This window comes from Corvus kubaryi, unplaced genomic scaffold (genome assembly GCF_017639235.1).
Source record: "Corvus kubaryi isolate FWS band 111438036 unplaced genomic scaffold, C.kubaryi_AGA036_p1.0 37391, whole genome shotgun sequence".
In the NCBI taxonomy this organism is placed as follows: Eukaryota; Metazoa; Chordata; class Aves; order Passeriformes; family Corvidae; genus Corvus; species Corvus kubaryi.
In genome coordinates this window covers 9435994-9508082 of record NW_024581130.1, presented here as the reverse complement: position 1 = coordinate 9508082, position 72089 = coordinate 9435994, and the positions used below count along the sequence as shown (strand labels likewise).

Genomic DNA, 72089 nt, shown 5'->3' with positions numbered 1-72089 from the left:
ACATTGGTAGAAGCCTTATAGGGAATGTGGTTTCTGTGTGTTGATTGGGTTTCTGGGATGTCCTTTTTTGTGTTTTGATTTGCTTAGTTTTTGTTTTCCTCTGGCAGTACAAAAATCTGTTCAAAATTTGTTGAGCTCAATTTTTGTTTAAATCCATCTGTACAATCACCACCTCTCCTAGGTGTGATATTATTTACGTTCTAGTTTTTAATGGGAGGCCTTTGGTAAAGGTTTTGTTTGTGTGTGTATGTCCCTCATTATTTTGGGAGGCAGAGCAAAAGAATAAAATTGTGTATACACAATTCTTCACTTAGAAACTGCTGTTGAAGATTTGCATTCATAATTACCCTGCAATCATGGATGAACTCCAGGGTAAATTAGCATCTGCTAGTGAGAATTTAGGAGACTTAACCCCCCCATCATGATTGATTATAGAACAGTCTCTCAAATTCAATAAAATTTGACCACCAATTTTTTTGTTTGTTGTTGAAGCTGTGATTTTTCAGCTTGGATTGAGATCCAGCAATGCCTGGCTGTTAATCCAGGCTGTCCTGCTGCCCAGCCTTGACCTCTTGCTCCTTCCCATTATCCTCCTTTCCTCCTCCTTGGCACACAAGTGGCACTGCTTACCTTTCCTGACATGTGGTGCTGTGGCCAATTAAGATTTGTAACCTCTGAAATATTTCGCTGACAGGACCTGGGGAGGCAGAACTGCTGTTTTTTCAGCCTTGCATGTACAAACTCTGCTGTTTAAAACCCAGGATCTTATAGCCAGCATTTAATTGAGTATTTCTGTTTTCTTTTAGACTGGTTCAAACAGCTCAGGACCTTGGTTTCAGTATTCTGACTGGATATTATGCTAGGCTCTGAGTGCTACTAAGAAGGTAACTTCAAATGCCATTTATTTTGCTGAATTCAGTGGGAGAAAAGCTATGGTGCTACATGCTCCGTGTATTTTAAAGGAATATATTGTACAGCAAAAAAAAAAAAAAAAAAAAGTGTTTTTCCCACTTCAATTAAGGGCCAATGAGCACAGTGCTGTACCAGCTTGTGATTTACTGCTGATCCATCCTCCTTTTGTATTTTGCCACAAATACTTGAAGAATTTCAGCTCTTCTCCAGCATTAGAACAGGTCCATCCTTCCCCTGCAGGATATTTCATTAATTGCAGTGGTACCTTGATTATTACAACATGTTCATTCATCATTCAGGACTTCAAAACGTTTCTCTGTTTTGTCTTCCAGGTGTTGTAGCCAGCCCTCAGAAGGGTCTGTCCTTGATGCTGTGGAAATGGGAGCAAACCTTTTGATCTTGTTATTGTTGGTGCTTCAGGAGAAGGTGTCCAACGCAAATTCAGAGCAAAGTAGGTGTGAGAGGAGTGAGGGAGGGAAGAGCAAGCTGAGGTGAATAATTCACTGAGCAATTAGGAGAATCTGAGGGCTGAAAGATGAGTCAACACCATGAGCTGTTTTCCTTAGGCTTGGAGAGAAGCACCTGTGAGCCCTGGCGCCGTTCCTGACCAGGTCATGTTTGTCCTGCTGCTGCACCATCCAGCTTGCAGTTATTTAATCCAGTTTAGAGAAAGGAAGTGAAATGTTTTAGCTGGTTTCCTAAGGAAATGAGGCTTAAGCAGTCACTCCACGTGCCAAATTTGACAGAAGTTTGTGGAAGTCAGCATCTGGGATCCAGAAGAGAGACTCAATTCATGTTGATGCTAGGCAGAAGCAAGGCAGTGGTCATCAGGATGGTTGGAATGCACAGAGCTGGACTAGTCACAACAAGCACTGTTCCTTGCCAAGGGAGCCAACAAGCCCAAAATTTTATGTAGTAGGGGAAGGAAATCTGAGTATTGAAGAGGAAAAGCCAGGAGGGAAGGAGCTGGGATTATGACAATCACAGAAAGGATGAGATGAGGCCGAAAACCATAGGGTTAGGCTAGGAGATATATAAGAGGTGTAAAGGTATTGTGGTGGGGGTGACAGAAGACCTGAGGAAACAGAACTCCATAGAAAACAAATTTTCTACAGCTCCACATTCTGCAGCAATGCTTTTAAATCCTGAGACAGTGTGAAAGAAGAGGAGAATCAATATTAGCTGATAATGTTCCTGCTTATAGGGGATTTAGAGGGGAACTGAGAGGAAAAATTTTTTTCTTGGTGATGCTAAGGCCAGCTGCTTGTAGGACCATGGGTTCAAGATGCTTGAGGTCAGTTTCCAAGTTACTGGGGCATCTAATTCAAACAACTCCTCCATAACTTGAAAACTTAATCACCTGCAATTTAGATCGGTCCATTTTATTTGTGAACTTGATCTCTCATCTCCCAAGCACCATCTGCTGCAGCACTAGAGTGATGTACACATCACTGCATTTCAGAGAGATGAGGGATTTGGCATGAGGCAGTGAGAGGAGATTGAAAAAAGAATGCAGGAATGCATAGCGGACCACGTACAAATCATGTGTGATGAAATAACACTGCCCTGGTAAATAGAGATGGCTTCAAGGAGTGAGAAGTCAGAGCTTCAAACAGCAGAAACAGTCCACGTGAGATAGGTGAAGGGAAGATGAGCATTTCTTGGATGGAGAGGGAGCAATTCTGGCAGCAAAGGCAGGCCTGAGTGGGTAATTGAAATGTGCTGCCGAGCACACAGAACCAGCCAGGGGATGAGGCTGAGCTCTCTGTTGTTCTGTTTTCTTGTGAGGTGACAGAAACAAATCTATTGAACTTGGAGAACACATTTAAGTGCCTTTTGAATATTTTTCTGTTAATGACTCTCCTGGCAGTCCTTCAAAATCCATCAGCTTGTCGATTTAAAGAGCTTTTTTATTAACACACTCTCCTGAATCACTTTCTGTTGTTCTCTTTCAAAAGGTGGGGGGAAAAAGGTAAAAATATATGAATTAAAACCCCCTTGGTCTTTCTAAGAGGAGGAGGATTTGCCATCTGTGCAGGTGATAGATGAATTTGAAATATGATCTCTTAGCTCTATGGCAATTCTGAACACCTTGATAGGACCCAACCATTTAACATATTCCTACTGGTACAGAAAAACAAATCTTTTTTTTCAGCTTCATGTGTTTGAAACTGCAGCTTAAGTAGTTTGCCATAAAAGCAAGAAAGTCTTTTAAAAAGGGATGTATTGTTGAACAAAAAAAAAGAATTAATAAACTGGAGGTGAAGTCCATGTGCAACCTATTAAATTATCCACGATTTAGACTGTGTTCTCAAGTTTTACACACCAAAATGTCTAACCTTAGACGTGCAATGTAATCAGCAGGTCCCCAAACGTGTAATAATGTTCTTCATAGGGTTCTTCTTCTTGTTTGCACAGCTGCCAGATGGTGTGTGCCATATCCCATTTCACCACGTTGTTATTATTATTATTATTTCTGTCTCAGGGCTGGTGAGTGCTGCAGGCCGGATGGGATATTTCACACTCGGAGCTCGTCTGTGAGTTTGAGCCATGTATTAACAAAGGTTGGATCTCTGGAAAGCCCCAGACTGGGCAAGAACTTCAGCTGTGGAAAGTGTCAGTTCTTTGGGGCAGGTGGTCTTAATGCCCGTCCTTGAAACTCCCAACAAGCTTAGCCCAGAGCCTAACTTTCTCCTCCTTCAAACCTCTCCTGAGTTTCTTCTTGTCCCGTTAAAAGCCCACTCTGTCAAAATCTGTCGTGGAATCACAGGATAAGTTGGGTTGGAAGGGACTTTTGGGGATGAAGCTCCCCTTACAGTGAGCATCTTCAACCAGCTCAGGTTGCTCAGAGCCCCATCCACCAACAGTAATTTTAAACTTGACGCTTCCATCTCTTAAAACTATCCATTTCCATCCTCACCTCTGAATTCCTTAATGATCTCTCTGTATGTGCTGTCTGCAGCTCCTGCCCCTTCAGGTTCCCCTCACATTATCTCTAAACCACCCTCGCCCCTACATACTTCCCCGGAACTGTCCTGCCTGCCGCCCCTGGAGGTTTCCTCAGTGCAGGTTTTAGGGTGGCACCTTGATCTTGGCTCCACCTCTCCCCCACCCTTTCCTGCTGGACATCCTCTCAGTGGCTGGAGACACGTTGTTTGCATGTAATCTTTGACATAACCCTAATTCTTGGCTGTGTGGGAATGGTCTCCAGACCTTCCTCCTAGAATCCCTAAATCCAAGCAGTCACATCTTCCCATCTTCTCCCTGGCCTTGATTGCTGCCACTGCACTTGGCTGGTTTGAAGTGCTGCTGCTAAAATAATACTGCATGACTTCCTTTCTTCTTTATATCATTGCTTCTCCTTTCTAAAGAGTTCAGCTTGTAGCATTTGGGTGTTTTCTAAAATAAGTCCTTTTTCATAGCCTGCATGTGTGGGGACTCACACAATAGTACGTGTCCACTGAACCAGAGGCAGAATCCACGTGGAGTTAAATGTACAATCCAAATTTCCCAGAAACAGGGAAAGAAAGAATGAATGGTGTGCAAATCAGAGTATGGATGTTGCTGCCTTCCATTCCTCTCTATGTTGTAGCTGATCTTTATGATCTTAGGGAATTCACTTTCCATCTCTGTGCATGGTTTTTCTCCTGCACTCCGAGTTGCTTGCACAGCCCAGTCCTAATCATAGCAGAACATCCCAAAAGAAGGAGGAATGAGCAATGTTTACAGCTTTCCAGAGATGGTTTTCTCAGCCTCTCCCTGGTGTGCCTGTCTGTGCATGTCTCTGTGTGTGTTTGCTTTCACAGTCAAAAGCATTCTTGGCAAATGTAATCTCCAAGCGAAGAGAATGCTCCAGCTGTTTATCTATTATGCCTTTTGGCACCAGGGAGTCAAAAGCTGGACTCCACAATAAAGCAATCACTTGCATAGAATTTGGCCAGCTCTAATGGGAAAGGAAGGCAACAGCTATTTTAAAATAATCTATTCAGTAGATTAAAAAAAAAAAGTTTTATAAAGTACATATCTTATTTTGTGCATGAGCAGGGTCTGTCCAACAGCTGAGGAAAATAACTCCTTGAAAGAGTTAGAAAGTAGATAATAAAGACACATTAGCCTAAGAAACAATTTTTTTTTTCCTAGTAAACAATGAAAAAAAAAAGGCAAAAAGTGGATATGGGCTGAGGCTCATCTGAAAATATGTGAGGCTGATTTCACCCATCATCAATTTCTTGTACTGATGCCTGTCACAGCCAGTGTTGAGCTGAGAGCAGAGCATCTCACTTCATCTGCTTGTTGTCATCAGATTTCAATAATCATCCTTTGCATCCCCTGGGACAAAAGGGGGCCTGATTCCTTGCACCTTAAGTGGTAATTCTTTTAACAGCTTGTATGCTGACAGAGAAATGGGACCAATTTTTAATATACCTTAGATGTAGTGTTAAAGTTTAGGCTCATTTTTCATCTGGTGCCAGTTTTGTTCTCTTCAAAGTCATTCCAGTGATCCTCACGGGATTGGTCTTTCACTTCATGTGTTGCATCCTCTTTTGTGTTTGTACAAGTGACAGGATTGTGCAGCCTAAGTCTCTTGATATGAATTAGAATTTAATAATCGTAACAGTTGCCTTTCCCTCCTTCCCAGTACTCTCCATAAATTTGTATCCACGAATTTCCAGATAATTGGGACAAATTATTTAAACATAATGCCATAATCTGGTCCCTAATTATAGCCATCGAAAAGGGCTAACATTCAAATTTTCAGGACAAGGAGTGGCTCTGCATCAGTACAGAAACTTCTCTTGGCAGTTGTTTTATGAGCAGATGTGTGTGTTCAGTTTCAGGTACTTTTATAGCTGTAACCATCCTGGGCAAGGCTGGGAGACAATTGAATGTGTACAATAGAAGGTGGCATTAAACAGTGAAAAAAAGCCCTGAAGAAGAAGGGATGAAAAAAACTTTTCGATTTCCTTTATTTATTCCTTGGTCTCCCACTAATGCCAAATCTTCTCGTGAAATTACCACTGCAGTTTAAATTGCCAAGTGTTAATGAGAATTTGCAGTCAGGCGAGACTCAAGCCTTATATTCAGAGCTGAGGTGTAGCTGCAGGATAAGTTTGAAGGACCAACTTCTTCCCACTGTTTCCTTGCTGATTTTCCTAATTTTGGATCAGAGGGTCACATTTGGACTGGTAGTGGGCATAGGTGAAAAGGTGCTGGGGGATGGTTCTGTGAAGAGAAGGCATGGTCTGCCCTGTGCCAGATATGGAAACCAAATAGGTAAATATATTTAAAAAAAAAAAAAAATTGAGCTACTCGGGTCTGCTGTGCTGTGAATTGAAAGAAAAATAAAACTTGACCCCTGGATTGTGCCACAAAACAAATTAAAAGCGCAAATTATCCCCAAGTACTGTTAGGCTTATCTTGTACAACATTAGCACTGAAATGCACAGTCAGAGCAGGCACAAATTGATTCATATTGTGGCTTATTTTCCCCCAGTCAATAAGGTTTGCATTCATTAAAGAGATATTATGATGGCTTTTAGCTATTTTGCAACAAGTCTGTTCATTCTGGGTAAGGATCCAAGCTTTAGCTCCAGAACAGAGGAATTAAAGAAGTGATTTATTGATGGAGCTTTAAAAGGAATATCTTTCTGAGCCCTGTTCAAGACAAAATTCATAGACACGAGATTGTTACTGATGATTTTTGTATGACCAAAGATTTGGAGCTCTCAATGGACCCTTGCAAAGAGTGTGTGCAGGGCCACCTCCCTGGCTGGTTTTCCTTACTGGAAGGTGAATTATCATCCTAATTTCAATGTTTGTAGCTGTAGCCCTCTAGAAATAGTAACTGAACTTGAAATTACTGCTTTGTTCTTGCGTACATTGCAGTTAATGTTTGTTTCTGTTAGAAACATGCTCTGTCTGTGAATTAAGGTGCTCTACTGGAATGCAGAGTTTACAGCAGAAAACTTCTGCTCTCACCCTCTAGTGCCCCATTTTAAAATTAATTGGCTTTTTTTCCCTTAGCATATTTAACAGTACTACAATCCTTAGGAGTATTGTGGCAATTTTTTAAAATTATGTGGAAGATTTAAATGATTATTTATAATTAAAATAAAAATAAATATCCCATACCATCAGAATGTCCTTGGAAGTTGTGGGAAAGATGGAAAATGACCTTAATATGTGCAAGTGTTGTGTGGTTGTCACTCTACCTATAAGGATGGAGAATTGGAGTTTGGGTTTTTTTTCTAATTGAAACTGTTTTTCAGTCTCAATTTTGCCCAAAAAAAATTGTTAATACAACATGGACTGGTCCCTTTCACAGTAAAACAAGAAAAAATGTGTTGAGAGGATTTTCTAATAATGTTTTTATTGTGAGGTTTCTGATCACTCACTTTCACAGGCAGATTCAAGTGTAACGTGCATGAATTGAGTCTACAGATATATCAAACCAAAAACTCTTCTCCCATCATTAATAAGTTGGGTTTGTGATTTTGAAGTATCCTGCCCTGAAACCAAGCCTGGAACCATAATTTCATTTTTCTGAGAACCCACAAAACGTCAAGAAATCCCAGCAGTTGGAAACAAAATAAAATATTAATGTATTTTAATATCTAAGTGACATAAATACAATTTATCACTCTTTGAATAAAAGCTAATGTTTAATGTTTATGCCTTCAGACAGAATAGTTGCTTTACTTCAAAGCTATGCACAATTCACATAGCCAGTGCATATCTTTTAAGGAAAAAAAAGAAGAAAGAAAATCTTGCTCTTCTGAGGGAAATATATTTACTTTGAACCATTATTTGACAGTTGAAAAATCTGCTCTATTTTTTTTTCTTAGTATGATTTTGCCATAAGAGATATTTCTAACTGGTAATGGTAAGTACAAATAGTTCAATGTGTGGCATAAATATGACTTTACAACATGTAGTTTTTGAGAATTATTGTAATGGAACACGGGATGAAGCCCTGAGGGTGAGCACTATAGAAAATGGTAAGAAGAATTCTGAAAAAAAATTTGGATTTCAGGAGGGTGCAAGTATCTATTTTTGTGCATGGGTTTGAAAATGTGAGAGTCGTAGAATCTCACTGGATGCAACAGTTTTGTCTTCTAACTGTGAAATTCTCAGAGCTTTTTTGCTTGTTGCTCTGCCTCTTATGGAAATGGTACTTTTCCCTTTTCAGATAATTTAGTTTGTGAACAGTTCTTGTGTGAGAATTGCTGTCCCCTCTTCCTTTCCCCATTTTCCCTGCCATAAAAAAAACATTCCCAAAGAAACTGACTGCAACAACAGAGCAAACATTTTGTAAAGCACTCTCTTAAATAGATAATCTGCCAAAAGAGAGAAGAGGAATTTCACTGCCATTCCCTTGCCCCTGGTATGTGCATCACGGTAATTGCTGACCAATTTCTTGTTTTAAGTGTTTATTCCAACTGTTGTTTTCTCCAACTGTGTTATGCAGCCCTGATAGAGGAAAAAAGAGGAAAATCCTGGCTAGCCTGAAGGTGAATTTTCTCAAAAAAAAATCACTGCTCCCTTTTAAAAGCGCACCAAGTCTGTAAATGTTCTCCTAAAAGTTGAAAGCTGTTTATTTGATGAGAATCCACGGCATAGCTGCCTGATTCACTTCCCAGTTCTTCACTGACCTTTTGACTTCCTTACTGCTGCACGACACAAATTGTGTGATCCTGTCTTCATGCTGTTTCTTTTTGTCATTAGCCGTGATTCATCTTCTCTGTGACTTGTCAAACTTGAGTTATTTTTAATCCTTTGCTGGGCCTCCCTAAAGACATTATATCATATCTCCTGACACTGCACATGATCTCTCAATTCCTATTGTCCTACCCTTTTCAGATTCCTCGTGTTTATTTCCTACCCCGATAGGCTTCCATCCATTACTGCTCTTTTTAATAAATCTGCAGTTTTTGACAATCTACAGCCACTTTCATTTTTCCAAACAATTTGTATGAACCCCTTAAACAAAATCAGTCACAGTAACAAATCCTTCAGGGCCTCTGTTGTTATCTTCTCATTTGGCAGGAGACTGTTCCAGAACACAATTTTATGGCAAAATATTTTTCAGACAGTTTACTTTCACCTCTCACTTCATTAGCTGGAGTAATATCTAGAAAAGTTTGCTACTCTTTTTGCTATTTTGATTATTTCTGTCCTTTTTAAATGCAGGTTGTGCTTAGCTGGGGTTTTTTTAGTTATTTACTGGCTATATTAAAGGAGAGTTCCTTCTCTTCTGCCATGCCTACAGATGCCAGGAAATGTCCCTATGATGAGACAGGGGAAATTCAGATTTGATCTTAAACAAATTTTTTTCAATGTTTAGGTATTATGGGGCTACAGGGGCAGTTCTGGGTGGACAGTTGCACTGGATGATCTTAAAGGTCTCTTCCAATCTTGATGATTCTCTGATTCTATTGATTCAAACTTGCAATATTTAAGTTAAATTCAAATCTGTTTGCCTTTGTTCTAGAAGTGATGCTGGAATTAAGCTTAAGGTTTGTTTTGTTTTTATTGATAATGTAATAGTTACATTTTGCTGCTAAAAGCTACAAGAATTTTAACAATTCTATTAAAAGTAATCTTCATAAACCTCAGGAATTTGGGATATAATCTCACCTTTAAAAGAACCAAAGTACATTCAAAAACAGGAAAAGTACAGTTTAAACATCCAAGCAATTGTAATTCTGCTGTGTCATGACATTTCAGTCCTACTTCCACGTAAATTACTGTTTTCAGGATGTAGAAAATTATATACGAGCAGTAGAATTGCTGACATTCTTGCATGGATTTCAAAAGTCACTTTCAGTGACACTTAGGATCTGCTTAACTCACTTGGAAGAACAGAAAATGGAACTAAAAAATAGAAGCTACTTTTCTGCTTCAATAGTCTCTGTTCAGAAATTGTTTCTCTATTTATTAATATTGTAGTAGGTTTATGAAATCTAAACAAGGAACAGTAAATTACTGATTTAAATAGGAATTAGTGTTTTGACAGCTGTGGAATATGTGTGCTGTCCAATGGAGTGTGTGTAGCTCTGAAGAAAGTCATATTTTCCAAGCACTCATATAGAACTACATTGAATGTGTTTGGATGTGGGCCTGAACCAAAGTGTTTAACTGTCATGATAATATTTTTGTTGTTCTTCATTGTATTTCCTTGCAATCCTAGCAAGACTCAAATATATGCAACAAAGTTTTATGGTTTTGGTTCTTTGATTTCAAGAACGTGAATTAAAACTGTCTTTGTTATGGAATAACGGTGAAATATAAACTCAGGAAAAATCATGCTGAGGATGAGACAGGATATTAGCTTTGAAATTAATTTTGCAATGCCATGGGTTATCCAGAGTACAGAGAGCCTTCAATTTATGCTCATCTTTAAGTTACACTGGGAATTTGATTTCTCATTTCACCTAAGATGGGGAGCACTGATCAGTGGCTGTGCCTGGTACTCTACAGTGCCTGACAGTTCTCTTTTGACTACAGACAAAATAAGTATTCTCTCTTACTGACACCTAGATTGATGCTGGGAACTGGGAGGGGGAGGTCAGAAACCTGGTGGGCTGCATGGCCCCATATCCAACCCAAGGGCTCAATCTCAGCCCTGAGAGGTTCTTGTTCTCCTCAGCTGGAGATGGTCAATGGGTTATTGAACTGTCAAAATTTCCAGCTCCTGTGTGCTTCTGTCCAAGGGTATATGTCCAGCTCTAAAAATAGTGCTAAAATCTTCTTTTTCTAGGTTGATTTCCAATGTCAGACAGTTTGACAAACACATCAGGCTGAAGGTAGATCTGTCTGCTTTTTATGAGGAAGTGGTTGTTGAAGGAAAGCTTGAAAAGCTGTTTTGGAGGGCAACGCTTTTGTTGCTGATTGAATTGAAAACTCAGATCTTTGAGTTTCATGTGTGTTCACCCAATATCCTGCCCATCGCTCTCGTTCAGGAATTAGTGGCTTATTTAAATATCTAGTATATTACATAGAGTGAAGTGAGTGATTTTACTTCATAAAACTAATGATATGCCCGGAAAAGATGAATTATTAGGTTTCCAAAACATGGATTAAAAACCATGGAATTAAAACAAATAAATAAATCAGCAGTGATATTTACAAGGATCGTAAGCAGCAGGGACAGGTAGGTTTTATGGTGGGTTTTATGTTATTTTTTTAGGCTGCTGTGTAGACTATTTCACCACTCATTGGCTGTTACAAGAGTGGGAGGTGGTGCAGGAAAGGAAAGACTGAACATTTATGGGCATGGATGCATTTACCTCTTGTTCTAAAGCAGCTGAATTAGAAGGAAATGAATGTAAAAAGGCTGATGATTAAACACTTCCCAAACCTGTGGAAAATGCTCACATAAACTTCTCGGTAGTAGTGGAATGAATTAGTAAAAGGATTTCCAGCTCCCAGCCAAGCAATAGGCAGCAATAAGTTTCTTTCCTATTAGTAAGAGGCTGCTGGGCAGAACATGATCTTAATTTTTTGGAGTGTTTCTCGATCATATGAATTTATAGAGGAATACATCTTAGTGTTTCTGGTTCACATGCCCCGTCAGGAGTGGCTTACGAGTCTCAGAGCTTGATGAATATTCAGCTGGCCTTATCAGATCCTTTACTGCACTCTTTTGGAAAGCTTGTTGAATTTTATTCTGCACCTTTCCTGGTTTAGAGCTGATAAATGCTCGATATTGAAGTCATGTAAACAACGTCAATGTTTTTAAGGTTTTTCAGAGCTTAAACGCCCCATCTGATCACGTTTCACCCTTTTCCAAAAATAAACAGGATGCAATAGATTTTTATTATCTTCTGTTCCAAAACTATGTCAGATTAGCTGCAAAATAACTTTTGTTTGACAATGTTGTATAAATACTTTTTGCTTGAATGGTAGTGGTACCAAAAGATTTAAACCCAAGAGCTTTGAAGTATTGTCCAATTGTCTCAGTGTATACAGCATTAAGAAATGTTTTAAGTTTTGTAGCTTTGAAGGGTGTCTTAACATTAAGCAAAAGCTGGTGTGCTTCTGCACCACATGGAAATGAGGAAAAATTCAAAAGCACTTTTCCTTTTTGATAGTCCTTTATTGGGTGATGCTGAGTGACCACTTCAAAGATGAACCCCCTGCATTTGTGTGTTTGCACAGATCTTAACTCCGGCCCAACTGGGACCTAAGGAACTGATGCAATACAAAAATGACTGCTGGAGTTCTTGGGGAAAAGAGCCATGTTTTAAATCACACTTCTGTGAAATTGGAATCTTAGTCCCTTATTGTGAGAAATGATGGATTGTACGAGTTGCTTTTTACAAAATAGCAGGAAAGGTTATTTCAGAAAAAAGCAGAGAAAACTCAGAAAAGGGAAAGCCAAAATGTATCTTGATATCATTATTGAATTTGGTAGCAGAAAGAAGAAAAAAAAAAGACAAAACTAGATGTAAAAAAACCCAAAAGACATCAATAAGTCTTTGAAAAAAACCTGAAAGCTGTGTGGATTTGCAGCTTAAATAGAAAGTCTTTAAAATATCCTTTGAGTTAAACCACATTGGCTGATCCCACCAGCATCAGGAGCTTTAATAAGACCATCAGTTTTCAAATCCATTGGCAGTTCATCAGGTTTCCTACTGGTGTCAGTGCAGTGGTGGTGCAGTGTATTGAAATTCTTGCACTATTCCCATTCCAGCAGTTTACATTTATTCCTGCATTTGCAGGGGTAGGGACAGTTTCGGGATGGGTCTTTAGCCCATATAAAGCACTTCAAAGGAAAATCACTTAGAATGAGCCATCCTTTTAATTTTGTCACTTTTTGCAATGAGGGAACTTTGGAAAAGAAGCCTGAGGATGAAAGCAGCAAATAAAGCTGTGATAAAAGCCTTTAAATATTCACCTGCCTTTCAAACACTGCATGCTCTGTGACCATTGTCTTCTTAGCTCGAGACACCATTCATCTCTGGGAATTTTTACCTCAAACCTTATAGAAATGGAACAAAAAAGTTGAAGGTTTTGAGTAATATCTGGAAGTATTATTTTAAGGGAATGTTGAATTTGATAAAAAGGGTTTTTTTTTCTTTTGAGCGGTTGAAATATGATTACATTTTACAGAAATGCTCTGTAATAAGTAAAGTAATAACTTTAAAAAGTTTATTACATTTTCTGGTAGTCTCTCAAAAAAAAAAAAAAAACTCTTAGAAACTTTTAACAGTGTGGGATAATAGATATGCTCATGATGGGTAAAAATGACGAACAGACCAAGCAGGAACAAAAGTACTTTTTGTGCTTGAGACTCTTGGATGGAGTTTCAAAGCAGTCATATTATTCCTAGATTATAAACATTCAATAGCATCAAAGAATACATGCTCAGCATATGGATCCATACATTCATTATAAATAATTTATTTTCTTCCCCACTGCTCAAATATTATTTTTTAAAAAATTGTTGAACTTTTATTTAATTCTGTGAAGTGTTTCCTTTTTTTTTTTTTTTTTTTTTCAGAAGTGCTTGTGAAATTTGTGCCAGATGGAGGGCTTAGAAAAATATCTGTGCAGCGTGGTAGCCACTGCCAGTGATCCAGAAGTGCTCAACTCCATTAATCTCACATTAAAGCTATAGATAATTTCCTACACAGATAAAAATGACAGGCAATATAAACTCAGAGCAGTCTTACCAGAAACAGAGACTTTTGCATGGTATTTGGTTTCTCATTGCTTGTTTTTGCATCCTTCCCAAAAACACATGAATTTCAGTGGTCTAAGACTTTGTGCCAGTACATAGAAACCAGTGGAAAAAAATTCCAAAGGGAAATTTTGTTTGATTTTTCTGGATATTTATTCTGTGCAGAATTTTCTGTTTCCCAGGGGCTTTCTCTTTTAAGTGAAGCTGGTCTGGTTGAGGGGTACAGATTTCCTGTCCTTGTCTCTGTAGGTTTGACATCACAACAGCTCCTGGTGCTTTCAAAGAGAGAGAGAGGGTGGAAAGCCCAAAGAGACTCAGCCCCTGCATCCCAGCTGTGCTCCTGACTGGCTTTTTAGGGAAAAGGAGATAAAAGAGGCCTGGAAAAGAGGGGCTCTCATGGAAGAGAGGAAGGGAGCACGAGGGAATATCTCAGAATTATGGAGCTCCTCCCATGCCAGCCCCGGGGTGCCATCAGCAATGATGGTACCACCACGGTGGGGTGGAAATGCACGACAAAATCTTTGCTCTCTGCCTGGGGCTGTGAGAGATGCCTGAAGAAATCTCTGTCCCCAAGCACTGAATTTTATTTACTTTTAATCTGGTTTTTAGGCCAGCATCAGCTGCCACGTCCTGGTTGGGCTGTCCTTTTCTCTCACAATTAATAATTTGATGAGATCCAGAGCAAAAGTTCTGTTCACATTCGGGAGAGGAGCATGAAAGTGCCTTTGCCAGTATTGTGCTTTCTGGGTGCTCTTCTCTTAGGTGGGCACTGTGCATAGAGAACTAATTTGGCTTCTACCTCATTTCTAATTTCTAACTCCTAGTTGAAATGCTAGATTTCCTGCATGACAGGCCTATCACTCTGTCCTGGATTCCTTATTTAACTTGTCTGAAACACACGCTGTCTCCCTCTTCACTGTCTTTTGAAATATCACCCTTTTAATGTGAAGGAGCTGCTTCTAGGGGGAAACTTAATTGCCTTTTTATTTTCACTCTTTTTTTTTCCCCTGAAAAAGGGAGAGCATTCTCTTTGATTTTGCTGCTTTTGGATGCTTCAAGCAGCTTGGAGTGAGAACATTTGAAGCGATGTATTGACGTTTCAGATGGATCACTGGCAGCCTTTCATGGCTACCGGTGCCAAGCTGTGGTTTGACAGAGTGGTCTCCACCGAGTTGCTTTGTAAAAACCGTGTTGTGGTGTGAGGTGTTCTCCTAATATTTCATATTTAAAGCCAAAATAAATACTCAGAGAGAAGTAGCTAGAGATTATTTGTGTGCACTGAGGTTAGGAAAGGTGGGCCTGCAGGTGGAGGGGGATGATTTGTCTGTGGAGAATGTCCTGCTGGTTTGGAAGAGCAGTTCCCTGCTCCACACCACGAGACACACAGGTGTCCCCAGGCTGTGTGCTCCTCTCACTCTGTCCAGGGTGGGAGCTGATTTTCAGTGTTCAGCAGGTTCTGTGTGTCATGGGCTGAACTGGTGATCTTGTTGCCACCTGTTTCTGACCTGATTTTGGCCAGGATAAGCTGTTGCATAATTTTCCCCCCCCGCTTAGATGTGGCACCGGAATGTGCCACTTCCTTGGACCTCATTGTTGGATTCAGTCTATTTTCAGTGTCAGGGATTTCAAGTCCTAATGTGAAAAGATAGTTTTGATTTTACTGTGAAAAGTGGTGTCTGAAGACAGCAGCAGTTTTTAAGGAGCAGAAGTTGGGAAAAAAATTAAATTACAAAGCCCCTGGGTGGCTTTATACAACGACTTATTTTGCAACTTTCCTTTTGGAGAGTATCACCACATCATAAAATTCATTTCTTGAGTTTATTTTTGCCATTTTTAGGCACCTGCCCATTGTACATGACATGCAGCTGACAGGGGAGAAGGAAATCAATAAGGGGAAGAGTAGGCTGTGTTCTTTCTGGTACCAGCTTGTTTTATGCATTCATTTTGTATCCTCAACCCTTTTTCCTTCTCCTGGAAGCTGCTGGCCCACATCAACCAAATCTCTTGGGAGCAGCAAGTCCCAAAAGGATGTGGCTCCTGTGTCACCAGGGAATCTTCCTCCTTGAGAAGGAGGAGGGAGGGTGGCAGGAGGAGATAGTTTCAATGACAGGGAGAAGGAGTCCCTGGGCATTTTTTTGTTTGTTTATTTGTATTTGCATTTCGCATGGAATAACTGTTTTGGTTTTTAATGATGTGTGAGGAATGTTGCCAAAAATAGAAAACATTCATTTGAATTTTCAATGAAGCTGATTGTACCTCTCTTCCATTTAATTTCCATGAATATTCTAAGGAATATAAAGGGAATATTCACTGGAGCAATAAATGTTATGTTAATTCTGTGGGACAAAAATGGGAAGTGAGTTTCGAATTCCAAATATTTGCAACAATAATCTATTTTATGCAGTACCCATTCAAAAACAGGCTTAATTTGCATTGAAGTCAGAGACTTGAGGGTGTCTCTAGACTTCAGGGTATTTGTACAGCTTCTGCAGAATCAGTGCCTGAGCTGCAAATCTAAAAGACATCAAGCAAAATCGTGCCTAATGAAAGTATTTCAAATTTTAGAAAAAAAGGAGAAAAAAATTTAATTGTTGAAGTCCAGACAAACAGTGAGATGTCCTGGTTGTGTAAAAGTTTTCGTTGGACTAATCCCATGCTAATATTTGTTACTGCCTTGAATATTCTGATAGTGCTTTGATTTTTATTTTTTTTTCTTAAATTCATTTGGACAAGGGGAAATTTTCCCAGGAACTTTTGCACTATTTGTTGGTGTCTCCAAACAGAATGAGGAGCGTGACAAAAAGTTTTTTTGAGTTTGGTGCTGAGACTTTTCCTCTTTCTGGCATTTTCCTGCTACTGCTGAATTTTCAATAAAAGCCTAGATCTGTTTGCATAATTATATTGACAAACAGTTATATTTATAGTAGAGAACAGACCATTAAGCTGTTTTGTAATATGCTTTTGTTCTGCTTTTTTTCTGAAGTTTTCTTTTTGGAAAGAATTTTTAATAAGCAGAATTTTAATAATGCTGAATTTTGGTATATTTCTAATATTTGTTTTAGAGTTATTTTAACCCTGATTTAGGCCATTCACCAAAGCTTTTCCTCTGAGGATTTTTCTGCCTGAAAGTTCCCCTTCAGTACAGACAGGTATTTTGACACTGCATGTGCTGAAACAGAGCGCTTTTAATTTCGAATTAATATTGCCTTTTATTTCAATTTAGTTTAAGCCTCTTCCAAGTGCTGTGATAGAAAATGAGCAGGCACTCTGAAATCTGGAATAAGTGTGCAGAGAGGATCATTTCAGAATCTATAACACATGCTTTGTTGTGCTGAAATTTCTTTCCTTTTGTAGAAAGGAGAAAGCCCAATATTTATGGGCCGCAAGATTTCATTATAGTGTCAATAAATCCTCAGTGTATTATCTATATGTGAGACAAATGCTTTGAAATTTCCACACCAAACCAGCTTGATTGGCTTTTTTCCTGCCTTCCGATGAAAATGCAAATCAATAAATAGTATTTCATTGTCTTGTGTCCATAAGCTGATTTGGTAATTAATTGTATTGGATATGAGCTGTGTGGCTGAGGGGGTGCTTGCAAGGAGCAGTTGATGGATACACTCCCCTTTCACCTTTGGAGACCTCACTTTAATCCTGCCATAGGTCACACTGGAAATCAGTTTCTATAGGCATGTTTTACTCCTTAAGGCTTGTTTGTCCCCATCATAAACCCATCAGGCCACATGATGCAGCTAACAGTAAATGCCACAGACAGGCTGCTGACCAGATCAGCAGGCAGCATTGTGAAGGCTAATTCCTGTCCCTCAGCAGAATTGTGATTGGGAGCAGCCAAACCCAGTTTGCTGTGAATTTCAGGCCCTAATCAGTCACCCAGTTACTTAGTTTTCAGCAAATGTATATATTTGAAAAGCATTTTTTTCCTCCAGTGACCTTCCTGAAACTCCTTTAAGTGCCGAAGTACAACTCTAGAAATGAACATTTTAATAAAATTGGGAACCACCCATTTAACAACATCTCTTTGTCAAAGATTCGTTGATCTTTTGGGTTGCAGTGACAAAATAAATCAATCCATAAGAATAAAGAGATGTTATTGGTGGTGATGCTGATTCCAGTGTTACCTGTGTTCCCCAGGCAGCCTGATGACCCCATCCCAGGTTGAGCAAGAGTCCCTGAGCCAGAGCTCTGCACCACATCCAGAGCCTCACAATAGGAGCTGTGCCTCTCTGAGACTTGAGTGGAGGTGAGAGGTTTATTATTTCACACATTCTGTGTGTGCCTTCATCATGCACACCCCCTATTTCTCATAAACTCCCTGCCTGCTGGGCAGGAAAAAGGAAAAGCCGAGTGGAAAGCGGGAGGGATCTGTCTGCAAGAGGCACTTGTGCCACTCACACACGCAGGTGCAACAGCCTCATCAGCTGCAGTGCCCCTGCTTCACACCGAGCCTGCATGAATAAGCTTTCCCAGATTAGCTGGTAGGCTTTCCATTTAGCATTTCAAGGTATGACTGTGTTTCTGGCATGTGGCGTAATCACAGGGAAGAGTTTTGATGGATAGCAGAGGAGGAGAGGGAGAGAGATGCTCACTGAGACCGGCTGGTGCATACAGGGTCATTTATGTCTTGTCCATAAACATATGAAGTACAAGAAGAGACCCCTGGGAGGCCAGTGACACTAATGGAAAAGTTAAGTGTGAGACTGTACAGCTGGACTTGATGGCTTTTATTCAGAGTTGTTATTAATTTAGACAAGGCAATCTAAAGCTGTCAGGAGTGCAACCGCTGCATTCACTTCTGTGAATTATCCTAGTCTCCATCACCTTAATAACAGGAACTCAGGTGTGGTTGTTTGTCTTAGAGGTGAGTCTCAACCTGCTGGGTTAACTTGTGATTTGGAAGGAAACAATTAACTTTCATTCTCTAATAAGTTGTGGGGTTTTTTTTAACATTGCCCTTTTAATAAGCTTTGTTTCACTTTGTCAGTAGCTGATCTGCTTGAGAGTTGTACAGGGTGAAGGTGTGAGCCCATATCCAATGCAAAATGTTGAGTAGCAGGCATTACCCTTTGTCTCACTAGAATGTGTATGTCCATCAGAGGCCACTAGTTCTGAAATTCCAAATATTCACAGGGATTTCTGATGTTGTAAGGAAAGGTTGGCTCCAGCAGTGGTCAACTTTTGTTCTCGTTTGCAGTTACACTTAAGTCCCACCTGTAGCAGGTAATTGTTGTAACATTTTTTTCCTTCAAAGAGAGCATCCCTCACCTTGATGAGGATTGCAGCCTGGAAAGATCATTCTGATTCAGTGGTCTCAATTGTCACCTCTCTGATCTCACAAAATAGACTTTTCAGCTTTTGTGTATCCCCTCCTGCTTTCTCTGTACCTGGTGCATTCTCATCACCTCCTCCTCCGCACTGGCACTTGATTCATTGAGCTGCATTCTGATAGAGAAATCCCATATTAGCCCCTCTTCTTGGGAGACTGACAAAACCTTTGTGATAAATAAGCTTTCTCCTGAAGTTTGAAATAGCCTAGTGTATACCTGCCTTCATTTTTTTGTGATTCTGCACCTACAGGGTAGGGTAGAAAGCAGCTTCAGAATCAGGACATCTGTCACATGATATTTTTAAACTCTAGCTATGGAGAAGCACAAGTGATTTCATGTAATGTTAAACAACAGCTAGGTTCTCTTTCCTTTTCCTTATCTAAGGAAACATAACTCACTCTGTGCCTGTGTCCCTAATTAGTAACACTTGCAAGCCTTGACCTTTCAACAGAGAGCTCAGCTCAGCCTCATCTGTAGAGAATTGCTCCTATGATGTAGCTGTGCATAATAATAAAAACAATTAAAAACCCATTAAAATGTTAAAAAAAACCACCAAAACCCAAACCACTTAAAAGCTTAGACCCAGACTTCTCCACATTTATTCATGTTGAGCAGTAATTTGCTCTGGTAATGGTCCCAATGAGGCTGTTTTAAGATGCTGTGGACTGAAAGTAAGGCAGGCAGAGCATTGTTTAATAAATAAGCAGTTGTGTCCTTCTGCTTTGTTCGTTTATGGCTCAATGTTCTTTGTGTCCAGTTCATGGTTGTTCCCTGGACCAGCCTACTTTCAACACTTTACATGTATATTTGCTCATTTGGCTTATTTTTTTCTGATTATTTCTTGTAATCTGGGGGGGTGGTGGAGGAAAGGTTGCTAAAGCACCAGCTGGAGTGAAGTGATTTTGTCTACATTGGTATCACTGCTAGGGATGACTGAAAATGTTTATTTACCAAGAGACAGTAAGCCTTTTTTCTTTTTTTATGCCACAGCCATATATTGCCAGGCCTCAATTTCTTATTTCAGATCATGAAAGTGTCCTCTGTCTGAAATAATTTTAAAATTTAACTAGCTCTTATTCATAAACATGAATTTAATATACTTATCTGTCGAGTTCAGAATAAAAACCAGCAAGCCAGACTCCAAAACCAATACTTTGTCTCTCAGTTGGTTCTGTGGTCTGAAGAAAAATAATGCAATATACAATTCTTTTCTCTCTAGTCAGAGCACTTGTCCAGGGATTTCCATGGGATTTTCCTTCTGCTTTCTCTAAACTGGACTTCTCCCTTTGTATCAATCACTTAAGAAGGAAATGGTGAATCCTTAAAACCTATCCTAAAAGAGTTGTTATTGGTTGTACCTGAAATCTGACTTGTACAGGTTCTCAGATTTCCTTATTTTCACTTTGTCTCGTGGAGAAAATAATGGGTTTCGGTTTTATTCAGAGTAGAAATTATGGTAAGCCCTGGTACCAGCTGAAATACATTGGATTCCTTTTCTAATTAGGATGAAGCTATGCTAAAAAATTTTTTTCCACCTTGAAGGTTTTACACATTAGAGAAGAAAATTTCTGCTTTTAACAGAAGGGGGTTTACTGTTACATCAGCAAAACTGGGAACAAAATCTGTGCCTGTTTTCCTTTCTTTTCTTTTTTTTTTTGTGAAGCCAATAACACTGGTTGCCCGAATATTTCTTTATTATCATGTTCAAGAATATGAATATTACTCTATTTGATCTAGTAAATAGGGATGTTTCTCCTCAGCTCCCCCCATTTTAATTCTAAAGAAAGAGTACATTCTTTTGGTAATTTATTTTCTTTCAACTGTTTAAAAAGCACTGTTAACCCCCAGTTTAGAACATTTGGGGGTTTTAAATTCAGATTCAGAGTGCCTGAAAAGAATAATGTGTCTACATTTACATTACAGATTTCTGGAGCTGTGATGAAAACATGATTAAAGAAGAAATCATTGGCAATGGAGTGCTTCAACAACTGAACTGCTGAAGTTTTTTCGGTGGAATTAAGGTATCTTTAGATGCCATTTTAGCAAAATAGTTCTCTTCTATATTGTATTCTCAATTTCAATGGGTACATATAGAAGAAAATGATGCCCTGCTACTTAAAGCGTTCAGTTTTCTAAATTTATCTATTAATGTTGGATCTCTTGCTGTTGCACATGCACCTTATACTTTTGTAAGGGCCTTTTCCTGCAGCTGTCATGCAAATAACTGTATATTTTAGATGGCTGAGATCATACCTAACTCATCTCCCTTAAAAGCTGCCATTTCAACTCCTCCTCCCCCTGCTACTTGACCCAGGCTCTGTCTGAGCTGCTCAGCTGTGGAAACAACTCAAAAGGAAACAGATAATGATGGTAAACTGGAGTGTCATGGTTCTTTTTGTGTATGGCCATTGTAATACAGATCCAGCAGGCCAACAATGACTCATCAGTGGCACCAAGCCTGCAATTTCACTGTGTTTGCAATTTCAGAGAAGAAAAGCAGCACACAATTACATGTATTAAACTTTCAGATGATGCAGAAATTATGATGTACATCACTTATATTATCAGTCAAACTCCAGGGAGAGGACGTCAGATCTTTATGTGGCCCAGGTGCACATTTCTTATAATTTAATCAGCTCAAAGCACCCTCATTTCACCAGAGAACTCTAATTCATGCCTTGAAAACCACACCATGCCCTCTGTCTCCTCCCTGCAGCAGTCAGTAAATTACAGTTCACCATTCATAACCCTTACCTGCATTTAATCCAGCGCCCTCTGCAAGAAGTTCAGCCAGCTCTGCTCCACAAGCTGAAAATGCTGGACAAAATGCCATGAATTATCTTCATGGAGATTATGAATATCAAAAAGGACTGCTTAAAAAAACCCAACAAACCAACAAGTAGCTGGTAATTGGGTTTAGGCAAATGCAAGTGAGAAATGTATTCATGCTGACCTCTGGGAATGGTGTTCCTCCGCTCAGCAAGGATGCATTTGTTGTGGGAGAGAGCAAGATACCTGTCTGTTTTCCTCTCCAATCCCTGTTTTCTGCCTCTCTTTTCTGCCCCTTTTCCTTCCCCCGTTTTGTCACAGGCCAGGATTGCTGAGGAAGCAGCAGTCCTGGTGGGGACAACTCAGCTCGCCTCTGGGCCAAATCAAAGTCAAATTTGAAAACCCAGTTAGGTATGATCTCAGCCATCTAAAATATACAGCTATTTGCATCACAGCTGCAGGAAAAGACACTCATAAAAGTATAAGGTGCATGTGCAACAGCAAGAGATCCAACATTAATAGATAAATTCAGAAAACTGAACACATTAAGCAGGGCATCATTTTCTTGTATATGTACCTATTGAAACTTAAAATTCAGTATAGATGAGAAGAGGTGGGGTTAGAGGGATGACCCAAGTAAATGCCATGGTGGGTGGGATGCATTTCCAGAGGGCACAAATGTGATTCAGGGCTGGGAGGAGGTGTTTGAGTCGAGGTGTGTGGGTTTGGTTTTCCTACCAAGAGCTGGCTGCCAGCACGAGTGTTCCTAATTCCCGCTGGTGCTGGGGATCCTTGTGAGGGTGAGGAGGGGCTGAAGGTGGGTGAGGGTCCATCCATCAGCGTGGGGGGCTCAGGGACAACCCCAGCTCTGGTCTGCGCCTCTCCCCCTGCGGTCGTCCCGTGGCCACCCCACCCTGGAAAGGTCCCATGGTCCTGAGCGCTGGAATAGCCACGTTTGTGTCCCCCAAAAAAAGCTTAATGAAGGAGCTGGGACTGCTGTTCTGAAAGCTGTTCAAAGAGGATTTGGATGCTCTTCTCTCATTAAAAAACTGGTGGGAAAACAGGTGTCAAAATCCTGGTGTTGACCTCATAAATCTGCCTGCACCAAAAAAAACTCAGGAGAGAGTTGAGAAAGACAAATGCCTCTTCAGCTGACTGGCACTGGCTGATATCACACCAGTTTCAAAGTAAGTTTTTTCTTTATATCTTTTTGTCTTTGCCTACTCCAAAATGCAGGGAGGGGATGGGGAGAAGAAACCCACTTAAGTATTTTTTTAAATGTTTTTCATTTTTAAATTATATTCTTCTCTTATTTAAATTTCATTTTAAAGGGAATTTTAAAAAAAACCCACTAGTCAACAAAAACCATTAATTTCTTTACTATTCTAGTGAAAACTATTTCTAGGTACAGAACCTGCCAGTCTTTGTAGGTATTAGCATAAACTAGGAGGAAATAATGGAAATTAAGAAATGCATCTCTTTTTCATCACCAAAAGAGTATTTTTACATTCAAAGAGTGGGTGAAGAAAAGATAGTCAAAGCTTAATCTCCACTTAACAAAAATATTTCCATATGTTTTACTCATATGCATAATTCACAAGACATGAGTCACAACTGAGGAGTGAAAAAAACTTCCGTAGACATGAAGAAAAATATTAACAAAGTTACTACTTGTAACATCTTGCTTTAAAGGGGCACTCTAAAATAAAAATGCTGTGGAGGTTAGAGAGGACCAACATGCCTAATTTCTATTAGCTGACCTTTGTCATTTGGTAATCAAGGTAAATAGTGCAGGTTTTATGAAAGGAAAATAAGTTATCTTAAAAATTCATGATTCCTGCTTAACATATCTGAACTTTTATAAATTTAAAAGGTACAGAACAGCTAAAGAAATCGTATTGGCTCATTCAGAGTAGTATTAAGTGTAATAATAAAAGTCCATCCATGTGATTGTAGGGAAGTTTCTGATAGTCTCATACGTTTCTCCTGATGATTGAAACATTGTGTATGATGAGCTGAGACACTAGAGTACTTTTCAGGTTGATAGATTTGTCACTGTTGTCACAGTTAAAGATTAACAGGGCTCCTGTCACTTGTTCTTGGAGTTAAACAATAAACAGCAGAATAAATTAATCCTGATCATCTTTCCAGAAAGCAGCTGCTGCCCAGCAGTACCATGTGTCCCAGATCAACGTACCTCTGATGTCTTTTTCTCTGATATTCTTGGTGGTGAGGTTAAACATGTTTCAGATCAATACAGAACGACTGAACCATGCTTTTTTTCCTTCATGTTTTTGATAATTATTCATTGTTAGCCTCTCCATAGTGGAAAGTCTGTTGCTGCATGGGAAGTGGTGTTCAGCATTTTGAAATTTAAACTCTGCAAGGGCTTTGCAGTGCAGTTTGTCACCTTGGGAGTGGAGGTGGGTGTGATGGAGCAACAGGCTGAGGCTGTACAATGACACACAAAGATCAGAACATGGAGCAAATCCCTGGAAAGCCTCAGCAAAAAGCTGTTAACAGATCTGAAAATAAGTCTGAATGGCTCTTATTGTGATGGTGACACACATCTCTCTGCAGGTTTGAGCTATGTCAGGGCAGCTGAAGCTTGTGTGTAGTTACAGAGGTGACATCGCAGAGCGTATTGATATGTGCAGGTTAAGGATTCTGCTCCGTATTTATGGGACACAAAATTAGCATTGTCTGACATTTTGTGTGAGGGGTGAACACTTTAAATTTCAAGTAGATTCGAGAATTGTCAGTGCCATAGAAAGATGAAAAGTTGCTGCAAACCATTTTCCCCTTAACTTCTTTCCTGAAACACTTCCCCTTACTGATTTTAAAAGCACTGCATATTTCCCCAGACGATTTCTTGGCTTTCCTGTTCTTTTGCTGGTGCCAGCTGTCAGTGCCAGGGGTTTCTCTCCTGCCTGTTGTGGTTGCAGTGTTTCTTGTGCAGGAATTGTCTGGAGGCCACAGACGGGTTTGGCTGCAGGCAGGAGACGGGGCTGACATGGCATTGACTCCCGGGCTCTCTCCGTCTGTTTCAGATTATAACCATTGACCCGGGGGTGAAAGGCTCTGGATCCCATTACCAATTCCCTGAGTCATCCCGTTCCTTACAGCAGGGCTTTAAACAGCTGATGCAGGATGCTGGTGCTCGATAGCATCTGCACTAGGAGCACTTAACTCAAATTTATGGGCCAGCATAACTTTCAGGTTTTGTTTACTGAACAGCAAGTAGGTATTTTTACAGAGCTGCACTCATGAATGCTCAAGTCCTTATGCATCTGAACTTTTTGCTGAAGACAGATATCCTGAATAAGAATTGAAGACAAGACTGAAGTTATTTTAGAATCCTGGCATACTATTATTCACAATTATATACTGGATATATTAAAAGCTCTGAATTCAGGAAATCCCCTGGTGTCACATTTTTCTAATTTGGATGCCATGGCAGTGCTTTTAATTTGTGGTTGGGACTTAGGACACTTTCTCATTACTGCTATCTGAAAAGCTACACATCTTTGCATTTCAGCCCTATTGTTCAGTGGGTGTCTCTGAATGGAGGAGAAATGAGATAAAAGGGAGCCAAAGTTAGGGAGGGGAGAACTTCTTGCTCTTGGATGCAGGTGAAAAGCTGGATCATCACCAGCCTGTCATGTTTATCAGATGATTTTTTTTCTTTCATTCTTTTCACACATTACTCTAAACAACAGATGTTGTGTCCCCTTCTGTCTGTATTATCCTCTAACCAGCTTTTGGTTGCATGACACAACACAAATGAAGCCGCTAGGCACCATCTCAAAGTTTTCACTACTTTCTTACATTTTTACATAAAAATTATGTGATCAGATGCATTGAAGACAATCACAGCACCAGAATTTGGTAGGGAAGAACTTCAGGTTTTTTGCTTCAACATAATTTAATCTCTATGGTTTGATTTTAATTTTTTTTCTCCTCTCACTTACTCTGAAATACCTCCACTCAAAAGTGCTGCACCCTCCAAAAGTTATGTCAAATAAACCATTTTGCCCAATAGGAACAAAACTTACTTGCATAAATCCCAGATAATCTTTTGCAGAGTTAGTCTCACATAAATGTATAGAAAAGAGTTTTGTACAATAAGAACTAAAACTTAGAGTGGTCAACGTTGGATTCATGTTAAATTTCTTTTCTCCAAACAGTTAAAATGTGATATTGTTTTCATGAACTTCAAGGCAGTGTATTTATTTTAGATATAAAATGTATAAGTTACTAATGTTCCTCAGGCGTCTATAAACTGGTAATTTCCCACACTGACATGTGGTTGTACTGCTATTTTTTGTTGGTTTTTTTCCATTTTTCTGTGCTAAAATTGTCATGGATTGTCAGGGCAACAAAGAAATCGCTTCTCTATATCCTCAATGCATTTGGTTGGGAATTAATTATGCATTCTGGAAAGCAATTTTGGGACACTGGAGAAAATATGTGAAAGTGAACAGAAAAAATTTGTGCTATAGGAACAAGAGTGATATATATCTGATTTATATGGAAATATAGCAAAAAATAAGAACAAAAGTTGTCCTTTAAGGCAAATTTTCTTTAAAAAAATCACTAAAAATTATTTTTACCATTGATTGCACATCAAAATGAGGAGCAGATTTCTTATTTTTGAGTATGTCTGATCCTCTTGTTCTTCCAGGCACCTCAAAGCCTGTAAGTAAAAGGGAGGAAACATTTAGGAAAAACAGTTTGGAAACTCTTAGTCAAGAATGGCTAGGATTTCAAATAAGAAATGGCAAAAGCAAAAAAAGAAAAAGAGCAGTCTGAAGATTTTATAGGTTTTATTGTCATTAACTGGAAAGAGGAGCAGTCTGGAAGGAAGTGGGCACATTAAATATAACTAAGTCTGCCACATTTCCATCTGCTTTTATGTATCTAAACCAGAAAGGAGCCACCTGCTAATCAGAAGCGCCACGACTCATTTATGAATGCAATTAGTCTTTTTTAGTTAATTGTCTTAATTAGTTTGGAAATCTTTAAACATACGGGAAAACAGCAGAAGATCAAAAGATAACAGTGCTGCAAATGAAAGTCATAAAAATATGATGAGTAATCAAAGGAGTTCAGGGCAAATTCATGAAAATTGCAGCATAAACAAGGTTGTGGTAAAAATAAGAATTAAAACCCCAGCCAATCTAAATAAAACATTATCTAAACAAACAAAACATGTTAAAAATGGGAGAGGGAGTAAAGCAGTGGAAATTGTGTCCCCAGTGCCTTGGTACCTTCCTCACCTCCAAAAATCCCGTGATATAAACACAGACTGGGGAAAAGGCATATAAAAAAAGCTCAGTTCACCATATTTAAGTGTTCTGCTTAAGTACACAGATCTTCTTTGTCTAGGCTTTAGCTGGTTCTTTTTATACCCTTTTTGCTTCTTCAGTTACTTTCATGTAAAAACCCCACAAAAGAAGGTTATTTACATACCATACACTGCCTTTAAAGGCAGCAATAACTGAGGTTCTAGATTTTCTCGAGACTTTTGCCCACTTTTTTTCATTGCTACAGCTGTGAGCACAGCAAAATCCATCCACGGAATCTGTACAAAAAAGATATTGCAGCTCCGTGGGAGCTTTCACTGAGGAGGAGGAGCAGAGCACGTTGGTGCTCTGCAATCTGCCTTTGGAAGCAGAGTTTTGGGGTTGGGACAGTATTGGATTAATTTGTTGACACTGTTTTCAACCTGCCAGTTGTTGATTTTGGTTTAGTTCTGGTCAGTGATATTCCTGGCCTTTTGGGGTAAATTCCATGCCTTGAGCAACTTCAGTGAAGCCCCTGGATGAGCCCTGATTCTTTAGGAGGTTTGCATTTCTATGATGTATCCATGTAAAAGTCCATTCCCACTCATTTTTCTCTTGAAAGAGAAGTTCCTGGGAAATTAATTTCACCCGTCCTTCTGCCAATCTGCACTTCCAGGGTCAAATCATCCCAGGGCCAAGAATTTGAGGATGTGTACCTGATACTTTGGAGGCTGCTGGAAGCATTTTTGCTGCTTGGCATCGCAGGGGGCACCCCTAACTTTAGCCCTTCCCAGCTGGAATGTGCCTGCTGGAGGGGTTTTTGGACGCATCAATGCAAAAAATGGATGCATCCATTTCATGCAGCAGAGCAACAGTGTCATTTTACAGGCTGGTTGGCACAAATGTGTTGGTTTAGGTGAATTCAGGAGGTGTCTGGGTTGTGCAACCTTGGTTTTTTATGAAAGAGAGCACCCAGGTAGACTGCAAGACACTGGGAGTGTCAGGGAATGATTGGCTTGTAGCATGAAACAGACTTTTGGGATAAAGATGAGGAAGAGTGAGTTTTAATTAAAAATCCTCTCAGCTTATCTTCTCACTCAGGGGAACATGATTTTTCATCCATTAAAGCAACTGGAGCATTACAGCTATTTTTTTTTTTTTTTTTTTTTTCTGGAAGGAGAGCGAGTTCCTAATAGAGTGAGGCTTGCACTGTGCAATTCAGAAAATTCAAATGGGCCCCATTTGCTCTTCTGTGTAGAGGAGCAGTTTCTCCACTCACACTGAACACCCATCAGGCTAAACAGGGAGCCAGCCATCAGCTGAATTAAACAAAACCCAGGGAATTGCAGGGAAACTTTGGAAAAAGGCCTCAGCTTGAAGAGGAATGAAAGAGCAGCGTGAAGTCTGGATGTTTGCAAGCAGAAATTTACAGGTTTTGAGTCCCCAAAATACTGGTTCACCTGCTCTGTTGTTGGAATTGATCTGCATAGACAGGTCAAGGTTTGGCAGTTATTAGCAAGTTGTCAATAAATCAATAACTGATGTAAAACCACATGAATTGAGCAGGTTTTTTGTCACCTGTGATGCTTGTGAACAGCAAGGTTAGGCTGTTGTAAGAGACTGGAAAATGGAAACACTGGACAGCAGAGAACCTTTTGTTCTTCTGTGATACTTGTGATGTTTCCCAGAGTTATTATAGCTTCTCCATGCCTTAAATAGTATGTGTGTTGTATTGATATTATTGCTTCTTTGTTTTGTAGTTAAAAAAAATAGGGCCTATATCAGACAGCAAATTAACTTTTTTCCTCTACATACAATGCTTATTTTGTAATGGAGGAAAGTGAAAAAAGGAGTAAACAATCCCCCAACTTACTCCTTTACTTCAATTACTAAAGAAAAAGTGAATAAGAGCAGGTGTTTGAAAAACCCTTTCATATAAAGATTTTCACTTTCTTTGGAAAGCAAGAACATTGAAGTGAATCTACAATTCCTGGTTTCCTCTAGAAACACTAACACTGACCTCCCTCTAATCCTTTTGACCTACTGTTGTGAGGCTGCTTATAGACAGAAATAGAAACCCCATGCTGTCAGTCAGGGCATCCTTAATTTCTCATCCTGAGTAAAATCAAACTAAATCCTTTGTGAAAGAGCTCATAATTCTTCTCCTTTCTTGCAGCTGAGAAGGATCATAATGGAAAGCGACACTGAAAAATCACAGGTGGGCAAGAGTTGTGGCAACACCTTTTAGAGCTGAAAAATATCCACCCAAGAGATGAAAGGATGTGGGTTTGATGGCTTTCTGCTTGTCTGTTTGGGGTTGGTTGGGTTGGGGGTTTTTTTGTGTGTGTGTGTGTGAGTGCTCCTACAAACAGCCTCTTTTTTATGTGTGAAACTACCTTCCTTTAAAGGGGAAATTGCTAATTAAATTAGAAATTAGTATAATTTTCTTTTTAAACCATTTCAGAGCCATGGGACAGTGGGGGTGTTCAGCTGGGCTGTTAGACTCGCTGTAGGCCAAAGCAAAACCCCTAAAATGCCTTCAGCATAGATGTGAGGACCTCAGAAATATTGGTTTGCACAAGAAGATCTTTCTCTTTTAGGCAGTTTGACTTGTAAATGTAGACAGAGACTAAATAAATTCCAGTTTGTAGAGCTGGGTATCTTCATAAAATACTTTTAGTTACATATGGAGATATCAACAAAAAGAAAAGGGAAGGATTAAAGAGAAAAGCAATTTTTAGAGAAGTCCTGGTAGGTTTAGATGTCTTGAAAGAGACTGTCCAAGTAAGAAGAAAATCAGAATTCAAGTTGCATGTATTCATAAAAAATTGATTAGAAGGGCTCATGTGCTTCTGGAAGATAACCTGACCCTAGGAAAAAATAAAAAAATATTGTGACTATTTCTCTTTAAGAGCTAATTGATGTTTTTGCCACTTTCTTTACCTTTCAGTCCCTTTATTTAATTATAACTGTTACTGTGTCTTGGCTCCTCATTTATGCTAAGGCAGTTTTGATTATGTAAAAGAATGGGTTGCACAAACATCACTCAGGATGGGGTTTGGTATTAATGAACCTGCTCTTGGGTTGAGGACTGCAATACATCACCTTTATTGATTCTCTAGGGCTCTATTTTATTACTATTATTATTATTATTCCATATCTTCCTTTAGTGAGCTATGGTAAGATATTTTCTGTGTATCAAATAGCTTGGATAATGGGTTGCCACTGCAAATATCAAGCAATTCAAGTGCTGGATTTCCATCCCAGGACAGGTCAGGACCAATTGCTCTTGGGGTCAGAATAGAACTGGTGGTGCAGCCGTAGTTCAGAGCAGCACAGAGATTTTATGAAGCCTTCTGTTTCCATGAAGTCCCTCATTTGCCCACAAAGTTCCTCATTTAAAGTAAGTAAATGTGTCTGAATGCTTCACAGTATTTGAGTGTTTAAAAAAATCAGTGAAAATGAGATGTGACCGAATTACTGAATTTTTTTTGAGTTACTTGGAAGCACGTGGATATTGAGGTGATTGCTCCTTACTTCTTTTTGAAGTGATAGATAACAGCAACTGATCAGGGATCCTATTGCTTGTAGGAATGGGTTTGATTAGGAGAAAATGCATCTCAGCTCCAGGATCAGGTTTCTCCTAAAAGAAATGTACAACCAGTTGGGTGTCTGTAGCAGATGCTGAGTATTTTAGGTGTTCAAACCCCAGACAGCAGATATTCAGGTGCAAACTCATGTCTGTGTGTGCTGGTTCCGCTGGCGACTCAGGACTGGCTCTCCCACACCCCAAGCTTAGTGTGAATGTGTGTGTTTGTTTATATAAAGTGGATATCTATCACTAAGAATGACTGAAGCATTCACTACTCCTAAAAAATGGCCTAAAGAAAGTATTTTGAGAGATCCTGAATCATGTTTTTCCCAAAAAAACACCTTCTGTATAGAGAAATTACATATAAAATCAAACTGCAAACCGTTGTGAATTTTTGAGCTTAAAATATAATTACAATATTTATATTGTTTTCTTCATCAGGTTGTGCTTTAAAGTCACGAGATGCCATCAGTTGTGGGGAGAAATCTCTATCAAGGTCATTCTCTTTCCTGCATCAGTTGCTCACTTACACTGGGAGGACCCTGCAGCACACAGCGGTACCTTGAGATGCCAATTACTCTGATTTGGAATTTTGTGTACAGTAATTAAACAACCAGGTAGCAGCAGACATGTGTTGCCCTGAGATAACATGCTCCTTGGAAGTATCATGAGGCAGGAGGTGGAATGAGTGCCTCCAGTGACCCGGGAAACGCATTTATCTCAGCGCTGCACGAGCCTGGGGGGGCATTGCCACTGTACACCAGCTACCAGCATTATTAGCTGCACTGTGATTGATTGCACCATGTCAAACATATGTTTAAAACATGTTCAGCCTTGTGCATCATGTGATAATTATGTCTGACTCTGAAGGACCAATATATCAGGTGTGAGGCGATAGGAGCATGAAGTGTTTGGGGTTTTTTTGTTTTCACTGGGATACGCATGACTGGCAAAAGTTATCTTGAGAGGGACTTGAGCTCCAGAGTGGCACAGCTTCAACAAACCCAACATCCATAATGCAGGAGAGTGCTCACATGTAATTGGCTCAAGTGGAGCATTCAGAGCTGGTGTGTATTATTCCTTTTTTTACAAATACATTTGTGCATGTGAGTGTTTGCATGCCCAGAGTGATCTCCACCGTGTTTATTTTCAACCCATGATTATTTTTGCCCCCTGCCTGGTGCTGTGAGCTGTGTCATTTTTCAGGTGACTGACAAGGAGCACTTTTTCCGGCAGCACTGAACAGCCTGGCACTGTCCCTGGGATGAGGGTTGGCTGCTCAGCACAGCCCTGGCAGACAAAGGGCTTTGTGCTGCCTGCTCCTGCCCACAGCTCCACATCACACACAGGAGAAAGGTCTATCTTTAATCTGAGCTGCTCAGGAAATCAAAGGGGGGCGATTAAAACAAGAGCAGTGACTGATTTCCGTAGGAGATCGCTTTCCTGTTTCATTTGATATAATGAACAGGAGAATCAAAGCAAGGTTAGAAGCCCCTTGCACCTTCTTTTCCAGCAATTTCTGTGATGTCAGTTCACAAGGTATTACAATAATGGAACACGTGTGATAATGATTTTAGAAAATGTCCTTTTTTTACCTTAGAATAATTTACATATAGCTGCTCAAGCAAGGTGTGTGCCTTGTGAGTCACCAGGCTTGTAGTTAAACATGTTAAAGCTGATTAAATTTGCAGCTGTTTGTTTCTTTGCATTCTTTTAATTTTTGCTAAAAATAGCCCCAGTGCCTTCATAAGGAGTAAATTTCAAAGGTATGGTGAGATGTTTCTTCAGCATTGGATTTGAACAGCCAGTAATGAACTACAAGAATCTGGTTTGTGCTCAGAGGAAAGAGCATTGAGAGGAAGGCAGGAGCTGTGGGAAGAGTCCCCAGGCTTGGCTGGGCTGTCAGGTGCAACCTCCTGACTCAGGGATTGCTCTGCTCACTTTCAGCCAGCGAAGGATGGTGGGTGTCCCTGGCAGCTCCACCTGAAGGTCTCCCTTTGCACTCATTCAGGGGCGGCCCAGGAGCCACCTCCTGCTGCCTTTGCAGGAGAATGTGACAGAGACATTTCCTGGGCTGGCACCAGCGCAGTGACCCCAGGTCCCCCCCCAGCTCTCACCGTGTGGAAGCACAGGGATTGCTGTAATGGGGAGGGAAGCGTTGTGTCCTTTGCTGGCAATGCCTCCCGGCAAGTGCAATGTGCTTCTCTCATGTGTTTTAGACAAGTTGGTGATTTTTTTTCCCCCCCTTTTTGTTTTTCTTCTGGAAAATGAGGTTAAGGTGGTAGTGCAGGATCTTGGCTTATTCAGTGCTGCCTTTCTTTGCACTTCAGTGGAATCCACATGGGAGGGTGGTATTCAGCTCTGCATTACTGCTATTTCTCACTTTAATGACCCTGGTAAATCTTTAATGATTGCCATCACTGTCAGAAGGGCACAAAGGGCCCTCATCTGTCTTGATGCAACCTAAGAAAGTATGTTCACAGATGTCAGTTAAAATAATGGCATTGCTGGTAGGTCACTTGGATTTTTATGGGTACCCACCTCTTCTTGCAAAAAGCAGCATGGAAATTCCACTCATAATCATTATAATCACTTAAAAAAAAACCCCTAAATGTCCATGTCTCAGATTTTGTTTTGATTAAGTAGGGCAGCAGGTTCCAGACAAAAAGAATTGGGGCAGGTACTTCACAGGAATGGGCCTCCTCATTTCAGTGTTCCAGAGCACCTGAGATATAAGCTCTTATTTTAAATTAGGTATTTCCAAGGGTGAGATTTTCATCCAACACTTGCTTGAAATTCTGTGTTAGAGGAATTCATTCAACATTAGGACAAAGATTCTTCCACTGCTTAAACATTGCTTCATCACGAGTGATTTCTCTATCCCAGCATAGCCTTTAAGACATAATTGTCTGAAATTATGGGGTGTGTTAGCAACCCTGAGAGTTAGAAACTGGATATGCACATCTCCTCTTCTCATTAATAGCACTTGCCTGCCTAATTCACTGAGCAGCACAGAGAAAATGGAGCCCTGTGGGTCAGCATCAATGGATTCAATGAGGTCTTCACCCTCTAAAAATGTCATTAGTGGGAGAAAGAGCTGGCTGTGGGCCCTGGTGTTTGCTATGGCCCTCTGGAGAGCGTAAATCTGACACAGAGGTGCTCAGGCTTGCCTGGGAAAGCTCCCACCCATTGTTCCATTGTCTACCACTCTTGTTCCCCCCATTTCTCCTGTGTCACCAGCTCATCTCAGTGTAGGGACAGAAACTGAGCCATTGCCACCTATCTCCACTCGTCCCAAAATTAAATGTTCATGGTAAGCCAACCCACGTCTTTAAGAGAGTTCACTTCCCACCAGCAGTTGTCCCTATAGAGATTTTCATTCCTGGTTCAGTTGCAAGGCTCAAACTGAGTTTGCAGGTTGGTCTGGACAATGAGAAGGTTTTTCTGGTTGTTTCTAAAGCAGGGGCTTGGTGGTACTTCTGCTTAGTGGTGATGGAATGTGGGATCAGATTAATCTGTCTCCTGGAGTTGGGTATTTTTGATTTCCTTATCATAATGTAATCAACTACATATTAAATGTAAATTTTTCTTGCTTTCCACAGACATTTCAAGGCATGCTATCTCTGAACCTGACCAGTAAAATGTGGGTTTATTTAAGAATCCTCCTTCTTGGGCTGTTCTTCAAAACAGAAAAAACTTGAGAACTTTTTTGCCGTATGTGGAAGTTAGTGTTTGAATCCATATAACATCCAGAGCATGAGATTAGGGTGGATGACCTAGCAAAACACTATGTAATCTTATTAAAAGCCCTAAAAATGTATTCAAGCTCTAGTGGGTCATTATTTTATTTGTAAGCCATATATTCATAGCAGATTTTTATTACACTTCTATATTCACCTAACTTTGTAGTCTCTTTTGATTTTGTTTTTGTCTGCAGTTATTTTCCACTTCTAAGACATTTGATCTCTGTTTTCCTTCTGCCTCTTTGTACAGATTACTAGAAAGGAGCTCAATTACAATTTTGTCTCTGATGTGGATATTTCTTTATTGAAGGTTGTACAAAGGCATCCTTCCTCAAGCTCCATTTCAAACAGGGCTTCAAATACAAACTAAAAAAAATAAAAATAAACACCTAATCTGAGCAGGCCAAGACATGCTTAATTTCAACTTTCATGGCTGTGTGCTTGGTACAATGTCAACAGCAAATATTCACCATCTTCTGTGCTAAACAATTTGAGCAGTCTCAGGCCTTCTAATTTTCTATTTGAGGACTTTATGTAGAGCTCCTTAAAAAAAATAGGTTCTCGAAGAACATATCATAGTACTGGATTCAGCTGTAATTTGAGGATGCAGAATTCCTCTGTTAAATATGCATTTCCCCCCTTGGATATGGGATTTCCTGTCAGCATTTTGTGTTTCCCTGCTGCAAATAAACATAGCACAGAACTTTACAGTCTGTGATGAGGCAATATGAGAGTATTCTTCTGGGAATACATCTTTTACATGTGTTAATATAAACTATGCAATAGTTCCTCAGTTAAAATTTTCACTTAAGAATGTTTTAACCTGCTTTGGCAGATATGGATTTATAGAAAGACTGTTCACCCTACACTTACAGCACTTACTGTGATTGCTGGGTGAGTTCTGTCAGAATTTATGAGCAATGATGTTAATTAGCTGAATTATACATTTTATTAGATACAATTTTCCAGCCATATAATTCTTGGAATCTGAAAGACGAAAATTGACCTGCTTGGAGTTTATTCCACTGTCAAGGCTAGAGATTTTTAGTCTTTCTCTGTAGGCATGTTTTTAAGTAAGGATGTGATTGTTTTCATCCATTTCCATGCCATGTTGTAATATTTTCTTAATGTTATTTTGTCTTCAGACATCTCTGAGGTGAGAATCCAGCTGATGTAGCTGCTTGTTTAGGGAGAGAGGGATGCACAGCTGAGTTTTCCCCTGATGGTTGGTATATAAAGACTAGATAGGAAAATCTTTCTCTTAAAGAAGGCTTGGACTTTAAGATGTTAAACATAAAACTCTCTCAAGATATTTGAAATTGCTGCAATTGATGTTAAGGAGATATTTCAGAGACAGCTGGTATTTGTGTTCAAACTTAGGTCCTGACTACTCTGCAGGATACAGGACTATTCTGCATGGATTCCTAACCTCAAAGGAACAATCTTACTGCTAATCTTTCCTTACTGAGGAAAGCAGTTTTTCTTGCTTTAACAAAAAATAATAACAACAACAACAATTTTATCCTAGGAAGATCCTGGATAGAAAGCAAAACAAAAACATTGCTTCTTTCCAACCTCTGAATGGCAAGAGATGATGGCAACTGAGCTGCACTTGCACCTGATGGGGACAGGAATTGCCACACTTCGCAGAAAATGTCACCATTTTTCAAAGTATCAAATCCAGATCTGACTGACAAACTGAACATGCTAAATGGTTGTTGGGTGTGGGGGAGAGGATGCTTCAATAAAACACAGAGGGAAGAGGAACCAAATGGCATTTGCAAGATGAAGGCTACAGCTTGGACCCACAGGTGCCTGGTGAGCCTGAAATCCCTCACATCCTGAGACCTCCAGGAGGCTCAGGAAAGGACCCAGATGCTCCAGCCTCTCTCAGGCAGGCATCTCCCCAGGTGCCATCTCATGCCCATGATTCCACTGTAAGTTTGTATTTGTTTATGTATCTTAACTGTGTAATTTGAACTGAAGATAACGAGGGTTATGCCTACTTGCACAAGAAATGTATTTGGCCCAGCATCTTAGTAAGCATTAGGTCTGAAAAGTAGAGTGAAATTGTCCTAATTACGTTCTTTATTGCTTGCTTTATGAGGTTCTAAATCAGGAATTATGCTAAGTCTTCCCTGTTTTCCCCCAGGTCGTCTTACTGGCTGATTTTGTTCTTCCTAGGATAAAATTGTTGTTGTTGTTATTATTTTTTGTTAAAACAAGAAAAACTTTTCAATATCTCACCTTTAAGACAGCTTGGGGAAATTTTCCTTTTGATCTTCATTCATTTTTTTGCCCTTATGTAAACTTGAATTTACACTCCATCTCTTACTGGCAATCTGCCACATCCTTCTGAGTTCTCATTTATTTGTCTCTCTTTCCCTGCTATCTTCTGGTTCCTTTCTCAGTAAAATTAACAAGCTCTTGCTTATAACACAACTGAATTTGGTCCACTGACTGATCCAAATACGCTGCTTGTTTCTGCATGTTCTTTGTGTCTGGAGTGAATTCTGCTTTAGCATTGCAATTCCCATTACAGCCGATTGGAAAATCAAATTTTTTCATTTGGAGCATTTCACAAAAAAGAAGTTTCTTAAAAATGCTTCTGCTGAACATTGTAGAAATGTTCCTATTTTCTCTGTGAAAGACTGCAAGCAAATGTTGGGAGTTTCTTTAACATTTTGTTGAGACCGGCACAAAAAAAAAACTACATTAGTTGAATTATTTTTAATTACAGAAGTCATATAAATGTAGTCTCATATACTAAAATACCTTGTTTGTATGTGTATTTTTATGGTGCTGAAGGAAATTACTGCAATTTAGAAGTTAATATTATATTATATGCTATCACAGTGGGAGAGAGTAATGGGTCTTGCTTACCACAGACTGATTTTGGTTTTCCTAAAGAAATATGTCACAGAAAAACTCATGTAAATAATGTCCTGTTCCTGTATTTCTGCTTTTTACAGTGACTCCTTGGCCCTGTCAGACCTTACATTGCACACCCCAAATCAAGAGCAATCTTTGAAAATATTGCATTTAAAATCTGTCGTGAAGTCTGAAATGAGGATGCATTTTGCTTGTCTCAGTCCCTGCAGCGGTATCAATGAAATAATGGAAATCATCTGGTGATCTGGCTGAGAGAGATCCTCTCTGATGAGGAATTTGGTGTCAAACCCTGCTGGTGGTGCCAGGGCAGAGTCAGGAGGGGCGGGTGTCTCATCTTTCCTGTCCACACCACACATTGCTCAATGCACAGTGACAAAAATAGCAACGCTGCTATTCCTGAGTCACTGCAGCCTGTTTGCTCCCTGCAGAAGACAATGAAGTGTTATTATTTGCTCAGCTGATAAAAAGGGAGCGTTCCTGTGGCCTGTGTTTGCTGAGTGATCTGGCTGTGAGGGCACCACTGCAGGCTGTGCAGAGAGATCTAAGCCAGAGCACATTGCACCTGAGCTTTATCTAAGCCTGGGGGATGAAAGCCCTGATTTGATCATGAACCCAAGCACTGGCACAGAGATACAGTCTGAAGAAAAAAAACCAAACCCAGCAAGCCTGTACACTCTTCCTTTCTCTGATTCAAGCACTGAATCAGGCACATTTATTTACATACTCTGCAAACTGTCAGTGCTGCCTTACTGGTGCTGTTACTGAAGCTGCTGTTTGCTGTTTCTGTAAAATTTAATCCACGTGGGAGTCATCATAACACAAACCCTGGCAAGGTCAGTCTTCAGATGATGTTTTATCTCTTCCTGGTCTTTGTTGCATTCAGAAAGCTGTGCAAATATCCACTGGTTCTCACAGCACCGCTGCTGGAAACCAGAGGGAGGAATTTCTGGTCTCTTCCACAGATGGGAAAATGAGGCAGGGTGGGAAAGGACTTGCTGAAGGTCATGTGCCCAGCAGTGTCAGAAACTGCATCAGAACTCATGGCTCTTAAATGCCAGCTGGGTTTTGCGGGATGTTTCTGTTTCATTCTGTTTTTCTCCTTCAAAATCAGAGTGGTTTTGGACAAGGTAGGTTGAAGTGGCCGAGTTATCTTCAAAATAAATAACGGGGCAATCTGCTGTGCACTACTCAATACCAATTCCTACTGGGTCATCCTGCTCCTCATACTTTTCCAGTAGCCTGGAATATTTTGTAGTTAGCCTTCATACTGTACTAGGAAGTGGAAACTCATTGCATTGGACTCTGTCCAACATTTCAGTGAGTTTTCCATGTCCTAGAACAGTGCAGCTCCATTTGTAGTGACTGTTCCAAAAAGACCCCCTGATAATTCCCGACATTCCAGTTTGGATCTGGAGAGCACTGGGTGCTGCCCTCAGTTTTCCCCCAGAATGTCCTGTGTGACCTCAGGGAAGTAATTTATTGCCTCTTGTCTTGTTTCTCCATATCTAAAAAAGGGCAATAATTATTCTCTCCCTTTCAGGGCCTCTGATCAAGAGATGAATAACTTGAAAAATTCATTTTGAGTTCTTCAAGGAAAATAATCCAGGAAATGAAGAATGTACTGCACAATATAATGCCAGCACCTATCTGTGTCTGCTATTTTTTCCTCATTTTTATGTCACCCCACAGAGAATTGTGAAGACTTAGCTCTACTTTATCTCCCCATCCAGGATGTTCTGGACCTCTGCTTGCATCCTGCTGGTATGTGACTCTTTAATGTGGAAGTTTTGAACTAAATACCATCTTTTTTGTTTGTTTGTTTTGGTGGTTTTTTTTTTTTTTTTTTTAAATGCAATTCAGACTGGTGAAATCTGCTTCTGTAGTTCAGCAACAAAATCAAGATCTGCCAAATTATTCAGAAATAATTAGAACAGATGGCAAAATATGGCATCTCAAACCTCCCAGAAACATTTAACATCCTGATTACAATTCACAGAATAAATGTTGACTGAGATAAGTGCAGTAAGGCACTTTTTATAAGTGTATTGACAGGTTTTGTTTCCCACAGACAGAATTATGGTTTAGTTACATTAGTAGAGACATTGTGATGTAATTTTAAGGCAAATTTCACAAACTAGGATAATACAGATGGTAGCACCTGTGTTCTTTATTTTCCAATGTTTGCAGGACCACCAAGAGAGAAGTAATCTGTCACAAGTGAATTTGTTCTTTTATGTGGGCTTTTTTTCCCACTGAAATTACTGTTAGTTCTTCCAGCCCAAAAACCTGATGGAAATGTCTGGCCAAGTGAGTTTAGCTGTAATGAGAAGACTTGTCAGGAGGTGAATCATACTCTGCAATCTGAAGGACCTCTTTGGTCCCTTTTCAGATCTTTCCAACCTCCTGCTGTGAGGTGAAAGTTGATCAGCACCTGTGAAGAGGCTCTCCATCCCTGCATGGCCAGAAATGGCCTTTTTAATCTCAATTTGGAGGGCATTTCAGCTTGCCAGGAGTTTAAAACTATAAAATAGTAGGAGGAAAGGAAGAAAAAGGATTTTTCTATCATTTTAATGGCTTTAAAGCTCACTTCTGCAACATTTTCAGGTTTCCAGGGTGAGGTAGTGGTAGGAATTCCCAAGGTGAGTGGTAAGTGAAAATGAGAAAGAGGAAGATGAGGTTTTTACTTCATTGCTAACTTTTAAGAACTGCAATTCTAGGGAAAGTAAATGACACAAGATCCACCACAAAGAGTGTTGGTGCTGTCAGCAACAGACAGATTCCATTCGTTTCAGTACACTTTCAATCAGGTTGTGCAGAAGAAACCCAGTTTTATTTGTAGGATAGATGTAGGTGAAAAGATAAATTGTGCTTAGTGCTGACTCCTTTTTGTTGAGTTGAGGAAATCAGGCCATCACCAGCATTTAAACCTCAGAGACAGATTCTGGTGATGAAGTCCCAGAGGCAAAGAAGGAAAAAAAAAAAAAAAAGAGTCAGAAATAAGCAGTTCAAAAATTATTAGGAAATCTCTGGTGTTTTGAAGAGCTGGGATGTAGGAAGCTGACACCATGGATGGAGCCAACAACTACTTCTTTCTCCTGATGGGAGCACTGAAAGTGGAGATTATGGATTTTTTTTTTTTTTAAAGGTTTCAGGATCTGTAAAAGTTGTTGATGAGCTGAATTTTGTAAGCTTAGGAAATAGTTTAACTTATCTTTCTTGATGTAAATAGATAACATGAGCCAAAGGGCTCAGGTGAACATTATCAACCTATAGCTCAGAATTTTAGTGATGAAAGAGGTGGCAGTGATCAATTTTATGCAGGGGCCTTGGAGGGGAGGAGAAAAAAAATTTTACTAAGTTCTTCTCTTATTCTGGTGGCACTTTGGCTAATTTTGCCTGACTCCTGAGGTGGTGTGCTGCTCCAGAGCTACCTGTCCCTGGAGAAAGGCCATTTGGAAATGAAAAGTTGTCCAAAGGAAGGTTGTTGCGGGAATGTGTCACTTTGGGTGATATGTTCGGCCAGAAAACGTAGACCTTGCAGTGAACGTGGAGTGAAATGGGAACAAGGGAGAGTTAAATTTTCTGTAGGGGAGTTTCAAGGAAACTCTGCTGCTTTGAACTCCATGGAACACACCAGGAGTTGCAGAGTGTGCACGGGGTAGATAAGTGCTAAATAGAGAAGAGCTGCTTACAGAAATGGAGCAGCAAGGCTGACTTTGGCAGGGCAGCCAGAGCACATTTCCCAGGGATGTCAGAGACCCCTGTGCTCCCAGTTTGCTCTGAACCCAGAACAGCTGGAAGCATAACCCAGATCTTCCACATCACATGCAGGTGCTTTATCACCAGAAACTCAAAAGCTGCTCTGTCTGTATGAGATGACCCCTCAGTCAAATGTCAAAACTTTGAAATCTTTTCTTAAGATGGCACCTTTATTTTGTGATATTCTGGAAGATGTAGAGGCAGAAATGAGTTGCTTGAGGCTGATTGTTTCATTGATTGACTGTTTGTGAAGGCACCTTTGGTGTTCACCTGTACAACCACACACCTGGGAGGCAGCACAGGAGCTTTCAAAGCTCTCTGCTCCCCTGGCAGCTAAAAGAGAGGTGTAAAGAGAGGTGGAGGCCTGGTCTCAAGCTGGAATACACTGCGAAACTCAAGTAAGGAACTGATCTCAGAAGAAGATACTTTAGTGGAGAGGATATAATAACACCTGAGCCTAATTTCTAAGCTCCATATCTAAAAAAAAGAGGTTAGTAAATCTCTTGTGTTTTGAAGAACTGGATTGTAGGAAGCTGACACCATGAGTGGAGCCAACAGCTACTTCTCATGATGGGAACACTGAAAGTGGAGATTATGGCAATATTAGCTTTTTAAGGTTTCAGGAGCCTTAAATGATGCTGCTAAGTTGAATTCTGTAAGCTTAATAAATAGTCAGTACAAAATCTATGGCTGGTTCTCTGAGGGAGTGAGAGACACAAAGGGAGAAACTGCACACTCTCAGAGCTGGAGCAGGATGAACCTGACTGCACTCCATTTCTTTATTATTTAACTCTAGGTGAGTAAATTGATGCTGAAATCATACAATATCTGTGGCAGGAAAGCTGACACCACTAACTGCACTTTAGGTGTTCAGTGTAACAGCTTGGTTATGCTGAGCTTGGTCCCCGTGGTAAGTTTCAGACTCTGGAGACACCCTGTGAAATGGTTTGCTTTATACACAGAGAATGCTCTCAGGTTGGGTTATTATTGTTTCACGGCGTTTAATTATTGTTTTTATTAATTATTTATCATGAAAACTGCTCAAATTGTTTCCTAGAGTGAGTCAAGACAGCTGCCAAAGTAGCATCACCTTTACATTTCACCACATCACCATGATAAAACTGCCTCGCCCTTAATGCCTTACAGGAGTAGTGAGCTGAAACGTCGCTTTCAGAGAAGAGAATAAGTGCAGGTTCCAAACAGGACAGGATTTTGTGCTGCTAAGTGGATTATACCTCTGTTAGGGTACTCCAGATTTTAGAGACTCAAATCTGAATTTAACATATGGCCTCAGCCCTAGGCCACAGTCCTCTTTGAATTATTCCAGACTTGTACATAGCTGTGCTCCAAACATGAATCCAATTACCAGCTGCAGTCAGGCGATTGAATGGCGACAGAAGAAATAATCTGAGACACTGGGGGAGGGGTGGGAGGGAAGGGAAGCAGGGGGAGGAGTGGGGAGAGGACTGTGATTTGTGCAGTAATCAAGAGGAGAAGGTCAATTGTAATAGAACAGGCTGGTTTAGAAGACAAAGCTAATGCAGGATGCCTTCCACTCTGTTGAGGGATGCTATCAATACATCTGCTGCTTTCATTACCAAAAATGTCACTAACTGACAAGATGAATATAGGCAGGGGAAGAAGGGCTTTTGATGGATCAGGTGATTAAAACCTAGACTGCAGACTGGCAATTAGCAAACGCCAGGCTGAGACCTGTGCAGGAGCTCGAGTACGAGGAGAGAGGAATGGAGAAGGTGCAGCAGCGTACACACACAGGCAGCTGGCTCTGATTGGTGACACTGAATGGGCTTTTCTGCCTGTTTTCTACTACTGTGAGCCCCTGAATAGGAGCCCCAAAATGCCTATTGTCCCCAGAAAGCACATGGGTTTGTTGACAGTTTGATAGCAGTTTAAGCAGCCTGCTCTCTGCTTGTCTAGAGGCAGCAGGATTAGAAATGAATATCTATTGATCAGTCCTTGTATGGTGGCTGTGGCCGCTCAGAACCTGGTTTGAAGTGTCTGCTGTGTCAGTGCACCCGTGCACCCATTAAATATTTCAGCTGCTCATTTACTGAGCAGCCTGGGCAGCTGACACCCACATTCCTCGAAAATTGCTTACTTTTTTATCCCTTCTTCATCTCACAAGATGAGGGCTTTTGAAAAATCTGAGGGTATGTTTTCTGCTAGGATTGCAAAATAGCAGTTAAGCCTTCAAGTGCATTCCCCCAGCCTACAGGTCAGCCTATAAATCAGGAAGAAAAAGGGTTTGGATACGTACGTTTGTTTTACTGCTGTTTGCATAATGTTATATGCTGTTCTCCAGATATGGCAAATGAGCTAATGCTTTCATCAGTTTAAAATACTGGCACTTATCAGTTACAAGAATTGATTGTCATAAAGCTTCTAGAATACTGAATTTATGGTTGAGAGAAATGCTGTGGATTTCTTCAACTGTTTCTGAGATTTTAATCGTGTCTTTCATAATATAAGGTGCTGAGCTGCAGCTTTTAAGGAGAACCTACAAAAACCTACAGGCTTTGTTGGAAACATCTATGATTTCATTAAAAAAAAGCCCAACCAAACCCAGATTTTGAAAAATTGGGGCATCAGAAGTTATGACGAGATGTCAGAAGCTATTTATTCCATAAAAGCGTATGGTGTTAATGTATCCATCAGTGCTGATAAATCCATCATGGCTTAATCTGTTGTGCTCAGTGTGGTAACAGGACAAGGAGCAGCCATCTGCTTACTGTATTTGATTGCTGTTTCTTTGCACAAATACAGTCCTGCTTCCAGCACTTAGGAGTGATTAGCTGTAACTTATGGAGCTCACTGTGACATTCCCACTGAGTAATTACTGGAGAAAGCAATCTGAACACAGGGGCAAATGGTTGGCAACTACGTTTGCGACAAGTTTAAGGTCTAACAAATCTCCCCCCCACACGTGTGCCATAAGGGAAAGGAAAAAGGGCAGAGCACAATCTGTAAAGGACGGGGATGTCTGTTACAGATATTTTCCAAAGCCTACTCTGCAAAAGCTTGAAAAGCCTGATTTCCTATCCCTCCAAGCCCCCGAGGCAAAACAGTCCTTGATTAAAAAAGGGGGAAAAAAATTAATTGCTCTTTCTCTCACATTCCTAGCTCAGTAATTTATTTTTCCAGTAGTTGCACAGGGTCAGGGATGGGGGCTTTGTGCTGTGACTCCCCTCATCAGGAGGTGGTGAGGGCTGAGGCACAGGCATGGCAAAAGCTTCTGTCCCCCTGCTTTAATGGGTTATTTTATTTAGTGTGTTAAAAGGGGCTAGCTCTCCAAAGCCTGTCTTGAAGTTACTGGTTTGGAGAGACTGGCTCCCAAAACGGAACCTTCCTGCATCCCTACCCTGTCCTTGAACTTTACTCACCCAAATGTTTGTTTAGAGAGGGGCAGATTAAATGTGCAATGAAAGAGAGTTGATTTAGCAGCACAGACTAAGATTCAGAACAACTCCAAGCCCCAGTTTTGTCCAATTTTAAGTTCTTAAGAGGCATTTGGGGTTTTCTTGGAACTACTTATGGTATTTTGAGCAATTTTCTTTTTGATGAGCTGCAGCTATTACCCTTCTCCTTTTGTAGCATTTATTCCTTCCCTCCCTCTGACCAAAGACCCCAACTCTCCTCTTTTCCCCACCTCCTCTCACTCTAAGGGGGAATTAAAATGAAACTTTATATTGCCTGCACTGGGCTTTCCACCAAAAAGAAAAGGCTTAACTGTGGCTTTAGATTTACATTGGTCTGACACAGAAATTAATTTATCTGAAATTATGTAGCTTTTTTTAGCACTTTGGGACATGTGAGAGATTCTGCATGTCCTACAGCTAACGTGAGTGTATTTTACCTGCCCTGATAATGGCCAGCTGTACCTCAGGATTGTGCTCTCACTGGTCACTTACAGCGACTTCTCTTCCTGGGACAGGAGTAACATCAGCCAAACGTCAGAGCTCTTAGAGCTGCAGCTGTTTTCAAGGGGCTTTTTGGCTTTTGGAGAAGTAAAATCATTCATTGTACACTTCTGCCCACGCAAAGTGAACTTGAACATGGTGGTGAAGATTTTCCCTGGTGCTCTTGGGCTGTGTGCCAGAGCACCCCTTGCCAAATCTGTGACTGACCGAGAAAAGAAAGATGTTTTTATGTAGCTGTGGACCAAGATTTTGACTTTTTTTTGTAAACGGGTGAAAATGCAAATCTTTCCTCTGAAAATTCCAGAGCATACCCTGCATAAGGTCCTTCTTAACAACAGAAAATACTGCCCAAAGCACCTGACCACATACTGAACCCTGAGCAGCCCTAATCCAAGCTGCCCCTGAGGCTTTGCCCTGAGCAGGACTGAGGGGTTTGGGGGCCAGGCAGCAGATCTCAGAATGGCAGGAGAAGGGTAGCACAGGCTGAGACTGGGAAAAAAGAAACCATGAAGTGTTGCAGTGAGTTTTACCATGAGCAAATGGATGGAGCTTTTCAAAATAGAAGAAACACCTGTGATTTCCAGTTTGGAGGAATTTTCTCTGGTTGCTCATCTGTAGCCAGATAAGACATTGTCTGTGTGGGGATGTGTCTCTGCCTGGGGTTGGCCTCCCTGGTGTCCTCTCTCTTCCTTTAAAAAGGCAAGAACCAGTGCCTTTCGAAATGATGAGGTAAAACCACGCAGGAAAAAAGACAGAAAAATGAGAGAAGCTAAAGAAATCTTCCCTTCCTTACTTTGTCTTCTCCTGGAAGGGTTTGTGATCCCAGTTCTCAGTCTGCCTTCTAGTCAGCTCTTCTCATTCCCAGTCGAATTGTGATAGGACAATTTTCTTTCCATGCCGTAACTTGTTGCAGCACTAATTACATCTTTGCTTTAAGAGCTGGAGTCACCAGTAGAGAGTGATTGGGTTGTTCTTTCCCTTGAATGAGAAGTGGTGACTTTTGTTTGCTGCTGCTGCTGACTGGGTATGTGCCAGAGTCATACAGCAAATTAAATATTATATGTCTCCCACATAACCCTGGCTAATTTAGATCCAAAGTAATTGCTTCTGGAGTAATTGATTTATATCTATAGCCAATATTTCTGCGTGTCTTTTGTTGTTTTAATTATCTAATGATCTGATTGTGCAAGCAATGCAGGATAAAGGCCCCATGTTTATTTCATTTTGCATCGCAGAGAGTCAACAATTTGAAAAGCAGAGGTTTGCAGACTAAATTGCTCAGGACCTTTTAACCTGGACATCTGTTTGACCTGCACAACTCAACAACTGTGATATTTTTATGTACAATTTTTATTACATGTAAGAAACATCCTGTATTGTGTTGCAAGTAAATTCTTAATTCCCCCATTTTATATGTGATCATAGAGTTTGCTTTTTGTCAAGGAATAAATTTTTAGCTTGTTTTATTAACCAAGATTGAGAAAAGACTGCCTGGGGTTTTTGGTTGGGTTATTTTATTTGAGTTTTTTTTTCTATTCCCTAGGAATACTGTGATTTGATGTTGTTTGACTGTGCCCGCTTTTGAAGGCTGATTACAGCATTTGAGGACATAGGATGCAATCAGTCCTTAGCTAATTACTTTAGCTAGTTCATTATTAATTTGCAATGCAACCTCTTCCAATCTAGCAAGTCACTGTCTATGCCATGCCAATGACAGTGAAAAATGAAGCAGAAAGGGCTTAGGAGCTCTGGAAGGATGAGAAATGATGTTAAAGTTTTATTCCATCATTGCTGGCTGAGGATCTGTCTGGGGAAAGTTTCCTGCTTGTCATCAGAGAGGGATTAGAGGATGGGAATCCAGCTGCAGGTAACTTACCAGAAATTGTGTCAATCTGAAGATGAGAGGAAAAAATATTGATAATGCCTTTGTAGAAACCAATCAGAATGAAGACCAGAAATCCAGGGCATGGAGGAGTGGAAGATGTGAAAGAGGAGAGTTGGGATGAGAGAAGGGGGGTGCTGATAACAAAAAACTTCTATGAAATACATGAACAGAAAGCAAACTGCTGTGCTACCAGAAGGTTTGAAGAGGGTATGTGCCTCAAACACCTCGTCAATAACCTTATCTGAAACAATCTAAATTCTCACTGTGTCAGGATTCATTGGAATCAAGCATTTCTGGAAAGAGATGGCAAGGCGTTTGCTCCCACCAATATCCTAAATAATCCCTCTTGTGTTGCTGCAAGGGGAGAATCAGAATAAATGCTGAGAATTCTGTACCATTTGTGGATGTTTGCAGGAAAAATTAAGCACGAGGTTGTCAGAGTCTCTGAATTTCATCAGATTCTTTCAGATCATGTTTTTGTCAAATCAGAGAGTTGATATTGTCTCCCCGCTTTGTGCCCTTCTCCCTCTCTCTCACTTGCTGCAGGATTTTGTTTACACCAATCTTGGACCTTTCAAAATGGCCCAGTGCAAGTTTCCCAGAGATGCTCCAAAACCTTGCTGCTATTTAATTTCTCTGGCTTTTAAGTAGTTGCTTTAAAGTTACTTTACAACCACCAGAACTTCCTTCTTTATCCAATATGGTGCCCCTGCCTGATGATCACAACCATATTGTCACCTATTTTATTGATGTTGAATTAACCACAGTTTTTAGCGATCATTAATATTATTATTTTGGCAAACACTACGTTTTTGTGCCCTTTTCCATTGTTCTATATTGTACACATTTTCTATAACCTTTACTAACTGCTTCTGTGGCTGTAAAATCCATGAAATGTGGAGTTTGAAATAGAGTCATATAGCGGTTTAAAAAAAGGTTATTCTCATTTTATAGCCATTTGTTAGGTAATCAATTTAAAGGTCACCTATAGTGCCCTTTAAATGTGTAGGTTTAATTCCTATAAGCATTAATAGGATTTACATTTCCTGTTCACTGGAGACCATATTCTTTAATTTGCTTCTCTTTCTTTCAGTACACAGGTAAAAGGAATCTGGTGTTGAGTAAAATACTACAGCGTATTTGCAAGTATTTTCAATACTTGATTTTAAAAACTTTGTCTTTAAATTTATTCTGGTCAAAGAAGCAAAAAACACAATAGCACTGTTTTTATTGCACCTCTTTCCTGATAGTATAGCAACAATTATTTCATAACTAATACATTTAGAGGGACAAAAATCTGACTCTCAGTATTGATCACCCACCCCAAGGAAAAAGACTCAGTGGATTAAAAACCCTGAAGTGGGAACTCAGGGTCATCCCTGAGGGAAGTGCTGTCAGAGCAACCATCCAAGTAAAATAGAAGGTGGCAAATTAAGAGGAAAGATGGGGCAGGTGGCTGCCAGAGAACAGTGGGCAAGCAAAGAACTGCAAACAAAACTGAAACCCCTGTGGGCATACTGGAAACAAAACCCCACAAGTTTCAAGGAGAAAAAATTTGGGGAACACGTTCTTAAAAATCCTGGACTAAAGAGAATTGTTTTCTCCCTCCAGCAAGTGGGCATGCTGTACGTGTCTCTGCTGTCTTGCATTTATGCTGAAATCGGCCCTGACATCTGGAGGCCACTGCAGGATCTAGATTTTAGAATTTAAAAAAAAAGGGCAAAGTCATGTTTTAGTCGTGTTTTCGTCATGTTTTTCTGCAGTGGGAAAAATCTTTTTGTGTTGCAGCTGCATAGGCAGGGGTTTCCTGAGGCAGATTGAACTTTAGAAGATATTTGGGGTAGTGTGTGTGGGAGTCAACAACGCAGAGAGCTTTGGTGCTGTTAAATGGTACAGAGACCATGTTCAGACTTCAGCAACTCCATCACAAATGAAGTGCTAACAACTCTGAGATTTCTACTGCCTCTATTTAGTAAAACACACTTGCAGTGTTCATCAGAACCTAGAACACAAGTTCACTGAAAGCCAGAACATTTTTTTAGTATTTTCAACTGTCATTTTTAGGCACTTTTACTTGGTATCATAAATGATTATTTAAAAGTAATTTTTCTTTCGGTGTACAGCAAAAAAAAAAAAAAAAAAAAAAAAAGAGTGCCTTTGCTAGCTGGCTTTCCATCCTTGCCTCAGAGCTTGACTGATCATTTCTTTCATCAGAGGTCATCTGTGCTTCTAAAAATGAAACCTGTGTGGCCACTGTTTGTTCAGTTGTTGCATATTAGCTCCTCAGTGGTTAAAAAGATCTGAACAAATAAGAGGGCTTACCCTACATTATATTACCCTTTATTAGTAGGAAATTGAAGTCTAGAGATTATTATTAAGCCTCAGCCACTGAAGGCTACCCATACTTGGGTAAAGACCCCTCAAGCTGACCCTTGATCAAGCTGCATTAGGAGGGTTTTACCCTCGTTACTAATTAAATAAACAGTGCTGATGGTATTATTCTTCCTCAGAGGCATTCCATGACATCAGCTCTCTGTGGCACCCAGGGACAAAGGGAATCAGGTTCCTTTTGGAGGCTCAGTGGTGTGTTCAGGGTCTGACTTGGGCCATCCTGCCCTGGTGTGTTTAACACACGGGTGGATCGTGTGTCACAGGGCTTCTCATTGAAGCTGGGGCAGAATAGGGACAAGGTTTCTATTAAAATAGAAACTTTGTGGATTTTTGCTTTCCAAGTGGAAGAGAGGCAATTTAATTTCTGCCTTGGTATGCCAGGAAATATAGAAGGAAACAGCTTGATGAGTCTGAGAAGCACAGACATCTAAAGAGAGGCTCTTTGGGTAACTTTGATGCCTTTCCAATACTTTACTCAGATTTTTACTAAGAATGTGTCTTTACAGACACATTTCTTCACTTCAAGGTAGGAATAAGGTTAAGGTAAAGAACTCTTTAATTTTTCCAGTGTTTCATATGGAAATGTCAATTGAAGGGCAAAATCTCTCTGCCAATATCACCTAAAAGTAAATAAATTCCAAGCAGAATATTTATTATTTTCTGGGAAAACATTCATCTCTACTTTAAACAGATAGAGTTCACTGGAAACAAAATAGAGATGGATCTGGGATTTATTTTGTTTTTCTGATTTTGTCTGTGTGAAGGAAGTCCTGAGGTTTACACAGAGCTGTGGTGAGATCAAAAGGTCCAACCTGGATAACAGAAATTCTTGTCACTCAGGATGATATAAAGGATCACCTCATCACTGTACTATGGAGTGCACTGCCTTCCAGTCCTGAGTGTGGAGAACATGTGAGCAGCAGCCAGAAAAATCAAAATAAATACTCAGCTTTTCTTCCCAGCATTATTGAATTTGGTTTTTTTTTTTTATCTATGGTGCAGTGTGCGCTTGGGGAAAACACATGGGCCAGGGCCTGGGTTCTCCAATGAATAAAGGCCTTCAGAACTTCAGCTTTAAGACTAAATAAGGAGAAAGTAAAAAGAAAAAAAATTACTAATTTAGCTAATTAAGAAGGTGCCATTGCTTATTTTTTGTTTGTTTCACAAATCAAATATCTTATAACTTAAATGAATCTTGTTTGAATTAGAATATTTTCAAATTAAGAAATTATCTAGTTCAAATGGGAAAATTTCTAGCAATGAAAAAAAAGCCTGCTCCGGTTTTGGCAATTTGTTCCAGGTGCTAATTATATCACCATAAAAGAATTTGTCGTACTTTTTCTTTCCCTATCCATTATTCTTCTTTTCCCTTTCCATTACTTTTTTTGCAATAGGCTTCACTAATTATTTTTCTTCTACTTTTAAACTAATTAGTTAGTGAACACCCTGATCAGCAGGGCATCATCCTGCACTAGACTCACAGGGAAATGCCACCATGTCCCTTCAGGTTGTCACTCAAGGATTTTGACCCAACGCTGTCACAATTGCTTGTCTGTCCTGTCTTTTCCTCTTTCCCATTTCTATGAGACCCATCCCAACACGTTTTTTGCAATCCATGCTAAGAGAGAGGGCAGAAGCTCCCTTCCTGCTCTCCCTCTCCCAGAATCTGTATTTTATTAGCCTTTAAATTTAAAGGATCTCAAAATGTATTTTTCAAAGCAGCTGGCACCGCTTAGAAGTTGTAACATTTCAAACTTCTCTGTGAAAGATGGATTTGTTGGAAAATTGCTAACAATCTGTAAATCTTTATAAAACCAAGATCAATTCTGAAGTAACACTGTTTATTTTATTGCTCACCTGTGCCATGGTAGCTCTTGATGACACAGAAACCTGAAGCACAAGACAAATATTGTTTATCAAACCCTATAAATTCCAAGCAGTTCTTGGAAATTTTTTATTTGAAATGCCTTCTACTAGGAAATGAAATCTTGTGAAAAGCAAAACATTTTGAAGAAAATGTAACTAAGATAGATTATTTTTTGGCAGGAGAATGGCTAAAACCAGTAAGCTTGAAGATTTTATTTTTTAAATTTCTCTAGTGTTTTTTTCCCCCCTCAATTTGTTTTCTTACTATTTTTATAATATGGAGCTTCATTAAGGCTTAAAAATTTAATAAGGAAGTTTTAATTTCTTAACAGCTAAATTTTTATTTATTCTAAGTGGATTTTTTCATAGTGTGTTTGGCAATTTGTTCTGTTTTGCAACAGGAATTTCTAAAACCTGCATAAAATTCTGTTTCTTGAAGCCTTTATTCACTTGTGCTGCTGACACCTACATTTCCTTGGAGGCAAAATTAATTCCTTTCAATTTTCATTTGATCATTCATCTTTTTGTTTTCTCCTTGTTCTTCTAGGGCAAAGATTTCCACAGAAGAATCAGCATTCCTTCTTTGATAATGACCAAAACCTGGTATCTGAAATACCACTGCAATGATTTTTCTGAATGCAAGTTGCCCTTTGAACAGCAACTGTCATAATTAGTGATAAAAGTGATCCAAGGCAGGAAAATACCTTCTCCAGAGGCATCCCATTTAAAGAAGGATCAGCAGTGCATATTTTTCCGAGCTTCAAACCAAGCCCATAGATTATGTCAGACGAGGACATAAATTCTTGCTGCGTGCCATAGTGTGTCACAGAATAATGTCACGCAGTTTATACTGACATCACATAAATGTCAGACTCTGGCACACTGGAGAAAACAAGTGGCCTCGTCCCAGAGCAGCCTGGATTTTTAATTTTTTTCCCCTCTTTGTTAAGAGAAGGAAGCCCCCTGCTCCAGCTTGACCTTGCAGCCCGAGTGGAATGTGCGTGTAGGGCACATCCTGCATTCTGCTGCTGAGAAATTTGGTGCCCTCTATGTAAATCTCTGCTTGAAATACAGCTGCACCCTGAGCTGATATGGCTGATGAAATGTTGGGAAGCCAGAATGAATCATAACAAGGCAGTTATAAGGGATGGGAGAGTGTAAATAAATCAAAGCAGAGGTATTAAAGCGATCTTTTAACAGTAGCATTTCAGAGAAAGTGGGAAAGGTGGGAAACACTGCTGGAACGATATTTCTGAGTTTTCTGTGTGTCAGTTGTTAAGTTGTACTCCAGGAAATCCTGAAGTGTTAGCATGTGCTCTTTGAAAGAGCTCAGCAGTGGCATGTTCACACATTCAGTACAAAGCAACATGTGCTGTACATCCTAGGAGTGGGAGAAATCTCTTTTACTAAGATTTTTCTCGTCGGAGTGGCACCTAAAGGAAATAGGAATTAAGCTGGAATGAATAGGAATGAATTTGTATAATTGTAGGGATTTTATTTAGTGTGAATAGGTTGTTTGGGTTTGGATCTGGATCCTTCAATTTGAAGCAATCTCTGATTCAGGAGAAAGTTCGCTGCAACTCTTCAGAAGTCTTTGATTTACAGTTTTGTGGTACTTCAGGTTAAGAACTTGTCCTGTTTAAGTGCTGTACTTGAGAAAGCACAGGGTGTGGAAAAATGGGTAAGCACAAAACTCCACATTTATAGCAGTTGCCTGAACACATTTTTTTACTTGATAGCATATCTCAAAAGCAACAACAATTCTCACAATATCCTGTATCCTTATGCTCTGTTAGATCAAGAAATGTCTTACATTTCCTTTTCCTTTTTAGCTGGTTTGAGAACCTATATTCAGATGTGACAGACAGACTTTAAAGTATGGGACTTTGCTATAAAATCAGGTGTTTGTTGATTTATATATAAAATATACATGCATATATTTCTCCAGGCTGCATGCAGTAGGTGGTTGGCAGGGCATTTCAATACCTTCACTGTCTTCATTTATGTTTTCTCCTTATCCTTCACATACTTCTGCTTTTATCTGTTTTGTCCTGTAATGAGATTGGCTTTTGCCATCTGTTAATTTGAATCTGTTCCCAGCTAAACCATTTGGGGAAAGAATTTGGATTGCCTCATCTTAGATGATAGGAGAAATTCAAAGAGAGAAGTTGCATTAGTTGTAGTGCTGTTTATTTCTTTGCAGGGCTGTCCTTACAATTTCTTCTTATAGGAAATTTTCACTGATTCCATTACAACTTTTTGGCTCTTTGGAGCAATGATGGAAATAAAAAAATTATAAATACAAGTGAAAGACTTTCCAGAGAAGACGATTTAGATTTCTTTTCCAAGATCAAATGTTGACTTTAGCCCAAGGGGCTTAAAAAGGCCTGTGGATTTTATGTGGCATTTTCGGGTGGGATGATTACCAAGATACTCAAGTAACAGGAGAGAGAGGAAAGGCCTTGATGTATATACACTACAGAAAAACCAAGAGTGACTTTATGATCATGAGGAAACCCATATGTTTTGAGTTACTTTAGTTGCCTGTAACAGTTTGTACATTATTGGCTTCATTTATTTATTGTGTTGGCTTCAGTGCATTAATACTTCATAGACCTGTAGAGTAAGTGATGATTGACAGATGTTTTAAGGCCCTGATTCAAGAACGTTTTTTGGCTCATGTTGATGCCTATTCAGGTGAAAATCAAGTGAGTTAAAGCCTTGCCTTGGATGGAGTGAACAATGTGCTTAAATGCCTTCATGAATCATGATCTGCACAATACTCCCTCAAGGTAAACCAAACCAAACACATTCCTTTTTTTTTTTTTTTTTTTTTTTTTTCCAAGTGAAAAATATAGATCTCCGGACTTTGTCAGTCTATTTCTGAGTGACTTCTTTGACTTGCACCAAAAAAAGCTTTCCTGCAAATTACCACCTCTGGAAAGAGGACTGAGCAGGAATTTGTGAACAAAACAAGCAGGAGAATTAAAATGAATGACTTCCTAATGAAGTTGCTATGGAAATGTCAATAAGCAGGGATGCAAATTAAATGATCTTGCTGGCACTTTTTGTTTCTGTTGTTCTTTCCTCACTGGGTGTGGGAAAGAATATATTCAGGATGTCTTAATGTTGCATCAGTGACTGTCACTTGGCTGTCTTATGAATGGCAATCAGATCAGTAGGTCTGCCACGGAAATGGCAATTTTCTCCCATTCTTAAAATGAGAGCTGGAAACCCAGTGGTTTCCATTCAGAAGATAAACCACAGGAGGAACCTCTGTGCCTGCAAACACGCAGTGCCCTGGGATGCTTGGTGGCACTTTCCAGGCCTGGCCACACCACGGTGGCAGCCAGTCTTTGTTTTGGTCTGCCAGCCAGGCCCAGCCTGGGGTGCTTTAATTACTGGCGGTGGCTGCCCTTTTGTTTTTGTGTGTTCCCTCTCTCAGCGTGCCTCCCATTATGGGTTGTTGGCAGCTCTGAGGAAACTGGGGGTTCCAGCAGGGGTTGCTTTCATGAGAGTCATGAGAGAGTGCACCTTTAATATCATCTGCTCTGAGGGTAGAAAGCAGGAGTTATCCTTGGCAGAGAGCCAGGGAACACAAAGTGACATTTTTAATGGGCACTACTGGTGCAGCTGGAATTAAAGGGAGGCTGGGACAGCTCATGAAAGGCTGGGGTGGGAAAAACCCAGCTCGACTTTGTTGTTTACAGCCAAACACACCTGGTGGGATGGGGACAGAGCTGATTGCAGGTCACAGTGGGAGTGAGGAGCTGCTGCATGACAAATGCAGCTCTCCCAGAGGGGCATCAGTCAGTCCTTGCCTGTGGAGATGCAGAGGCTGAGCAACAGCTTCTGAAGTGCCACCAGCAGTGGCTGGGGATTCTTTAGCCAAGAAAGACATTTCTGCTTCTTCATGTGGGGAAAACAGCAGCTCATTTCCAGATGTTAGCAAAACCAAAGGAAAAATGTGCAAATGCACAGAGAGCAGAGTTGAAAGGCAGATAAAATCAATCTGGCGTCACTGAAAAGGCAAAACTAAAAACCATATATATAAAAAATCCGTCTTAAAATTCCAGTTAATTGTATTTACACAACTGATAGCACTTGCTGCTGAATGCTAAAAGGAAAAATATTTGTATAAAAAGGTTAAGGGATCACATGGACATTTTAACAAAGTCTGTGTGCTGAGTTCTAGTCCCTGTCAAGTGAGTGGGGTTTTAAGTGTTGGCCTCTGTGTGACCATGAGTTGGATCAAATTGAGTCTTCAGTGAAATAGCTCTGCATTCAGCAATATCTTGGCTAGCATAGTCAGTTTTTAACACAGCTATTTTTACAGACATTCAATAAGATTTGATTTTGAGAAAGGTAATGGAATTTCAATTTTTTTTTCTTTTGTTATGGCCCTTCTGCATTTATTTTTCAGAATTCTCCAATAATTTTTTTTTTTTTTAATGCTTGCATTTGCATACAATCAGAAGTCAGTGTTAAAATAGCAGGAACTACAGGCAGGATTTTCAAAAATTTCAATCCAAAGCTTCCAACATGCAGATCCAAGCTGGAACAGCAAAGGTATTTCCCAAATATGAGGAATGAAAATTAGGTGTGTTCTGGCATTTTTGAATGCTAAAGCAAATACCATCATGCTCTTCTCCAGTTTTCTGAAACCTTTTAGGAAGTTGTGAGTTAAAAATTGACCTGCCTGTGAATATTTTAGTGAGTGAAATGTACATGAAATGTATTGAGGATCTCCTGTTCACACTAAGAAAATAGTTTTAGGTGCACAGCTCTGCTGTTTCTTGGTGGAGTGGATTAAGCCAGGTACCTGATTCAGCAGTGATGTTTTTGTTGGCATAAGGCTGGCACTTCCTTTGTGGAGCTGCAGGACCAGCAGATGTTGAGATGTTGGGGTTCTGTGAGCTCCAAAAAAAATTACTTAGAGAAAACCCATTCCTGTGACATCCCAGGAATCCTGCATGGTTGTATTCACCATTGTTTTATGTTTTGAATTTTAACCAATGGCAACTTCAGGAAGCCACAAACAAAAAGAGAAAATAAAGTTAAAAGCTGATGAAATACAGCTATTGCTAATAGCTGTAATGGTTTTGAGACAAGGTGAGGGAGAAATTGCAGGTATGTTCTTATTTTCAAGCAGCTTCATTCTTGTTAGTGAATTATTTAGGATCTCATTGTGCTGATTGAAAAGAGTTCAAATTCGGAAACCAGGTGGCCAACAAAAGATGAGAAACTGGGCCTTCAGGATAAATGTGGATTTGAAACTGTGATGGATTCTTATCCTGTCTCTTCCCTTTGCTTGTGAAACTCATGAGCACGGCTGGCACTCGGGGAAGGTGCTGCTAAGAGTGATGATTTAGAGATTTTTGACCTTATGGCTGGCTCCTTTTGGAAAGGGCAGATGGTGAGACTGGGAGTCCCTGTCTGATGTTTATCTGGGAGAGAAAATCCCTTCTTGATTTCCTTCTTCCCTGCAGAAGCACAGGAACTCAATTCAGATTGGTCCCAAGGGGAACAGGGAACAATGCCAAATTCCAGCCTAATTTCTGAGCCAACTCCTTGCTAACAGCAAAGAAATGGCAAAGGGTTCTGTCCTGGGGGTGCTGCAAAGGGGAGAGGGATCCCTGCCTTTTGGGAAGGAAAGGCTGTAAGAGAAGATTTAGGGATACATTTGTGGGGGAAGCACAGATGGGATGGAGGACCTCATTCCCTGTTGGTGCCTGGGGCAAGATGAGTCAGCAAAGGCAAAAATTCATCCCTGGGTTACCACCATATTAAGAACTGTGACTGTAACAAAGCTTAAAAGGCATCCTTAATAAGGACAAGCTTCCTTTGCAGGGGCTGGACTAAGAGTCACACAATCCAGCTCTAGGATGTGTTTGAGGCTCTGGGTTCCAGTCACAATGCAGAGCAAAGCTCCATGGTACAAATTTTTGCCTCTGCCACACCCAAACTGTTGAATTATTTTCAAACGCAGATTGATTCTGGGGACTACTTTCTAATTACTTGACATTTTTAAGAGTGAACTGAAATATTTAGCTCTCGCTTAAGGCAAACATGATTCTTCTTGGGAATTGGGAGCTCTGTAGGGTGATGAGATACCACTAATTCACAGTATTTCAGGAAATACAGAGGCTGAAAATGTGAATGCAGATATTTTCACTGGTACAAAAATGGACTTGCACTTACTGAAAAATGGCAATTTGCACTGGAAATTGCCAAAGGTAGGCACATGTACCCACTCTCTCTGCAGCAGCATAGCTATTCAGAGTGAAATTTGTAATGGATTAGTTAAATTTCTTAAGGATACAGAGATTCAGAGGCAATGAAAACGCTGTGAAAAGTTGGCAGATTGAAACCTCTTAGGAGACAGATTGTTCCAACTGAGTTCTATGTAACTCACAGCACCAAAAGCACAAATGGCAAGCAGAAGACAGAAATTTGTTTTCAGACAAACCAGGTAGAAGTTGCCTTCCTTTGTAAAGAAAGCAGAGATCCTTTCTTAGCGTACATAGCAAATTGAAGGTTTGCACGCTTATTTACAGGCTGAAAAGACTTCTGTTTCTATTCTGTGAAGTGCTTGATGTTGAAGCTGCAGTTAACAAATGTCTGAGTAGAAGGGGAGCAAGAGAATAACTACCTGAGAAAAGTAACTTGAACCACCTCCTCAGAGCACTTGAATTGCATTTCCTGTATTTTCCAGATGTGTGTCTTTCCTTGTGTGTGTTCACTTCTTCCTAAATCAGAAGTAATTTAATTCAGTGAGAATGTGGGGTTTTTTTGATGACCAAACCCATATTTAAAACAAGAAGAAAAAACCACAAACCACCCTCTCTGAAAACAAAACTTTAAGTAATTCCAACTCATAAGTGAGTGGAAATATTATCTAGATTAAATCAGGGCAGCACATTAAGCTGAACCCATGGCTTCCTAGCAACATCTAGGAGCCTCAGAAACAGAGACAATAGGAACATTCAGTCTAGGAAAAGCAGCTCATGATTCCAAAAGCTGGGAAGGACCCCAAGGCAGCCAAACCTGTTCATATTTGTAGGACAGGGAAGGTCTGAGGACGTTTTCTCTGTGCTCCATGTGCCACAGACTCCTCATTCAACCTCTGTCCATCTGCAGAGCAGATCCAGGTTTCAGAATAAGATTGTGAGGAGGGAAGAGGAGCAGGGATCTGCTGATTTGGGAAATGACACCACAGAGAGCTGATAGCTCCCAAGGAGACCTTTGAGCTCCTGTGGGTGTCTGGTTCTCTGCAAAGAGAGTGGCAAAGTCTAAGCAGGCCTGTGGCAAGGGGTGACCTGCTAGTATAAAATGATCAGTGCAAAATTAGCTGTTATAGAACAAATGTCAGTGAAAATCACCAAACAAATTTCTCCTCATTTGAGATTCCTCGGTGTCTCGGATTCACGTGGAGTTTCTCTGGAAGGAGACCCAAGGAGAATGTCAGTCACAGCCTGATTAGCATGAACTCCTTAAACCAAGGCTTCATCTTTGACAACTGTGATATAAACTTATTCTTCCAAGAGTAACCAGAGGACAGGTACCTACAGATGTCATCCATCACCTTCAGATCTACTGACTTCCTTGCAACCTGCCTTCATAGACTCACTTTGTATTCCTTGACCTTGGCTAGAAATGTTTTTTTAGAGTTTGAACTCTGCTGGACAAGTTCTGGCCTGAATATGAATTTTCTTCTCTTCACAGGAAGCTGTGGAGACCTTATAATTGAGATGAAAGCTTCAGCCAGATGTGTAGTTTGTGTACATTTAAAAAAAGGCAATAAAAATATAGTGCTGATAATTTTTTCCATGTTTTGACTAAGGTAGCAGCTTTTCAGAGCTAAATTGAGGATGTGAGAAGGAAAACAATTCTGAAAGCAAGGAGGTTTGTGAAATAGCATCTCACAATGTCACTCCCTTTCTCCTTGGGACCACTCATTTCATAAAATTTTGAAGTCAGTCATCTTCATCCACAGTCTGAGTAAATATCTGATGATAATCTTGTCTTGGGACAGGAGTTTGCTGATGGGAAACATCCAGACAGTGTCATAAAAGCCAGGTTTGTGGGGTTTGTTTGCCTGGTGTTCAGCCACTTGGGTTTTGTTTTGGACTGCCTTTAGTTAAGTCTTTAGTTTTAAGAGCACCAGGAACTTCTGAAGTTCTGGCAATCCTCACATGATCTAATCCATTAAAATTCAGGGCACCCCAGAACACTGAGGTTGTGGAAATTTGAGCTTGCGTGATTAATCTAAACCTCCAGATTGGGTAGAACCCAGAAACAGAGTTGCAGTTCTGGGATTTCATGTTTTCTCTGTTCAGGGCCTTGTTCTAACCAAAGTGATGAGTGGAAAAATTCATGCCTCTTTTGTGGAGGGCTGAGACAAGTTGTTGCACTGTGTAGAACACAACACAGCTCTCAGCACCCTGCTCTCCAAAATTGCCTTCTAGCATAAGATGTCTGGCATTAAATCCGTCATAACGTTATTCATTCTTTCAGCATTTCCACAAGTTATCATGTGACACAGTTGTGACAGGGGGATGCTGCCAGGGTGTGGATTTTGGCTGCTTCCTGCCCCAAACCCATCCAGCATTTGGTGTGATTGGTGCTCTGTCCAGCTGTACATGCTCATCTGAATTTCATAAATTGTTTATCCCATTGACAAAATAAATGTGCAGTCAAAATTAAAATTATTTATTAACAGGCGGAGCTGAAAGTGCCCTGCACTAGGATGTGGTGAAATCCAAGCTCTCAGCTGCTCAGGTGACTGAATCCTACAGACTCTCCCTGGATGTGTAAATAGGACTAGGCACTTTGATTTTCTTTTTGAACAGCAAATTGCTGCCTTTGCAAAAGTTTATTCCACATACGCTCCATGTAATTCTTCCCAAGACCTCACCCTTTTTAGTTTCCTTCACCTCTCACCCCCCTTCTACTTTAAACACTGCCAAAAGAAGGCTGGATAGGGAAGGAAAAATTAGTTGGAAAAGGAAAACAAGCATCTGTACACAATCATATACTCCATCAGTGCAAATACAAGGCACTCGAGCCTTATACAAAGCTGTGAACATTATGTGCCAAATTTGTTGCAGATGTAGGCAGAAGCTAGAAAATATTGAAAAACAGAAAAGACAGTTAAAAGAGGCATACCAACTTTTATGAAGAAAATACTTACGAACATGGTCCTTAGTATTAAATTCGACAGAGCTCTTTTTTTTTCTGTCTGCTTATGAAATATTGTGCAGCCATTATTTAGGGGAAAAGTAAAGCAACAAGAGGTGGACCAGGTGCCTCCACTGGTATGGGTTTTATCCAGATGTAATTTTTAAAAATGTATCTTTGCAGGCATCAAAACTCCTGTGGGCTCATTTTTAGAGAAGTGAGTTTCTCAACATATTCCAGCTTGTCGTGAGCAGTGAGAGTGGTGAGCTTGATTTTCTTTCTGTGGTTAACGTGAGCCTGTTGTGTTATTTTATCACACAACCTAATCTAGATATAATTTCTGTACATTAGAATAATTCCTTAGAGGATCTGCTGACTTTAACAAAGAGAAGATTTAATATTTGTGTCTGCAGACTTCCTAAATTACTCTCTTTTTCTAACCTAATTTTATTTGAAAATTACTTTTACGTGCACCTTAATCCAATGAAAACAAAACAGAAAAACAAGAGGCTTCCCTCTACCTTTTTTTTTTAATTAGACATTTCTTATTTTAATGAAGACCTTATTAAGAAGAGTTGAGCAGCAGAATGTAGCCATAAGGTCCAGCTCCTCTGGTTGACTTTTTGTAACAGATTTGGACATGTAATCTGAAGGAGGCAAACTCTGGAAGAGCTTAAAATAAAACACCATCCGTATGTACAAATGGCAAAAAGTGGTTTCAATCGTTTTTATCTTTAACGGAGATATTGACTAACACTTCCTTTTTTAAAACAAACAAAACAAAACAGTTTGGGGAGAGAAGAGAGAGCTGCTTTTGCCATGGGAAAAGTGAAATATTTTGCCTAACATGGTATGGCTTATGTCCAAAAACATTTTAATTTTTTAGTGCATGATGGGATTTTTATTTTGGTACTTCAGGAATTCATCCTCCTCTCTGCATCAGGCTTCTTGTGTCTTCACCTAGCTCAGCAAGAAGGGATGTGATCTTGGTGCAGCCTGGGGAATGCTGTCTGACTCAGAATTCTAATATTTAAGGGAAAATGAAAACTCTTCAGACCCTGAATTACACAAATTTCCATGCCAGTGTTCACTAAACCAACTTTGAGAACTGATCAGTTCTGTCAAAATGCCAACATTGGAACTTGGCATCTTAATTTTAGACATTTAGGTGGAATTTTTTGGATTATATAGCTATAAAATAGATGGAAGCACTTATGGGGTGGCAAGAATAGAGTGTCCTGGCAAATAGACTTTGCCCTTCAGTTTTGAGCTTGTAAAAATTACCAGAATGAGTTCCAGGACAATCCATAAATATATTTAGGGGTGCAACCTGTGTCACTTGAGCCAGGTGCAGTTTGAGGAACTTGCACTTTTTCTGTTGACAAAATTCCAGTGGGCTGCAACCTGAGTTAAATCTGTGAAAGGGATATCTACAGACTCATGGAATTCTCAGTGTGATCTAGAAGGTGAAAATGGGAAAGGGTGGGATTGGCTGGTCTATCCTCTATATACTTAGTGCAAAGTCCACCTAAAAATACAGAGCATGTTAGCAAAATATTTCATGTGGTTGCTGTGGCTTTGGAAGGGCAGGTGTTTCGTATTTCCTCCTGTATATCAAACTCACCAAAGTTGGAGTCACTCTAAGTTCTGGAACCTCCAAACAGTCATTCAAACCATCATGGGAAAAAATTCATTAGTGCTGGGGTTTTGGTGCTTAGAACTTTAGGCAGGACGCACATCACATGCTGCAAAAGCAGCTCCCACTCTGTCCAGTGGAAGTTCAGTAATTCAGAGTCTTTTCACATTAAATTGCATGAAGAGGACAGAAAAACAATCATCATTTGTGCAAGGTGAAGCAAGGATTTCCCTAGGTGCATTTGATTCTCCTCCAACACCCATTATCACCTTCCCATTTAATTCACTTAAAATTAATGGCCTTGAGTCCATTAGAAATGACAAAATTTACTAATTTACGATTTTCTTCACTTTCAGTAGGTTTGAACTTGCATCTCTAATTAATTTTTAAAATTTTTTTGCAAATCTTACTTCCAAGGTTTTCTAATGCTTCTGTTCCCATGTGGGCTTCTAAGGGAGTGGTTGGGACCTTCTGTGTCACCCAGTACTAGAGGAGAGAGGCTGTGGTCTCTTTTTAGGGATTTCACTTGAGTTCCTTGACAGGAACAGCACTCAGAATCAAGTTGAGACCCAGCACAAACCTCAGGATTTTGGAGCTGCAGCTGGCAGCTCCATGTGAAAATAATTCAGTGTATTTGTCTGCATATGCAGAACACGTGTATGTATATACATACAAACACTTATATATCCTCATTCGTACGTTTTTTTTTCAAGAACTCTTTTCCTGTTCTGTATTTCAGTGTTTCCACACTCAAGAGTGACATAGTTTGGCAAAAATTATGATTCTCAAAGCTCTGCTGCGTAACAGTTTTGTAAGAACCACCTTAATAGAAACATCAGGCCTCTGTGTTCCAAATAATTTTATTGCAGTTAACAGCTCAGCCAGTTGTCAAGTGTGTTGTCACCATGGCCCTCTCTCTCCCTGCCAATAATGACACCAGTGAGTGTTGGATTTTTGTAGCATCTTAAACATTTAGGCACTGTCTTACAGCTGCACAGAAGCTTTTCTCTACTACTTTGGGAAGGGTGGTAGCTAAAGAGCCCTCTGTTATTTTAGCAAAAGCTATTTAGGGATGATACGGTTTCACAGGCATCAAATTAGTTGACCTGCATCAATTTGCATGAAAAATATGCCAAAACCACTTCCTGGATATTGTCTGGATGGGGTTTTATTTTTCTAAACTAAATATGGGATTTTTGATAGTTGTGAGTTCCCTTCAAGAATCATTTGTGGCCTTGACCTCTCCAATGCCTCCTCCATTCCTTGTGCTTGCAGGGGTGTCTTACCAGGAACAACCTCCTTGACATTAATACTTCCTAAATGTAAGGAGAATTTATAGGTACTTTCATTTGCCTCATGTATAATCCTTAAATTTATAAACTGTGCTCATGTGAGGTTTGTAGTGTTTCAGTTATTTCTTTTTTTCTTTTAAATGTTGATTGCAATTTATCCACTTGTAAATCTCTGCTTGAACTGTACTGCATTTTTATTGCCTTTTTTTGTTTTTTTATGAATATGCCACAGAAACATTCTCTGTGTTTCAGCTGAACGTGGAAAGGGTATTATCTCAGTCAGCCTTCAGTAGTATGCTTAAATTGTCCTCTACTTTTATTAAAAAACAGCACTTCGGGAAAAAGTTCTACATCTAAAAAATGTAGAACCGGGAATTGTGACTTAGGAGTGATATGGAGAACTTTGTAACAAACTGATCCCCAAATTTTATCCTCTTTTTTATGATGTTAAATAATATCTTGGTTCTGTGGAAATTTACCTTTAGGAAACACAACTGGGTGTGATTCATTGTGGGAAGCAGGGAATAGAAATGTTGAGTTTTTGGAAAATTTAGTCTCAGTGATAATTTTTTTTTTCCTTTATTTTCCCTCTGTTTCCCAAAACATGTTCAGCATGGTAAAGTATATTTTTTCAGAGAACAGATGTGATAATTAAGAGCTGGAATAAATGTCAAAAATCCACGAAAAAATAGATGTTGAGTTGGCCATGAATTGTCTACCTAGACCCTTATTCTTTTCAACCCATGATATAATATTGCTTTTTTATAAACATATATATATACACACATATCCCCACATTTCACCCATACAGCTCTAGTATTGCTTTCTACACTAACTGATCAAATATTATGAGCTGGAAGATTATTTTGTTGATGAAAAAAGGTGTAAATCAAGTATAATAATTTTTTGTGGGGGTGCTATAAGTTTTTCGTTGCCTGCACCATAGGTAGTGCTTTAGTTGAGGACAATTAGAGCTTGAAACTCAATTTCTTAGGTGAGGAGTGATTTATGATTGCAAACATACATTCAAAATAATAAATATTTGGTAATTTTGCACATTCCTCCCATTGCTGTATATAATTATTTCCTGTGTGTAGCATTAGTGTCTCGTGAGTAAAAAGCTTCTCATAACCTGTCCTCCTGCAGCGTTGCTAAGCTCAGCTATTGAATGCAATTTTTTGTGTGGTATTAGGTAAAAAGAAAGAAAAAGTTCTTTATCTAAAAGTCTCTACAGTCTTTCTACTATGGGCAGGGGAGTTTATAAGTTGCCATTGTTTTTCAGTGCAGTAAAAATATATTGAGAATTACCAGTGTACATATAATGCGTTTAACATAGATCCACAAAAACCAGTTCCCCAGCTTGCTCTTGGTGAATTAAAAATTACTTGAATATACAGTTATACTGTTTTTTAGCTTTTTTCAGATCTAGGAAGATGATGCTGAACCCTTAGGCACAGAGTCCTTTACAGGAGTGTCTACTCAGCTCTTTGTGGTGATGATCAAGTTCTCTGTAGCTGATGTAAAGTAGTTGTAGTAACTCACAGTACAATACAGTGTTAATGATGTGCTTTGTTTCTAAATCTAAAAAATATATATATGTATATATAGATATTTATAAAGTGACTCCACTCCTGCAGAGCTCACACCAAGCACTTCGAAAAGACTCTAGAAAAGAAAAACAGATCCTGGTCTGATGCTTTGGTGCTCTAGGAGGATTCCTAAAATCTTTATTTCTAATACTGGTGCCTTGATAAGAGCAAAAGACAGGGAGATGTACAGGAAAACATGACAAGTATTAGGAATTTTGGTTTCTGGTGGTTTAACATTCACAGATTGTCATGAAAACAGTCACCAAGTAAGAGAAGAGATATCCTAAGAACATATACAAAGAATACAGATATACATATACAAGGAATTAAAGTAAATCATTGTTTTACAAGATGGCAAAGTTTAATGGGGCACCACAGTGCTCTGTTCTAAGAAATTGTTCTTTATATTAGTGTGAGGTTTGGAAAACAGGATAAAAACTGAAGTGTCCAAATTTTCAGTTATGAGAACAATTACTTTCATATATTGGCATTAAATAAAATTCTCTACTGGGAAGTGCAAAATAAAGCATCTGGGAGAAGAATCTCCTGAACTAGGTGACCCATACAGATCCAGAGAACCATTGGTCACTTTAGCACAGGAGCTTTTCCCTTCCCCAGGTGCTCTTAAAGGGAAAAAAGAACATGGGATGGTAGAATGGACAGGAGTTGGAAGCAAATGTCATGAAAAGGTGAATGCAAACCTGAAGTTTCTGATTCAGGCTGTGGATAAAGGGTGGATTATGACTTTAAATGAGAAATCACTAAGTTGCAGTGTTGGTATTCCAGCTGTTCACCTCCTGATCCTCCAGGTCAGGAGTTCCTCGGGGTTTCCCAGACTTTGCCTGTCCTCAGAAGTACCCCAAACCCACGGTGTCTCTCCATTCTGTTATGAGACTGCTTTGTGCTCATGGAGTGAACCTGGTCCCCTGCTGCATCTTCCTCAGACCACCTGCAACTCCTTTAGATTCTAATTCAACACCACCTCAGTTTCTTTTGCCAGCAAAAATACTGAGTTCAGCTGCAGCTGCATCAATTAGCTCCTCAAGCCTGCAAAGAGTGACACCAGTGACACTTTTTTGGGTGAGTGAGGGACCCACTGGCGAGTGCATAAATGTAATGATCAATCCTTCCTTTCATGTTGCTGTGTTTAAACATTCTTTTACCACCAAGTGCTTTGCAGGTGACAATCCCCTGCTCTTCACTCATAAAACACACAAAAAATATTGTGCGTCTGTCACAACCGAGCTTCACAGGTGTGCAGCAGCACAGATGCTGGTTAAAAATGACCTCTATAAATATAGATATACTTTTATATATATTTATATATTCTTGTTGCTCAGAGATAATTCGGATTTTTGGCCCTTCATGACAAGACAGACATTGAGGTGCTGGAATGAGTCTTATGAGGAGCAGCTGAGTGAGTTAGGGGTTGTTTAAGCTGGAGAAAAAGAGGTTCAGAGGAGACCATATCACCCTCTCCCTGGAGAGGAGGGTGTGGTGAGGTGGGGATCAGTGTCTTCTTTCGGGTAAGATGAGAGGAAACATCCTCAAGCTGCACTAGTGGAGGTTAGGATGGGATATTAGGTTAAAATTCCACCACCAAAAAGGTTTTCAAGCATTGGAACAGGCTGTCTTGTCGGGAAAACATCACTGGAGGTATTCAAAAAGCAGGAGATGCAGTGCTTGCAGACATGGCATAGTGGTGAACTTGGAATTATTAAGTTTAGGGCTGGACTTGATGATCTTGAAGGTCCGTTCCAACCTAAAATATTCTCTGATCCTACATAACAGGTGTCTTGTGGTCACTGAATTTCACTGTGTTAGTGTTTTCCTGTGCTTGTTCCAGATAATGTTTCTCATCCCGTGTCAAGTATGTGAGCTCCCCTAGGGGGGCTGTCTTCATCCTCCCAGGATATGGACAGGACCTGCTTTTATTTGGAGTGGTTTGCTGAGGCACTATTACTTTATAAAATATCAAAACCTGCTCACTTGGCTCTTGGCTGTACGCCAGCCTGTGTTATCCTGAAAGAGGAGGTGAATTTTTGATTTCAGGGTCTAAGACTCCTGCTAATTTGCAATTTACCCAGACCAGGCTTGTCTTTCCACAGAGATTCAAGAGTTTTAACCCTCAATGTATCTTTAGAATGATGAACCCCTCTGCCTATGTTGCTGCGGTTTTTGTTTGGTTTTGGTTTTGGGTTTTTTTAACTACTAGGATATGTTTGGCAAAAGATTTTTGAATTAAGAGTGTCTTTTGAACAAACTATTGAAGCTACTTGAACTCTTCCAGCAAGAATTAGGGTTTCATTCAGGTGCTGCAATGAGCAGTTGAGGACACTTAACTGTGCTGAGAGGGACTCAAGGACTGTAAGGGATTATTGGGATGATGGGGAGCACACCCATCAGTGAGATGATGAAAAATGGACCTCTGGAGCCCAGAGAAATGGGAGTCATTTCAAGGGCTGAGCAGATGGATCAGGGCTGCAGCAGCAGCAAGCACCAGAGGTTTATTACTGACCTCATGGGCCACTCACCGGGGCAGGGCTGACAAGTGGAAAGAACCTGTTTTCAGTGGTTTCCAGGGGTTTGATATGTTTCTTTTCAGGCTGACAACGAAAGGAAGCAAAATTTTTCATTGTTTTTCTCCAGCTCTGGGAGATGGAAGAGTGCACATCAGGTATCTACTTTATCTTGCTGATTTCAGGCAATAATTTGTGATGGAAGAAGTGCAGACATTAAGTCCTGCTCAGCTTGACTCAGAAAAGAGGTTTTTAGTTCAGATCACTTTTGGGCAGAGCTGGTACTTGACATTCTCATTAAAAGTAACCACATGCAGTACTACTTGTTGCAGGAGTTGCAAACTCCTTTGCTCATTTTATTTTAGTTTCAGTGGGAGGAACATCTCTTTGGCCCTCAGAGTGCCTAAATGCAGAGGAATGCTGCCTGCCAGTGTATCCACATGCCTCTCCTTACATTTAGAAATCATAATGGGGGATATACCCTGAAGTGGAAACACCAGAGGACTTATTTGTGACCCTGCAGTGATACAACTCTATCAGTGTCACAGAAATGGTGCTGATTTATACCAGAGAGCAGACCCTTGGCATCCAGAGCAACAGGGATGGTAAAAAGCCAGCCTGAGGCTTTTCTCCTTTGCTGCTTTGCTGCTTCAGGTCTCTGCCATGGATTACTTCTCACTTCTCCCTCTTCTTCCAGCAGGATGTGGATGCAGCCACTGAGGCTTTGCATAAGTGGAAAAGGTGAGCAGCTCTGTGGAGGGCCCGTGCTGACAGCAAACACATCCAACAAAACACAAGTCAGGATGGATCCCTTCCCATAATCTCCTTTCTCTCATGCAACTTGACAGAAAAGCACAGCAGAGGCAGCTGGGTTTGCTGCTGATCTCTTGCCTTTCACCTGGATTTTTGTTTCCTCTGTCCTAATGTCTCCTGTCAGCTTTTGCTGTGTCCAGCCTTCCTTTTTGCTGAGCAGCAGGCAGAAGAGAGGGGATCTAATTTAGGGGACAGCCATCAACACACTGTAAATTTGGCAGCATGTCACAAGCAGACGTCAATATGCTGTGTAATTTATAAGGCAATGCGTCCATTTTTGAGGCCAGCCCTGAATCTCAGTATATCAAAAAGCAGAAGAATAGACTGCTGCTGCCACTTATAATAACATGTCCAGAAATACACTGTGTGAAGGGTCTTGTATCTATCAATGAAAGTGTTTTAATTCTCCTTTTAGTGGCTATGTGTTTAGTAGAAGTTATGGCTAGGATGACTTCATCGGTAAAGCTCCACTTTATGCAGCAGGAAGGGAGAACAAAAGATGTAATAATCTCTGGTGTGTCATGTGGATTCTCATTGTGTGGCATCGACTTCAGTGGACTGAAAATTCTCTAGTAAGGTTTTTTTATCTGCTCCAGAGTTCCTGGCTAAATAAGAGTTCAAAAGTCAAGATTACAGCCTGATGTTTGTTGAACATGTTTGATAAAATTGAAGGGATAGAAAAGTTCTGGAGGCAGCTTTAAAACGCACCCATTGCTTTCATTGCTATTTTATCGAGGAGATTCTTCACTCTGGGCAGAGCAAACCCACCCTGTGGCCCTGCTTGTGCATCCCAGCCCACATCCCACAGGGATAAGCTTACCCTTTCCTCTATGAGGGAGGTGGACAGGGATTTTTTTCTCTGGCCATGGGGAGGGGAAGGAGGGTGATCTGTGCATTTCCATTCCTTTCCTGTTCTAGTCTGATGGCAAGTGCTGAAGGGCAGGGCATGACATGAATTCTACTGCTATAAAACCTTGGGTTTGTTAATTTATTTATTATCTAATTATTTATTTGCCCAGGAAGTCCAGACTATCCAGAGGATACAGAGGATATTTTGAACTGAGGAACTACCAGGACTGAATTAGCTGATGGGCCTAATCTTGAAGCCAGGCATAATTTGGTCTGGCTATTCACCTGAGTGGAGAAAAAACATTTTAAGACAAAGTATACCTTGTCGAGACTCACAAAAACCCCTAAGAACATGAAGTACATACCAAAATAATTGAACTCATAAGACAGAAGATGACTCCTCTCTCTCTCTGCCTCACTGCCTGCAGAGGAATGTCAGATTAGTGCAGAAGCCAACACAGACATGGAAAGTGCCATAGTGCAGCAGAGATTTAACACCAAATCAGTGCTGAGGGGCATCTGAGCCATCTCATTCACTGCAAAGCAGGTGGCAGAAAGCAGCCATGTCCAGAATCCAGAGGAAGGGTTTTCAGGGCTAGAGCTAAACGTGCCTTGGTATCAGACCTGGGACTTGCACGCCAGGCTAGAGGACCAGTGTCAAGGTCAGCTCAAAGCTGCTGCACTGGTGGGCTAGCACTGGAGCCTTGGTACCAGTAAACTGCATGGAAACTAGAAAAATCTCCAGATATTCTGGCAGTTACTGTCTAGGAGCTTTACCCTGAACTGGTCCTGCTTACTCAGACAAGGTCAGGGAAGGTTTTCCACAAGGAAGGGTTTCATGAACTCCAGGGTCCTATCAGCCTCCTCAGGACCAGCATACAGATGCAAGCCCTGATTCACAGCTGTGAGGAAGGGCCACTTGAGGTGCATTCATGCTCTTTTCCAACAGCTCTTATGGACTTCTGGGAATCCAGGGGTCTGTCTCCAGGGGGAGAACAAGTCAGGTACCAAGTCTGTGGCTATTGACTCCCTCGCTTTCAGCAGGACGCTGCTGTGTTTGCCATATGACATTGCTGCAGAGGCAGACAGTCCAGGGCCAGTGAGGGATGGAGAAGTATCTGGTGGACAATGATTCCTTCGGGATTGTACTGTCTAGAAGATGGAAGAGGGCCAGGAAAGATCAAAGGCACAGCCTCTGCTAAAAGATAGTGATTACAGCTGTGTGCATGTATGGTTGTGGGGGGCATTCTGTTTTCTGTTTTGATTTAATTATTAAGCTGTTAGGAAATATAATTTCAGTTCAATTTCAAAGCAGGTTTTTTTTTTTTGTGAATTAAAAAAATTTTTTTGCTCAGAAGTCAATGTGTGCATGTATGTAATTGCAGCTTCACAAGCTGTCATTGTGGCATTGTAAAGGTAAGCTCACTTTCTTATGCAGTAGCATTATAAAACTGTGTGTAAAACTGAAATGGTTCACTGAAAAGGAAACCATAAAACTGTATAAAGATTCATGATCCCTTACTGGTCTTATTTTAACAAGAAACTATAAAAGGAAACATTTTTTTTCTGTGCTAAAAGTAAAGGTCACTCAGTAGCTTTCAGTTTTCTTTCCTTCTTTCCCCCTTCTTGGCACTCATGTCAGTTTCTGAAAATATTTCATTCGCTTTTCTTTCATTTCTCCCCTTTCAAGCTCACCATCTTTCACTCTAACAGCTTCTTTCTTCTCTATCGTTATTTCCCAGCAAACCAATATCCTTAGGGGTTCTCCTGCCTTTTATTACAAAGAGTTCATCTCATCCAGCCCTGTGAACTGCAGGGCAGATAAGGAGCTATTTTCAGCACTGTAATGTTCTAGAGGTAGTCTGCACACCACTTCAAAAAGACTCATTCTTTAGTCATTCCTAAACTTTCTTTTCCTCAGAGCCTCTGTAGCATCTCAGAACAATGGTAGAGAACCAGTGGTCATTTGTAAAAAATGGCAAGGAAACACTGAAAATTGTGTGCTAGACTCCAAACACAGAAGTTACTGACATTTCACTCTTGTGAGGAGATACAGGGTCAGTCAATTCTTATTTTTAAGAAGTCAGATACTCTGATTATTGAATATTCAGAGATTTTATGGACTAGAACTGTCATTTCTCTAATCTCTGGGTTCTCTCCTGGGTCTTAACACTCCAGAAGTATAACATGAATGTTTGCATTTGAAGAGTGGCTTCTGCCTCTCTGGCCAAATTCTGTGCAGCCAGGTCCTGGATTTACCAAATAATTTTACCTTTTAAGGTACCAAATTTCAGATGAATGTAGGTCATGGCACCTGCAGGACCCTCTCATGGACTTTATTGCAGATGCCTGTCCAAAGCCCTGTATATTTTTAACAGGTTCTGTGCCATTCAGTAGCATAGATGTTCTCATGGGGTTTTCACCACTAAAATTTTTACTTTTCCATGGGCTTAAGAAGTCAGTGAATTACTGATTAATTATGCATTACAAAAATCTTGAAAATCTACCATTAGCATGAGATTTTTGTTTCCTTCCTCTCTTAAGATATGCTTGCTTTTATCTGGCTTTCTATTTATGTATTTGTTGTTCCTACATAGCCTCTGTAAATAAAAAAGTCTTTCTAATGTTTCCCAGTCCAGTGATTTTTTTTTTTCTGTTTATTTTTTTGGCAAGAAATCTTTATTTTAAGGCAACAGCATATTGACTTTCCTAATTTTCCTTCCCTGCTCTAGTAACTCTAGTTGAGTTTTAGTGGCAGCTACTTCAGAAACCAGTCTTGTGACAGCTTCATAGATTTTACTCAGTAATTTATGTTGTGCTTTGTAAAGCTGCAGACCACTGGAGCTACTGCAGGTGCATGTTCTTTTCTTCTTTCTCCATTTGGAATTGAAAAGCTCTTCCTTATTTTTAGTTTATTTTTGTTAATTTTATTCAAGCTCCCTCTGGTTAATATTCTCATCATCTCTTTCTGTTTGCAAGTACCCAAGAATAAAAATAATCTTCTATTTATTCCATTATTTGTTTTTCTTTAATCACTTACTTCTATAAGAGAAATGTTTGGCTGGTAATATAGCAAAAAGGAAAGTCTTTTTTTTCTCCCTGAAAGGACTACCACAAAATTCAGGGTTATTTTAAAATCAGATATTTCA

The 72089-nt window shown here is 40.0% G+C and overlaps 1 long non-coding RNA gene across 1 annotated transcript; it reads left to right on the top strand.

Annotated features, from left to right (window-relative positions):
* The first annotated feature begins 20871 nt into the window (after positions 1–20871).
* Positions 20872–33473, top strand: LOC121669318. The gene is made up of 3 exons (XR_006017709.1): positions 20872–20963; positions 29173–29214; positions 31030–33473. It is a non-coding gene; the product is annotated as an uncharacterized LOC121669318 (long non-coding RNA).
* Positions 33474–72089: the final 38616 nt, after the last annotated feature.